At 35.1% G+C, this 66601-nt stretch overlaps 2 protein-coding genes across 2 annotated transcripts; both read left to right on the forward strand.

Moving 5' to 3' along the window:
• Positions 1-6492: 6492 nt before the first annotated feature.
• LOC136802363 (inactive phospholipase C-like protein 2) lies at positions 6493-30149 on the forward strand. The gene is made up of 30 exons (XM_067059090.1): positions 6493-6830; positions 13353-13502; positions 14004-14222; positions 14594-14675; positions 15378-15507; positions 16025-16137; positions 16325-16391; positions 16769-16862; positions 17096-17213; positions 17762-17847; positions 18262-18382; positions 19098-19183; positions 20185-20267; positions 21381-21653; positions 22175-22286; positions 22882-23061; positions 23243-23350; positions 23996-24066; positions 24616-24765; positions 25166-25301; positions 25925-26019; positions 26468-26518; positions 26682-26732; positions 26986-27057; positions 27362-27484; positions 27670-27738; positions 28178-28267; positions 28729-28785; positions 29124-29219; positions 29568-30149. Exons 1-30 carry the CDS (start codon positions 6512-6514, stop codon positions 29628-29630), a joined length of 3465 nt encoding a protein of 1154 aa, XP_066915191.1. The 5' UTR covers positions 6493-6511; the 3' UTR covers positions 29631-30149.
• An 8722-nt stretch (positions 30150-38871) lies between these two features.
• On the forward strand, positions 38872-49681 carry LOC136802364 (phosphatidylinositol 3,4,5-trisphosphate 3-phosphatase and dual-specificity protein phosphatase PTEN-like). The gene is made up of 13 exons (XM_067059091.1): positions 38872-39068; positions 39325-39409; positions 39775-39819; positions 41401-41444; positions 41731-41861; positions 44027-44134; positions 44587-44642; positions 45889-45995; positions 46440-46498; positions 46671-46778; positions 47067-47160; positions 48622-48725; positions 48990-49681. The coding sequence occupies exons 1-13, from the start codon at positions 38993-38995 to the stop codon at positions 49383-49385; spliced, it is 1413 nt and encodes a 470-aa protein (XP_066915192.1). The 5' UTR covers positions 38872-38992; the 3' UTR covers positions 49386-49681.
• Positions 49682-66601: the final 16920 nt, after the last annotated feature.

Here is a 66601-nt window from a genome sequence, read left to right on the forward strand (position 1 = left end):
TTTGGGTGGCAGAGCAGAATATGCAGTTCGTCCTTATTAGGACTCAGCACTGCGTGTACTGAGGGTTGTACCCGAGGATTGTCTCCCGGAGACTGATGGGTGGTATGCACTGTGAATCGAAGTTTCGAAGTCTGAAAAATGTGTAAGTAAATAAAAAAGTAGTTCCAAGCTTGTCGTCATCCGATAATTGTTCATGCCAGAAACATCAGTCTATAATAGTCACAGACAATTAATGAATTACCAATACAAGAAACCTTTTTCATGCCCTTTGCGTGATTCTTATTAGACGATGGACACGCGGAGTGATTATTCAAGTATTTTGCTGATTTGGATTTGCGTGATCGCTACCCCGGGGGGGGGGGAGGAACTCCAGGTAAGTGACCTACCGGACGTGCGGCCCTTAAGGTTAGTTTTTTTGGACTTTTGACAGTGCACTGCAAGGGTTGCTTTGTGACCAAGTGGGAAAAAGTGCACTGTAAGGGTGCAAAATTTGCGAGAAAATACCAAATTTTGAGGTACGATTTGAGAAAGTTCAAAAAAGATTTCGAAAAATTGCACTCTAAGGGTCGACTTTCAGCCAAATTTTTCCTGCACTGTAAGAGTCCGATTTTAGAGACCTGATTTTTGGCCGAACGTACGACGGTCGTTTTCAAAACCGAGTGCCCCTGGGATCGCTATCGAAGACAGCATTGGCGTGATATCGTACAGATATCGTGATCAGAGTTACCCGCTGGAGCACTCACATGCGCGGAGTTTACAGCCGTTCATACAAAAAAATATGATAGCGATAGTCGTTCTTAATTGCCGTTTTTCTATCGTTCTTTGTTTCTCAGGGGAGTATTGGGTCATTCAGGACTCAAGAGTCACAATTTAGGCCTCGAAGGCGCTATTTTAGGGGCACTCGCACCTAGTGACTAAACCAAATTCAAATTCAATTCAAATTCAAAACTTATTTATTCGCCTGCATATCATTAAAAATTTACATATTTAAGTTTGTATAAATTAGGGGAGGGGATGCAGGCCAGGAGTCCATCCAATAGACGTTTCCGTCTAATCATATGGAATGGCTACCTGGACGCAGATTTTTTTTCTGTGGGGTTGATATAACTATTAGAGTAACAATATTTCAATATTCCAAATAACAAAGTAAAAAAAAAACTCAACGTAACTATCGACAAAAAAAAATATAGTTATATAAGTAATCTTTTGTTTTAATAAATCAAATTAGAGTATTTTTATATCTATATGGACTTTCATTTTTCTGGTATGCAAGAGGTCAATTTTGAAGGAACTCGCTTATCTTTTTTTTGATCATATATCCAGATAATGGTTGTAGATCGATTTTAGTATGTAATATTAGCTGGTTCCAGTTTAAAAGAGATTGGTACTTAATCGATTTCAATCCATAGTTTAATGTTTTGGCTTTTGGGCGCTCCAAAAGTTTCAGTTCGTTATTTCTAGTAAGATAATTATGAGACAGAGTTTTGAAGTTTAAAATGTTCGTAACAGCTTCAGGAGAAAGATTAGTGAGAGTTTGATGTACGAGTCGGATATTGAACTTTGTTACAGTATGTGGCAAAGTTGGAATATCCAGGTTAATGAAAAGAGGAGCAGATTCTGCATTAAAATCTGAAAAAGTCAAGATGCGCACGCATCTTTTTTGAAGTTTGCCTATTCTAGAGTTTTGAGTGAGACTTTGCCCCCATACGATTATTGCGTATGACAAATGAGAGTGAAAAATAGCATAGTATAAAGTTTTAAGAATGGTCTGTGGAACAAAGTGACGCAGTTTGGATAAAATGCCATTTGACCTTCTAAGTTTTGCGGATAAATGATCAAAATGGAAATTCCACGCTAGACATTCATCGAGAAAAAGACCAAGATATTTGACACATTTCGAAAATTTCAAGACATGCCCATCAAGATTGAGATTCATTGTATATGGTACAGGTTTATTTTTACTTCTAAACAGGATAACCTCAGTTTTTGTAGTATTAAGAGAGATTTTGTTGGCACGAAGCCAAGAGGAGAGTCTGATTAAGTCAGAATTCACTTTCGTCTCAAGTGAATTTAGATTCGAATCGGAAGAGAGAAGACAGGTGTCGTCAGCAAAGAGGTTTGTTTCGCTATTCCGAATGGCTTCAGGAATGTCATTTATATATATTAGAAAAAGTAGAGGCCCTAGGACAGAGCCCTGGGGGACTCCGTGTCTGATAGATCGTTTTGAGGAATCATGCCCAGAAATTGAAACATATTGTTTCCTCTCAGTCAGGTAAGATCGAAACCAGAGGTTCGCAACGCCACGTATGCCATAGTGATGAAGTTTTGATAGAAGAATTTCATGATCTACTGTATCGAAAGCTTTTTGAAGATCAATGAATACCCCGCAAGAATACAACCCTTTGTCAATATTTGACCGAATTTTTTCTGTTAGATTTATTAATGCGTGAGAAGTAGAGTGTTTATTACGGAATCCAAATTGGTTTTTGAAGATGCTGTTGTTAATGTTAAGAAAATTTACAACTCTGAATTTAATTAATTTTTCAAAAATTTTATCAATATTAGAGAGGAGCGAAATTGGTCTAAAGTTGTTAGGATCGTATGGGGAGCCTTTATTTTTATACACGGGTATTACTTTTGCTACTTTAAGAGTTGTTATGAACTTGCCTGTCTGTATTGATAAATTGAAAATTTTAGCAAGGAGTTGAGCTACCTCACCAAGAACCGATTTTAAGATTTTTGGTGGAATGCTGAATGGTCCATTTGCCTTAGGTTTAAGAGCATTGATAATTTTTACGATTTCCTCAGCTTGTATCTCCTCGAAAAACAGAGAATTTATTGGTGAATTTACAAGAGTTTGATGAAAGTTCGCTTCCTCATTATTAACATTTATAGTTTGACGTATTTTATCGGCTATTGAAGTAAAATATTTATTCAATTCCTCGCTTGTTACTTTAGGATCAGATGTTACTTGTCCGTCAATATTTAGAGATATTGTTGTGCTACTACGGCATTTTTTACTTTCGATCAATTCGTATACGCCTTTCCAGATATTTTTACTGTTCTTTATATTTGTTTGAAAGTACTTTTATAATGGTTATTCTTACTTCTTCTACAGAGCTTAACAATTTGATTTCTGTAGAATTTATATCTGATGTGGAGTTGGTGTTTAATAGTATTGTCCTTCTCTCGCGTGTAAGCCTTTAAGAGTTGATCTCGTTTAGCAATAGAGGTTTTAATGCCTTTAGTTATCCAAGATTTAGCTCCCTTTTTAATTTGCTTATTGGTGAGTTTTTGCAGAGGTGCGTGTATATCTATTAGGGTATTCATTCGATCAAAAAAGCTGTTAAAAAGAAGATCTAGATTATCCGAGTCAGAATGCAAGATGTCATTCCAATCTACTCTGTAAAAGGATTCTTTGAATTTATTGTTATCAAAATTTTTCCATCTCCTGTAATATTTTGTTTCCTTGCAGGAGTTAAAATGAAAATTCTCAAATATCAGAAATTGAGGCAAGTGGTCAGAAATACCTGAAAGAAGATTTCCTGTTAAAGGTTTGTATTTAGAAGGAGTGAAAAAAATGTTATCAATGAGTGTCCTAGACCTATCAGTGATTCTGGTAGGTAGAGAAATACTAGGTAAAAGAAAAAAGGATTCAAGAGAGTCTACGAAGTTATTTACATGTGGAGAGGTACCACATTCTAGCAAGTTGATATTAAAATCACCCATAAGCACAAGGCGCTTATTTTCCTTGTTAGCTTTTTGTAAGAAGGGAATGAAGAAGTCGTTTGTAAAAGTTTCGATTTTCATCGTTGGATGTTTATAGATACATCCAACAATTACATTTCTTGCTTCTCAAACAAGAGTTCGCAAAAAGTAGATTCAAGCTCCTTTTCTGAGTTGAGAAGATTAGAAAGGTCTTTTCTAGGTTTGGATTTTAGCTTGTCAGAAATGAAGAGGGCAGTGCCGCCGGCACTCGCCTTTGTATTAGTAAAGAATGATTTATAGCCATCTATCTCAAGCCTGTGTGGGATAGACGAATCTGTAAGCCTAGATTCCGAAATTCCTAAGACTTTGAATTCGTGATTTAATGTTTCTAAGAGGTTATTATACTCATCAAAATGTTTCGGTAAAGAGCAGATATTTAAGTGAAGAAAAGAGAGGTGTGAAGATGTATTAGAAAAAGCAAAGTTAAAGTCGTCACAATCTAGATACCTACAATCAATAGTGTTTAAATTGTACTCTGAATTAGTTTCTCGAATTTCTTCTATAGTTGTTAGATCAGAAAAAGAAGGATGAAAATAGTTGAACCTGAAACTTTCGTCATCGATATCGTGACAAATACTGAAAGGGAATATATTGCAATTGCAGTTTACGCACGCGCTAACTTGCGGTGGCTTAATCGTGAAAGGTAGATTGCACTGATGATGAAACCATTTCTGGCATAAGTCACAAAAGAAGGAAGGAACTCCTTGAGTTGAATCCTCGCATACCGTGCAAATTAGGTCCATGTCCTAGATATGAAGTTTTGCAAATGTTTTGAATTTTTCAAAAAAGACTATAGTTTAACTTTTGAGGCTCGGTTAAGAGTTTTTAGAGTTTCAGAAGTTTAGCTCAATTCAGCTTAGCAGAGTTTGTTTCTTAAATTTTGATTGATAAATTTGAAGATATCACATTATTATATATAGAAAACACTATTCGTAGCGATGCAGATTTTCGATTTCAAATACCAGTTCTGATAGTTCATTCTCAGAGTAAAAATTGTGGACAAACCTTCCATTTAGTTGTTCTTTAAAGCGTACCTTCATGTTGCCGTGAACATCAGTATAGAAAAACTCCACCAAATCACTTCTTTCGAATCTATTTCGAACATCATTTTTAAGGTATTTATCCGGTATTTTGTTAGAGATGGTTTAACACTAATCTTCTTGGTCGATTTGCGTTTATAATAGATTTTTTCCACCAGAGAATGTTTCTTGAATCTCACGATTGTTCTTTGTTTGTTGTCTCTGATAGGGCCGATCCTATGGGTCTTGTCGAAGTTAGCATCTATTTCAGATTTTTCGATCCCTAGCTCTTTCGTTAGTGCGGCAACCACTTTCCCCTCCAGAGCCGGTATGGTTTCGTTGTTCGAAAGCGTGATTCCTTCAAGAACGAGACAGTTTCTTCTGCTGTACTGCTGGTTTTCTTCCGCTCGTGTCTTCAGGTTCTCTACTACAGAGGTGAGTACCGCATTTTGGTCAGTGAGCTTGCTGATTTTTAATTTCAGTGGCTCAACAGTGTTTTCAAGAGATTCGACTTTTTGATCAAGAAGTTCTACCTTGTTCTCAAGCTCAAAAATTCTTTCCATTAGTCGTTTTTCGGCTGCAGTACGGGTTACTGCAGGTGATTGCGGTTGTTTTTTTCCTTGTTTTCCCATGATATCTTCTTTTGTTTTGATTTTTTCTGCTTTGCTGAATTGACGTTAAAAGTTTAAAAAATGCTCATAAATGTTGTTTTTCTCCACGAATAATTCTTCTTTTCGTCTCGTTTTTTCACAGCACCTTCAGTTCTGGTTACTTCTTCTTTTTATCCAGTTTTTGTTACACGGTAACAAAATTTTAAGCTCCAAATTCCACAAGAAGAACACTTTTTTCTCTGTTTTGACGTTAGAACGAAGAAGAGCGTCTGTTCGTTACAAGAAGCTATTGCAGTGTGATAAACCAGTACACTCCTACCGTGAAAAGCACAGCTCAAAATCATATATTTACGCTGTGCCGACGAATCGAGATTCTATTCATCGCGCAATCAACGAAGACAAAAGTAACCATGGCGACCATCCAAGATCTTGGATGAGCGTCATAGTCGATATTTTTATTCCCGTCGTTGAAAACACAACTTACAAAAAGTCATCAATGCTTTGTAAAAAGAGTCAGTGATAGAGAATCATAACATAAAGTCTGTCTATTATTTCGATTCAATCGAAGTGACATTTCCATAATTAAAAGTTAGCAATTAATTACTGTTATACATTTGGGGATCATATAAAAGATTTCTTTCGAATAAACTAATTTCGATTACACTTGGAGGTTTCTGGGGAATTCGTAAATAGTAAACTGCATACTGATACAGTCTGCTAGATATTAATATGGTAATATTTGCTCTTCATCTTTGATTTTTTCTACAGTGATTAGATTGACACGCACATGCGCGATAAAATTTTTATTATTTGTCTTCAGAGGTTACTATATTCTTTGAAAACTTAACCTCTGATACTCAGGGTAGTACACTCCCTCTCAGGATCATATAGATTCATCACGGACTTGGGCAAAAAGGGACCAGACGCCAAGTTTTCATCAGAGAAACTGAATTAATATGCCAAGAAAGTTTCATTTCAAGAAGTTTCATCGCCGTATTTTCGTATTACGGCTAACTCAGTTTGATATTTGTTTACAACACTTGAGACATCAAAAATTCGCGCAAATAAATTTTACTATGATTTCCAACCCGGTACAGATAGAATCAAAACAAAATGGCGAGCAAAGGTTCACCGATAACCTCCAGTAATTATCAACAAAAATTGGAATCTATCAAGGAGAATGGGATTATAAATGAAGTTGCAAATGATCCAGAAGATCGAGAAGATGTTTTTCAAACAGATGCAGAGTCGGAAACTAAAAGCACTTCCAGCTCTGAGAGCAGTGCATCAAACATTGTGGAGACTTCAACCATGAATCGTAAAAAAAGTGTTTTGAAAAGGGGAGGAGGCGAACAACGAACTAAACCTTTGCTTCAAAAGAGAGTATCATTTTCCTCTGTCCCTTCAGAAAGGAGAAGAAGAGTCTCAAGTGGTAAGGTTCTTCATTTACATAATTGTGTTATATAGAAATCTTTTTGCTTTTTTTTTGTTGTTTGTGCTTTTTTTTTACAAGTCCACTAAGTTTTAGAAGAAGTAATTAATATGTGTGTTATTGAACTGTCAGTGCTCAGGGTACCCAAGGCATTCCGCAATGGTAAATATTTAAATTCAAATTTTCACCAAAGGTATAAATTGATGAAAGGAAGCGATTCACATAGCTATAAAATATAAAAAATTTTGCTGACGTCAGTAAAAAAATCAATTTTTTTCGTTTAGTGATTTACTTCCTTTTATAGATTTACACCTTTGGTAAAAATTTGAAGTCAAAAACTTTCTCCTATATATTGAAAGTTATTCAAGTGCTTATTTCTGTGACGTCATCACAATCATAAAAAAAATTGGCAAAAAAAGGGTTTTTTTTTGCTTCCTTGAATTTGTGATGCTGGAGTTTTTAATTTTATTCAACATGACATTGCACCTAGCGTATAGACTTAAACTTGCATATCAAGATTACGGGAATTATAGTACGGCCGATTTTACATTCGTTTTGAGTGGTTTCGTTTTCGATTTCAAGCCAACATCTTAATTCTTAGCAACGAGTAGCTCGCCCATAGTTACTGGGGTTTGTGCAAAAAACTAAGCATAAAAAATTTTCCAAATCCCCCATTTCGATTAATGCAATGAAAAATGAAACTTTTCTATTCTTCAAAATTACAATATTTAAGATTTTAAGTTATTCTTTTATTCAATGATTTTTTACGGCACTTTGTTACAATCTTACTCTTGCATCAAATTCCCGCTTTCTTCAATAAATTGAAGATGAGAAAAAACCTAAGCCACGGATCACAGATTGAATCAAATATATTAAAGGTGGGATTTCACAGCTGCCCTTCGTGCAAGGCACTGAAAGCAATAAGCAAAAAGCTCGTCCCAAAAAATCTGAAAAATGGCAAAAAATGAAGTTTTCAGAATGTCAAAAATTTTTATATAGACATAAAGAATATCATTTCATGAACAATATGTGAAAAAATCAGAGCAGGAACATGCTCCATTGAAAAGTTATGACCAGATTTCCGATTTCCAGGCTAAAATCCCTGGAAAGCTCACAAAAATCAAGATTTTTACAAAATGGGCATATAAAGGCTACAAAGTAGTTTACCTTACCAAATGTTTTTAAAAATTGATAATTTTCAAGTTACTGAAGAAATTAAGTCATTTCAGATGTCCAATGGAGTTTTTAGGGGGTCTAAAATTCTGTTGCGCCGTGACGGAAAATCATAATTTCTAAATAAAATTGAACAAAGCAGAATTTTTTCAGTTTTTAAATGTTTAAAATATTAGACCTATTAGGACTGTTGAGAATCACTAAAGGAATTCACTCTAAAACACCAAGGTAATTCTTTAGTGTACTTTAAAGTTTGCGTTGCGCCGTGACGGAAAATCCAGGTTGGCGTTTTAAAATTATCTTTTCTCCAAAACTTGTTCATCAATCAACTTGATGTTTATATGACATGCTTAAACAAGTCATCTGGTAAATATTTAGCTGCTAAAATTTAATTTTAGACTTAGTCATACCTTAGAAATAGCCAATGGTAAAATACTAACAGATTTTTTTTCAAAAATGTTTCATTCTCATTTTTTTCCAAAAATGTCCATATTTTTTAAACAGTGCTAATTTTTCAGTATATGATTTTTGATCTTCGAAAATACATGCCTTGGGAAATATTTAATAATTGTTTTGATGGCAATATGTTGAAATACGATGAGAATAATATATTATTCATATTTGTGATTTTCATTGTTTCATCAAATTTTAAGCCAAAATGGGCCATTTATTGACCTTTCAAGAACCAATATCTTTCCAGCACATTCACAAAACCCCATGATGTTATATATCATTGAAAGCAAAATTTTTCATAGATTCTGAATATCTAATTCTTAAAATTCACAATTTTGTTGGGTGAGAGCTATAGTGCTTTAAGTAGTTTTTTCAACAGCTGGGACGAGCTTTTTGCTTATTGCTTGAAACGCCCCAGGTGCCAAAAAAAAGGGCCATTTGAAATGCGGCAACCTCATTGGTGGAAATTTGATAAACAGCTGCGAAGGAGCACTGGGAAGCAATCATTAGAAGAGACCACTTTCGTTTTTGTTGCAGATTTCTATAAAAACTTCTCTTAGGGATTACTTGTTAATGTACATGTACACATGTGTTGTGTCAACTTGTCAGCATTGTATTGTTGTAAAGGAAAAGACACAAGAGGTAAGACTAGCCTAGTTTCTAATCCTGATATAGGAGTTTAAGTTTAGACTGCCTAGCAAAAGGACTATACTAGCTTCCTGCCAGAATTTATGTCAAAGATTAATGCTGCAATAGCTAGCAGGCAATAGCCATGTATTGGCTAATTTACCTCTACTGTATTCTGCAATGTATGAAAAATAGGGATAAAATTTTTTAAAGGATCTTTTTCTTTCTTGTAAAGTTGTTCTTTTTATTAGTTTTTGGTTTGGGGTTGATTTTTTTTTATCTTTGGTTAAAATTCAGGAAATTTCTTTTTGTTTATTTAAATTTAATCAAAAGTGCTGATTATTTTTTGTCATGAAAATCTTTAGAAATTCCAATCGATGGCTCATTCAGCTATAGGCTGCCATTCCACAAATAGACCCATTCAGCAAAATTCAGTTAGCCCCTATCTTTAAGCAAACCTCAAACAAGCTGCCTGTTCCTAACTGACATAAATTTCACTCACAAAGAAAAAAAAAATATCATCCTGTACATAAAGTTTTTACCATTTCTTAATAAATATAAATGGCTGATCGTGGGTGAAAATGATCACGCAGAATCCATCTATGCATGTTATAATCTACTAATCAAAGAATGTGCCACAAAACTTCTAAAAGAATTTATAAATAAAAAAATTGGCACTTTTTAATACAGTTTATATACATGAAAACTTTAAGCCATAGAATATTGAACTACTGTAAGCCAATCTTGGAAACTAATGTAAGGAAAAGAAAAGATGAACATAATAACTTATTGTATCTAGTAAATGTATTTCTTTACTATGTCCAAAACCTGGGTTTCTTCTTGAGTTAGTTATCTTTAGATCCTTCAGTCTCATACTGGTAGTAGTGATTGAAAATAATTGAATTGAATTGAATATATTTTCGCTGCAACGCAAAAAAAATTAAGCTATTTCTCTTCTGTTAAAACTTCACACGTAGAAGTAGGAATGTTCTATCACTGTACAAAGAATTATGGATGATTCCTTAACATATCAACAGCTAACATACATTATTTCAGTTTAAAGAACCTCTTAAAAGCAGTCTGAAGGGTATGCGTTATTTTGAGGAGGACTTTTATGGATAAACTCTTATCTAGCATTGACAGTCTAGCTTCATCCAGGTTCCTTTACTGTACCCCATGATTTTAGTTATTTTGTGGCCTGTCTCCTGTCTAGAAGTCGTTAGTAAGCATACTTGCATTTTGGTTCAGTGCTTATTAACAAAAAAAGACTTAATTAAGCTTGATTTTGTGCGAAAACAAACTATCATGCAATACACACTGCTTTTCACATAAAGTATGACTCACAAAGATAAAGTATTTGTCAGATCACATGTCCTGAAGAAAGTATTCTCGATCCTTGCTTATGTCCCTAGTGCTTTTTGGAAATGCGAGTTTCAGATTTTAAGATAATTTCCTGCACTTATTTGTAAATTTTTTTTTAATTTACTAAAATAAATGAAAAACGAAAAAAGTCATTATATCTTGAAAGTGTGGGGATGTTGAGTATATAGTGGTTGTTATTTTTTCTATCCAATGAAATGTTATATATAATCTTTATTTTTCGAAAAAAATCAACTGAAGCAGTGCCCAGAAAATTTAAAAAACAGTTGTGTCTGATTATAGCTAGATTTCTTTAGAAGGAAAATAATTAGGATATACTAGATGATTTTGTAAAAAAATTCTCTAATTGAATCCCTGATCTGTTTATAGGTTTAATTTATAAGTCTATTTTCAAAGCAAAATGAGGTGATCTCCAGTTTTTTGGGAAAGTTGCTTAATTAATAGCATAACAACTGCTTGACTTTGAACCTTACCTAAAAAGTGGTCTCATAGTCGTCATAATGAAATATAGCTTTCAGGAAGGTCCATACTCAGTCTATATTTGCATTGCGGTTGAACAAAATTAGATAATAATTAGTTTTTGAATTGTTGACATGAGGGATTATACCAAAGTCCAATTAAAAGCTAATTTATTCCTGATTATGGAAATAGTTTAACAGAGTTGGGCCAATATGAAAAGTCTTTCTTTGAAATTGAGAAATGAGAGATGATAGGGCTGTCTCAGGTACTTAAGAAAAATGGGATGAAACTTTTTGAAAACCTAGGTTTACTCTTTTGAAATAAAAAAGATAGTAACACATTTCCTCTTATCTAAAAATATGTGAGTCCTTATATCCTTCTCAAGTTTATCCCATTCTTTTCTCTCCTATAGTTTTACTCTAAGACTTTCAAAATGTACCAATATTTCTTGGATTACTTATGAATTAAACCTCTTATCTTATCAATGAAAATATTCCGAATGTTGATTTTCAAGAGTTATTTCAAGCTATTCGTTAGTTTGTGGTCTAGATAAATTTCAAGGAATCCCTGTTTTTAATTCTTATCTAAATCAAATGTTTCTCAATTGCAACAACAGTTTAGAACACATTTTCCAAGTTTCAGGCTCATCAAAATATTGTTTTTGTAAATCTTACTTTTCTAATGAGAGTCCTTTTGCCTTTATTATTTGATGTTTTTCTGCAGCCTACATGTTTTGACTGAAGAAAGTCTACTTTAACAATTTTTTTCTGGGAAAACTATTATTTTTAGAAACATAACATTTTAAGAAGGTTACTATTTTTAGAAGCTTTAAAAAGGATTATGAAAACCTCCAATTTTTCAATGTTTATCTCCATTAATGATTTTTCTCCTCTCTAACCGTGCGATTGGAGATAGTTGGGCAAACTAGCCATTTACTTTTTTAAACTCAATCTCAATCTTTCATAAACTTTGATTGAATTTGTCTGATATTGAAGTAACAAAGTCATTTAACATGTAAACAAAGATACACAGATTGAATTGGATTGATGAAAAAATGTTTATAAACAAACTGTAAATTGGCAAAAGAAAAGTCTCATAATGAATAATTTATAAAGAATAAAGCCATTTTACTATATGGATATTGAAGAAGTTTTCTTTTGCTTTTTTTTCTATTCTTTTTATATCCGAATTAATTAGAATGTAAAAAGATGAAAATATAAAATAAAATATGAAAAAGGGGAAAGCTCTTCTAAACAACCTTGTTTTGTTTAATTCCCTTTCCCTTCTGATCAAATTCAAATACCATAATTTTCCTAGAGCTCTTTTTCCCCACATAAAATATCATCCCTCAAAGCTAAAATTCCTTACACTTAAAAATCTTAACCCATACCTGTCTCGAAAATACACATTTGATCATCAGGATAGAAAGATTACACAATTTTTCTTTTATAAGAATATTCATAATGACATTGGCCGAAGATTTAAGAATCTCACCATCATGGAGTTCAGCAACTAAACTTTAGAATGCCAATTTTATTACCTTTTTATAACTGTAAATTGTCAATTACCAGTAAGGATAGAAAATTTTATGCTTTAGGTATATATTACAGGTTAAAGTTAGGTTGAATTTGGATCTTAACCTAAGAATATTGTAAGAATATTTTAGAATAATTTTCCCAAAAATTTAAGAATATTCGTGATGAAATGGAAAAACATCATTTTTATAAAAAAAGAACCTTTACTTTTTCAGATTTTACATCAGTATTGTTATATACAGCGTACCTGCTTAACCTTTAGTGGATTAAATTTTGCTTTGATTAATTTTGGCAAAATTTAGTCCATGAAAAATATTTAAAACTATTATTTTTCCTATCCTAAAACCCTGGAAATTGGATTACCCTTCTGAATAGGAAACAATATATCCTCGTGATTTTTATGCAAATTCTTTTTCATCAAAGCGTGTTTCTACCATTTCATTTGATGCCAATGCAGGGGGACTGGGTTGACAAATATTTCTGAGAAGAAAGACCCAGGTGGTCTAGAGAAGATTTTGAGATCTTGCTTGGGAGTTCAAATTTATGGTCAATTTGATATCCCACACATTCCTTTGAATATCCACATGTCTAGTGAAATTCTTTGTTTTGAGGGAGGGAGGGGGTGCTAAAAACATTTCTAAAAAATTCTAAAATAGCTGTTTTTGCCTCCAGGTATTGGAAATATTGAATGAAACAGACAATGTGTTCTTTCTTTTTGAAAATCCCCTGTATCTTTCTGTCTCTTTTCATCTCTTTTTAAAGCAGTTTTTCTAATGTAATGATTATTATTAAGACTAAAAAGCTGTGATTGAACTATCTACCAAGGTATAAACTTCTATGACAAAATATATTGCGATAGACTCTAATATGATTTTCTCCATCCTTTCATTTGTAGCTGCAGACTGTTTCACCTACATGCAGAGTGGTACTGAATTTTTGAAGCTTCGTCCTGGTGGTCGGCAATACCAGCGTTTCTATCAACTTGATCAAGATATGCTGCTGCTACATTGGAGACCTTCATCAAAGAAACCAGAAAAAGCCATTTGTAATTTCTTTATATTATTGTATATATACTGGGTGACCCATGAAAACGTTTTTACGTGATTTTTACACTTTTGGAAAATTGAATTTTGACTATTGAAAGCTCATAAGTTTGGAACTAGTGAGTATTATTTAAAAAGTAATAGTTCAAAATTTAATTTAGGGTATCTTATTTCCAAATATCAAAACTCCAAGCACTTTGGGGCATTTGTTTGACCTAAGGCGTTAAGAAACATCCTAACTTTTTCGTTGGTCAACCTCAACCGGTGGCACATTTACCCAAGCTTTACAAAATTCTAATTTTTTTTCACCAGCATCTAACAGCAACATATTAATCTGCAGATTATAAGGGTTGACTTTGGATTTTTCAGTGTAAATGTCTCTATCCATCAGATATTTCAATTTAACAACATTTTTTTATCTTTTGACCCTGCCCTGGTAAGTTCAAATCCCTCTTCATAGCTGGTCTCAGTATGTCTCATAATTCATGTTTTTCCTTTCATAGTGCCGGTGGATCTACTTTATGAAATACGAACAGGGAAAAATACAACAGTCTTTAAAGAACAGGGAATGTCATATAATGAAGATTGTTGCTTTTCACTGATTGTCGGTCCAAATTACGACTCGATTGATCTGGTTGCAACAAGCTCTGATGAAGCTAATATCTGGATTACTGGTTTACGACTGCTGAATCAGAAATCAGGAATGTTGTATGTTAGATCAGGTTTGAATGTCAACTTTTTTCTTTTAAAGCTCTCTAAATTTGATTCACTTTCGAAATAGTTATCTGGATCACCTTTGTCTTATTCTTCAAAACTACATCTGATCGTTTTAATCACTAAATTTAATAGCAAAAACACTTTTGAGAATGGTGACAAGTTTACACTGGGCTTTTTACCTAACAAAGAAGATAGAGTATACAGGAATATAATCTTTAGAATTTTACCATTATGAAAGAACTACTTAATATTTTTGAAATGGTACCTTATCTTACAGGATCCTTATAAGAGTGTTCTATTTTTGAATTTAGAAGTGTCAAAAACTGTAATTTTTACATGCTGATTAATTTTATTATGTGATGATTCTGTTTGGTAGGAAGTGTTGGGAGTCAAGACAGTGTTGATGGAAATACTCCAGAAGAAGATGACCAGCAAAAAGATGTTGACATGAGAGAGCGGTAATGTTATTCATTTAATCTATACAGTTATCTACCCTTAGCGCTTTTGACAAGACTGGTAACAAAAATGCAAGGAAAATACTAATACGACGATTTTGAAAACAAAAGTGTAGGAATATGCTCTTGTGAAAAAATATACGGTACCCTTGTATTGAATTGAGAAAGTTAACGTCAGTAAAGTTAAGTTATTCGAATGCTAAATAAAAATAGTTTGCACTCTACCACAGAGACTCAAGAAAATGCGTCTTGAATTTTGGCGGAAATCTGCTTAATATGATCTATTTTTAGCCTAAAAATGCTGCGCGCGGAGAACAAATGTTGCTTGTAAACTCATTAAAACAGTCCCCTAAAAAGCAAACCGCGAAGATAAGGGTTGATAGAGGCATATTGACTGAACACATCCTGAATAACATTTCCAATCGATACTGATTCATCTAATCCGTTTTGGCACATCTTTTATTTTTACTGTATAAGAATTTGTTTTACTGCATATAAGGGCCCTAGCGCTACCCAGTGCTACTCAAAAATTAAAAGGTCCTTGGAATTACAAGTATTCTAGATTGGTAAAAATGCAATTCGAGTGCTGTCTTTGATAAAATGACTTTTATAGTTAGATATGATTGGAATATAAATTATGGCTAAAATGCTCTCTTTACCTGATTTCTCATTTTGCTCATATTTTATTTTATTTTAATGTTACAGTTGGTTGAGGCAGCAATTCCGATTGGCAGATAAAGAACACATAGGATATATAAACGACAAAGCACTTTTCACATTACTCAAAAAATTACGCACAAACGCACCACAACAAATGGTCAAACAGAAATTTAAAGTAAGCTCAATTCACTCATGGTGGTTGTAAAAATTTGATATTTTCTAGAACTTAAATCGTTTAAAATCATTGCAGGCCTCGTCTTCAAAGTCATTAGATGAGAAAAAGTGTGCGAGCATTTGCTATCGGTCTTTTGGGAAGACATATTGAATGTCACCAGAGTGATTATTTTTGAAAATGAGCGTCGCATTGATTCTGATGCATCTGGAAAGAGTGTTTGTTTAAAGGTTTTATTTTTACATAAGTGATATTGTTTGCTTACTCATCAATTTTAATTTACAACCTTTTTCACATTGGATTGCCTATCATTATGATGTAAGCAAAAAAATGTTCTTCTTTTCTCTTTCTGACCAATCTTGCTCCACATCCGCGTCAATCCAATGTTAAAAAGCTTGAATTAAAATTGATAAATAAGCAAACATTATCACTCTTATTTAAAAACGAAACCTTTGAAAGAATCCATTTTATAATGAATATTCTACACATCAAAAATGACCACTTAACCCATTACTTTTAGGAATATGCAACTCATTCCAGTTTGGAGGGTGGCACGTATATTAGCGAAGATGATTTTTATCAATTGTTTATAGACTTGACTACACGCCAAGAAATTTATTTTTTATTAGTAAAGTGAGTATCATCATTTTATTTTTAAAGACAATTTTATGATGGGTTATTTTTAAAAAGGAGTATGATATGAATTCAAAAAGGGTTGGGGTAGACATTTATGAAGATAAACTACATTGTTTTTTCCCGTTTTCAGTGAATTCTAAGTATTTGTAAACAACTTTCTTATCTTCCTGTCTTGTTTTTTCAGATATTCAAGTAACGGTTTATTTATGACAACAGATGATCTTCTATTGTTCTTGGAAACAGAACAAGGCGTAAGGATTTTGTTTTCTACTGTCATGCTGTTGTTTTGTCTATCGACAAATATATACCGACGACATAATTTTTTTAAGCAATAATCTCCAAAGTTGTACCACTGTGGTGTGACCAATTTGAATCAGTGAAAACGATGTTAAGCACTTGTCATATTGACAAAACCCTTCCAAAGAGCAGCATCCAATGTATTGTATCTAATGATCTTTCTTTTGGCATTGACAGGATTGCGATTTTGCAAAGTAAACCGATTTGAAATTATTTTAATCGAAAATTATCGAAACCAAAATCAGGCACACGTTTCCGACAGAGTAGTTTGTATATTCAGCTCATCCAATATGTTTTGTTTATAATTATACCTTTGTCTCTTCATTTTCAGATTACTTGGGCTGGTAAAGAATATTCATTAGAAATCATCAACCGATGTGAGCCCTCTGAAGAATGTCGGAAAAAACAAGTACTTGGTTTAGATGGTAACACCAACATTGATCATTTTCAGCATTTTCAAATATATTTTCATTTCTCTACTCTGTTGCTTTAAAGCTGGCTTCTTCTCTTCAGAGGATTATAATTATGATATTTTTCTATGAATTTGACCGAAATATTGATTACTTTACTAGCTCTATACTTCCAATACTTTTACTCTAGTGCAACTTTAGGTAAGTAATGTCAATCAAGAATTGATCATAAATTATTTTTCTTGCAGGACTGACGAAATACTTTTCTGAAAAAGACTGTCATATCTTTGAACCGAACCATTTCAATGTTTGCGAAGATATGAAAAAACCCCTTTCACACTACTTCATTGCTAGTTCACATAATACGTAAGTGACTTGTTTTTATCAGCTGTTAGACACAATCAAAAATTGCGTAACATTTTTAAGGAGCTTTAGGCTTTAAAATTTGGAACACAAGTCGGGTATCTTAGCACGGTACTACCATAAACTTTTTGGACCATTTTTGAGGTTACCGTCATTTTTATAGGATAACCTTGCAATCACCGCAGAACTAAAAATAACCAGTTTTAACCAACATTGTCCAATGTTTTGATAATATTTTTGTGGCACTTTTACAACTCAACTTACGACATATACAATCTTTCTAATTTATTTATTTCATTGTAAATTCATTTTCAAAATCAATTCAATTCAAATTCTAGTTTTCGCGATTTTAAGGGCCAATCTCATATAAATAGGTCAGCCTACCTTCCAACCAGTGGAGCCAACGACCTTTGACACACTCACGTCAATCTGACATAAATGGTGGGATTGATATGTGCTTGAGCCCATTGTGGACAAAATTATGCTATGGATTAAATGAATCTGAATTTCTTGTAAATAACCCTTTTCTAATTCTTTATTTTATCTTTTAGGTATTTATTAGATGATCAATTGCGAGGACGTTCAAGCATCCAAGGATATATCAATTGTCTTCAACAGGGCTGTCGATGTGTCGAATGTAAGTGTGTTCTTTCTCTGTGGAAAACTCTAAATATAATTGTAAATAATGATGAAATGCATGATTTATTCCTAGCTTATTTTATAATTCGATTTTTAATCCTCTTTAAGAAATGAATACGTGTTGTGTCTAGATGGTTGATGTCCGTAAAGATTCAGAATTTCAGAAAGATTAAGAATTTTAGAGAGATTCTACTCTCAAGTTGATTGTTGTAGTCATCCAGGAGTTTACAGCATTTTCTAACGAGGTTGGGTTTAAAAATATGACCTTCACTACAAAATGATTTACAGTTTCCTAGCCCATTTAAAACATTCTTACACAAAGACCTTGCTTTTGCTGCAAAGTGGATTAATTCGGGGCTGTTTCCGTACAACTATTACATTACGATATAACGTTTTCTTTTTCTTTGTACAGTGGACTGTTGGGACGGTCCGAACAATGAACCAATCATATACCATGGACACACACTCACCACTAAAATTCTTTTTCTTGACGTCATACTCACCATAAGAGAATATGCATTCCTCACATCAGAGTAAGCATGTTTTTTTTCTTTTCAAGATTACCGTATAAAGCGTGGTCTAACATCCCTTTAACCACTCTCTTCTTATTTCGTCATCGAGTGAAGAAACAGCAGAAAGGGCGGAATCACTGATGATTAAGAGTGACTGAATAAGAGGTAGATAAGGTCGCCATTAGATCAACTTAGAGTACGCCTTATAACTGGAATCCTCTAAAATAAAGACAGGGCTGGAAATCTCCATATTTTGGTGAGGTAAAATATTAAAAGATATCTTTCATCGCAAAAATAAAAAGTAATCTACTCCGAGTTTCGTACTACTGCTTAGGTATTTTGGTGAGGTAATAATTTAAGCAGATACTGCTTTCAGACACAAAGCACCGAGTTTAAAGCTTAAAATGTTTGTTATTTTGAGACACATGCAGACCCAGTTTTGCCTCGACTTAACAGTGTGGGCCTAACTAATGAACCTAATCGATCAAGAAGCTAATATCTTAACAATCCAGCCCTCCAACGATGGACTAAGCTATTGGCACGTTTCCTACATTGACTTTCGTGCAAATCGATTTTCAGAACTTTGCGTGTAAAACACTTAAGTTAAGGATTACTTAAAGTTGTTTCACCTTTTCACCTTTCACTTTTCACCTTAAGCGAAAACAAGGCTTTTGGCTGATAAATAATGCCCCCTCAATTCAACTACGCTTTTTTAATAACTTTTCTTTTTTTTCAGTTACCCTCTCATATTATCAATAGAAAATCATTGTTCGGTAAAACAACAAGAAGTAATGGCCCAACACCTCAAAAAAGTATTTGCAGGTTCGTAGTTCACACATCCAGGTTCTGTTTCAAAACTAAATAAACCTATATTTAAAAAAAAGATTACTTTAAAGGATTATATTAGGTGTTATCTATAAAAGAATAAATTACATCGCTATCGTATCTATAACTCGAACGTTTCTTTGTCTGTCGATCGAGATTACTCATATAAACAACTGCAAAATATACTATGAAAGTTTTGTCCCCTGCGTGCCGGAAGAATGGAAGGACTACATTAACCATCTTTGTCAGCCGTGTCAGGATAGCTACACATTTTTATCAACTGTCCTAAAACACTATCACCACCTCCACAGCTTGCTATCAGCTATTGCATTACCCAGTTCCTCAATCTCTAAAACAAGATAAGCTTTTTTTTTTAAATTAACAGAAGCAGAAGGTGTCAGCTAGACTGGAGCCGTTTATAATGCATGTAATACCATAGGCGTTATATGGTATTACGATTATTGTTACGGGATTTAGTTTGTATAAAACTAAAATTGTTCCCTCCATTACTTTTTGCTTTATTTCTACTATGTCTGAATTAGTCGTCTAGCTTGCAAGACTAGGTTTGAGCTGCAATCATCCACTAAATATTTGAGACAAAGGGGAGTTCCCGGTGTAATTTTGAACACCACGATTGGTTTTTAAGCGTCTTAAACTACAGTTGGAAAGTAGAGTTTTAACTCTGAGTTTTAACATGAGACTTAACACTAACCCTTAGGATCTCAGGATTTAAAAGCTCAAATTTGCTCCAATGAGGCTTGGAATATAGCCTAAAAGCCACCAAACCCCTCTAAAATCGAAATATTCAATGGAAGAAAGTGGAAGTGCTAAAATAGCAATTTTCGCCCGAACTTTAAATTCTGAAAAACGTTAAAATACACTTAAATCTCAATATATTTCGAGGGTGATTGTGGCTTCAATCTCCAATGAAGATTCGAGCTATTTTAGAGATCAGTCGTCTGAGTAATACTCTTGTATTCTTTATTTTCTTTTTTCAGAAACACTATACAAAACACCAGCTAACGAAAGTCTCTCCTATCTTCCCTCACCCGAATCGCTTAAAGGAAAAGTTATAGTCAAAGTAAGTTTTTCTCTTGCACATCAAAATGGTGTAAGCCCAACGCTTGTTTTCTAAGATAACTTCGTAACCGTAACGAGGCTCAATTTTGTGGAAAACAATTAAAGAAACAATTTAAGGTTGAGGCTCAACTTGAAATGGTAAATGATGAAGAAAATATGAGAAAATCAACGAGGATCAACTAAACATCCTTGGTTCTCGAACTTGCAATATTTCTACCGAAAAATCAGCTACTGTTAGGCCTAGAGCCAAGTAACAGTATTTTATTCTCAACTTCAGTTGAGCTAGAATCTGAGAATGTCTGTGTGTGTGTCTGTGTGTCACAAAAACTTTGGGGCAGGCTGGAGACTTCAAAAAATGGTCCGATTTGGCTGAAATTTTGCACACTTGATCCTTGGGCAAATCCCTGGGGGTGTTTTTTTTCATTTTTTCAAAATTTTAATATTTGGGGCCTGGGGACGAGTTTTTCGCCAAAACGAGGCTAAAACTTTGGGGCAGGCTGGAGACTTCAAAAAGGGTCCGATTTGGCTGAAATTTTGCACACTTGATCCTTGGGCAAATCCCTGGGGGTGTTTTTTTAATTTTTTCAAAATTTTAATTTTTGGGGCCTGAAGACGAGTTTTTCGCCAAAACGAGGCTAAAACTTTGGGGCAGGCTGGAGACTTCAAAAATGGTCTGATTTGGCTGAAATTTTGCACACTTGATCCTTAGGCAAATCCTTGGGGGCATTTTTTTCATTTTTTCAAAATTTTGATTTTTGGGGCCTGGGGACGAGTTTTTCGCCAAAACGAGGCTAAAACCCAAAATGCTATAATTTTTCTTAAGCCATTAAGTTTACAATTGGGCCTACGAATGATTTCAAAGATACTGAAGTTGAGCCAGTGCGGTTATCACGTTTGACAGTGTTTAAATCAAGTTTTTTTCTTCCCTATAGGAAACACCCAAAAAATTTGGAGTTTCACCCTTGTTTAGCTTAATTTAGAAAACGACAGTGATCTAATTCCGACTCTTTCAAAGTGTTTCCGATAGAAAAATGACTTAAATTTTATGGGTTACACTTATCAATCGTTTGATGTCTCCATGATTGTATTCAAAAATTAATCTTTTCACTCAAAGAACAAGAAACTTCCACGTAGCTCTAGTGGCTCCACGTCAGAGCTTGGTGACGTCAGCGAAGAGGAAGAAGAGGGCCGTCGTACGGTGACGTCACATTTCGCCGACATGACGTCATCGCAGCAAAATGGTAGCCCTTCGACCAATAAAAGCGAAGGAAATGTGAACGATACGGGAGCTTTTGAAAATGTGGATAATTGTTGTGCTGAAGAGGACGATGAAGTTTATATCAAAACAAAATCGCCCCAAAAATTCGGACGCAGTATGTCGACTGATGTAAGTGTTTTCAAGCCATGGAATAAGTTCTAAAGCAATGTTTCTATTGTTTTATAGAACAAAAAAATACATTGTAGTGGAGCAACATTCGTAGGGGGAGCTGGGGGGGAGGGGTGTCTTGGGGTATTTTAGTATATTATTGTTGGCATTAAAGGTTATATCTTCAAAGCTAGACAATGACTTTGGTATCATTGGAAAGGCGTTTCTTGGCGACCTGTAGTTCAAAAGTAGAGCATTCGGCTACAATGGGAAGGGTCGTGTGTCATGGCAGGGTCATACCAAAAAATACTTTTATTATAATATTGTGACTTGAGGCCTCTTTGCTTAATGCTCAGCAATTAAGAGTAGGATCAAGGATAAATCAAACGATTCAGGTAGAAATAGTAGAGGCGCTCTCCCCTACCTTTGGGTACACAACTATCGAAAGAGGAGCCTACGGGTCGACTTCGACTGCCTACTTGACCCTACTTTCTTATAAATTCGTTCTGAAAAGCATTCTCATCTTAACCTTTGTATTTCAGGCAAATTTATCACAGAGTGGGAAATTGATGAAGTTGGCACCCGATCTGTCCGATCTCGTCAACCTCTGTAAATCTGTCCGATTCCAAAGCTTCCAACATTCCTTCGAAAGACGTAAGACAAATACGTCATACCGTATCATATCGTTTTTTTCATTAGACAGTCCATTGATAGTCTTAGAAAACACCCTCATCTCAGTGCCATTGTAGACCTCCGTTTCAAAAATACGCTCATCGGCGTATAAAATGTTAAGGATTTTTACTTTTTACCAACAAAAAGTTTGACCTGATATCTATGGAAATTTTGAAATCCGTTGTCGTAGGGGCACTACGTTACGTGATGCGTTAGGCACTCTGGTACAGAGTAACAAAAAGTCGAACAAGAACACCTTGTCTGTACACAGACCCAGTATCTACAGCTAATTTCAAAATTCATTGCAGTAGAGGGTCTGTTGTCATTGTCTCTTCTCATTTGAGATTTATCAAACCGCTTCGATGAAGTGTTGGTGACAGAGGGGAAATGACAAGAGAAGTTTTGCTTTTTATAAATCATACTTCTTCACAGAGGTCTTCGTACGGGAATTATTTTATCAAACAGAGAATACGCACAGAGTGTACTACGCAGCGATGAACGTGAGATACACTTTCGTTTGGTACAGAGAAGTGATTACCTTGTGATAGTGAAATAACACTATTAATTTGTCTTTTAGAGAAATATTGGGAGATTTGCTCAATCGGAGAGACGACGGGGAGAAAGTTATGTCAGACGTGTCCAGAAGAATTTGTTTCGTACACAAAGAAGTTTCTAAGTCGCATATATCCGGCTGCGAAACGCGTCGATTCAAGCAACTACAACCCGGTTGAATTTTGGAATTGCGGCTGTCAGCTAGGTATTTAATTAGTTGGGTTTGCGGCTAGAGAAATGTCGCTCCTCGGGGTATGTTAATTAACCATACCACAAAATCAACTTTTCTGCAAAAAAGCCCCCTTTTTATGAAAACATAGAATGAAGATATATCTTAAATCCCTGATTTCAATTCTCAAATATTTATTTTTCTTTCGTCTTATCAGTTTCTTTGAATTATCAATATTCCGGTCTGGCGATGGATCTCAATCGCGGTCGATTCCTAAAGAATGGTCAATGTGGGTACGCACTGAAACCCGGAGTTATGAGAGATGGTTAGTGCTTGTTTAATTTTATTTTTCAATACTATTTTGAAATAAACTTTTTAGGAAGTGACCGCTGACCTTTATATACCCTAGACTAAGCTTCACCCGCCACCCTCCATCGGAGTTTTTCTGGGAAGTGAAACCCTAATGGTAGCACTACACAATGTGTGTTATTCTGTAATTCGATGCAATTTTTTGTTTGAAATATTTTTCACCAATATTGAGTAGTACTACCCAATAGGGGACCACTTTCAAAAATCCCCAATCAAAGATTTTGCCTTAGATCGAAAAACTAGGGTCTGGGGTATATAAAGGTCATCGGAAGTGACGCGTTACTGTTTTGCCGTGAAGAATGAGTCTAACTTGTGATAAAGTAGTGATGTCTTATGTGTTTCAATATCACGGAGAAAAGGAGGAAACACTGATGTTCAGTGTTACCATTCCGTGTGTAGGCGCAAATCCGTTCATCCCAATAACAATCATTGAAATAAGAAATTTTGTAAAATTCAAGCCTATTATAAGAGAGTTGCAAAACTGGATATTACATATTTTCTTCAATAAAGAAACAAACCTTGCATGGTGTTTTACGCAAGCCGACCTTCAAATGTGATCTGAATAAAAAATAAATTTTCTTTTGTTTTTCTCATCTTTCAGAAGTGGCATATTTCAGTCCGACGATGAAGCACGAAATACCGGGTGTATCTCCTCTTACGTTGCAAATTAAGGTAACTGCCCTTCTCATGCCGTTAGAAAAAGAATAAATTCATTACGAGATAACCCACTGGCAAAGATGTGTCACAACCAATGCTACCACGTTTTTATTTCTTCCCTAAATAAAGTCGAAACTGGTCGAAAGTGGCAAATGTTTCTCAATTTGTGCCTGTACGCGAAGTTGAAATCATAAATTATTTTAGAATTATTACGGATTAATGAAACTAATCAACTCAGAGTCGTTTACAAAGAATGGTCGTCCCGTAAAGACTTTTGTGGATCAATTGAAAACAAACAATATGAATATGAATAGTTTTTGTACCCTTGCCATGAGCAAGAAATTAGGGAGGTCTGGTATGGAATAATTTCTCACGAACACATAAGTAGGCTTTGTGGGGTAGAGAGATTGTTCTATCCCGGCCAAGCCTACGACGTGGCCGTTGTAAAATTTTATTACTATATCATTATATATTTCATACTATCATAATTCTCTTTATATTCCACTTAAAAAGTTAAAAGGTCTCTTTGTAATTTAAACTCTTCTCTTTCTAATCGCTCTTCAGATCATAAGCGGTACACAACTTCCCAAACCACGCGGCTCAACGTCCAAAGGTGACGCACTAGACCCTTACGTCATGGTCGAGTTGTACGGGCTAGCTGCGGATTGTCACTACGAAAGAAGTCGTACTATACCTCATAATGGATACAATCCGGTAAATAAATTTCAATTTGTTTTTCATGACGTATCTTTAATTGAGCTGCATTGAATTGTGTGATTGCAACTCGTAAAAATGTCAAAAAAAGTGAAAAGTAATAACTATGACGTATGCGTTGCGGAGCGGAGCACCGTTACTTTGGTAACACGAGGTATTTTTCATCCAACTTTTATGACAAAGTTTGAATGAAAAGATCAATCCATAAAAGTCTTTAATTTAAACGTTTTTAGGGTCTGATTCACACACCTTATAACAAAAACTACTCAAGGGATGTGTGCAGCATATGCCAGGTCCTTGACTTTGCAAAATAACACCGCTATAAATCATCCACAATCCAAAAGTTCATTAAGCTTAACCTGAAAACTTTACAGCTATTATCTCTTTAATTTAATCACAGGTGTTCGACGAAACGTTTGAATTTCGCGTCATCTTACCTGAACTAGCGCTCCTCCGATTCGTCGTGCTGGACGATGATCACATAGGCGATTGCTTCATCGGACAATGTACCATACCACTCGAATGTATACGCCAAGGTAATTTACTTAGACAGAATTTTAAAACAAAAGAAAGGATTTTCTCCGCCTCCCGCACGGGTTTGCCCAAATTTGAAAATCCTTTTTACCAATTCTGTTTTGTCAGCATAAAAGTGTGCGAGGCAAAATAATGTCTTTTGAACAAGATGTTGTTTTACTACGTAAACATGTGTATGTGGACATGTACATAATTTTAACTAACACTCCTTACCGAGTTGAATATACAGAGCATAGATATCCTCCTCGTTAACCAGGGTCTCCATACCTCGAACACGCACGAGGAATTAATATAAATAATGTCGAGTTATGGAAATTTCGAGTTTTATAGTAAGATTTATGAGACATTGTTATCTGAAAGGACTAGAAGACTTGTTCGAATTATGAGGACTCGAGTTAAAGAGACTCCACGGTAATATATGTCACTACATCAAATAAAATTTTAAGGCCATTGATTGGCTATCTGGCAAGTACACCAACATAGAGGGGGTATTCAATTATGATTTTAAAGCCTTTCTTTCAGCGATTTGAGGTAATTTATTCCAACCTTGCAATTTGAACGATCAAAACCGTCAAAACCACTTTGACAAGATTAGTTTGAACCATTTTATTTTCTCTGCTTTCAGGATATCGCACGGTGTATTTACTATCAGCAACTGGTGAAGACTTGGCCCCAGCCTCTTTATTCGTACACGTTTCTTTTCTAAGGGAAGATGAAATCGTAAGTATATTAATTAAATCATGTGGAGGAGAATTTCACTTTCTTTATCTGTTCTTTTTCTGGGTCTTTTTCTTGGCCCTGACCACAAATGTAAATTCAGTCAGAATGATCTAATCCCTCTAGCGCCAAAATTAAAACCAGAGGAAATGAAAAATCCTTCTTTTTGACGCATTTTCGTTTTCGCTAATGCATTGTCTTATGTCATCGACCAATGAAAATACGATCTGCTAAATTATTTTGTGTTGATTGAAAGAGTGGAGACTAATCCTAATAGACGAATGTTTTGTGTTGATTTAGGTATCTCTTTCAAATCACTAATATAGCCACAACACGCATGTGTTTGGTCTCGGGATCGGGCCGCCCTTGCTTATTCCTCAGCCTTATTTATTTGACCTTCTATTTTCATTCCTCATATATATTGATAAATATTCTTTTGCGACCCTTCTAGACGGTGAAAAACAAAGGATTTTCAATCGCAAAGTCACTACGGAAAAAAGAGGTAAGACTGCTTTTAGAACTTTATTTAGTATTTTCGCAAATAGTCGATTCGGATTCGAACGGAAAATATTATTTTCTTGAATTATGGAAAGTTTCACGAAGACTAAGGAATGGATTGCTCACTGAAATGATTTTACATTTTTGTGCCTTTTTTATTTTATCAGTTTACAAGCTTGAGAAGTCTGGGGATGAAAGTGATCGATGACACGTTTAAGGTATGATTTCTTGTTTGATTTCCATTACTTCTAGTTTGAATTTGAATAGCTATATGAACCAATCTTAGTATCTAGATAATAACATCTCTTAGATGCTCGTAGTTATTTCTTAGTTCTCATCAAATTTGCGCTTTTTCGTGCATACCTTTTTCTTAAAAAGATTCAGGTTCTTTCTCCATTATTCTTGAACTACTCCCATGTTATTCTTACTTTTTTGAGCATTGTCATAAAACCTGTCCATCTTATCTTTCAGCTTTCTATCAATCCGCTAAGAGAAGCAACAACGTTAAGAGAGAACTATCAAAACAGTTTGAACAATTTCAAGGTAAAGACCCTACTTGTCTTTTCTACTTTACCCAACCAGTTAGGACTGGTTGGGTAAAGATCTGATCTTCGTGAAACTTTGTAAAAATAAATGAATCTTCCTAATTATGGAGTGAGTTGTCCTGATGGCAATTGAGATAAGAATATTGTCCCTTGAATTTTAATTTAGAAGTTTTTCAACCACCAAGTCCTAAACTGTCCTAAATTATAGTGTCCTTTTTATCTAACTAATTTGCAAAAAATTGCTTGGAAACTGTAAATCGTTTTATTCCGCCAATATTTTCACCTCCTCTCTAAACAAACAGGACTGTTGCGGATTAACTCCAAGAAATAACATCAAGCAATGTATGAGGATTTTACTGAACCGAATACAAACCGCCATTGAAGCGACACCCACATTGAAATGTTCGATAGATATATCGAAGGAGGTAAAATTAGTCTATCGTCATTAATACTAAAATTAGAATGCTTTCAAAGTGGGGGAGATGTCAGAGGAAAAATTGTTTTACTAATTATTGAAAGAAGTATTACTGTCACATTACGCCTAAACTTGTCTAAAATGCTTATCAGACTGCTTTACTTACGACTTATATTGTTCTCCTCTATATTTCAGTTTCCTTCGGTGTACAGTGAAGGCGAAATACCACCCATTGTAAACAAAGCATTGAACGCTTTTGAACAGGTAAAGAAATAGAATACAAAGACATTATCAATTCAACAGTCTTTTGTGTTTTATGCCTTAGTTAGGGGTTTTGCTTTACTACAACTGGAACGGCTAGACGTTCTTCTATAAGAACATAAGGCTTCGATGGGCAAGATAATAATAACAAGGGCTTTGCGAACTTTCGAAAACCTTAGTTTAAAGAAGTTCAGGGTAGTTTTTTTTCAATATATTTGTCCTTTGTGTTCTAAGCCATTTTCCAAACATTCCAAATTTATTCATTACCGCGAGATTTCATAGATCATAGTTCATTTCTAGATCACAACATGTTTCTTCACTTCCCGGATCTTAGACTTTTAGATTACTATTTGGAATCTATTAGAATCTTTTTTCCCAATAAAGTAGACAAATTACATGACTGTTATTTCGTAATCTGACGACTTTCATTTATCTTTTACAGTTGGTGAGTGAAAGTCAAACGATATCAAATCTAACGGGAGATGTTTATGAACGTTTGACGCATGCGCGAAGATCAGCTTTCGAATGGCATGTAAGTAACCTGAATTCGAACTTGGGAAATGTGTAAATTTGAGAACCATCAGTAGAAGCCTTCTTCTTCAAAGACAAAAGGAATAAATTTCCAGTTTATTGTTGCTACTGCTTTTTTGGTATTACTTTTTTTATTTTACAAGTTTATCTTAAGTACTTGCTACCGTTGCATTAAATATGTTTTTGATTCCCTTGAAATGCTACCTTAGGATAGCTAAACTTTCTCATTCACGGGAAAACTTTCCCATTTGCCACTTTTAAACGGAAAAGGCCAACGCTATTTTTATCGGTACGCCTGGAAAAAAACAGAGGAAAGATCCCGGAAATGAGTCAAGAATGTTTCCCAGGGAATAAGAAAATTTAGCCATCCTGCGGTAATTTTTCCTCTCCCCTTGTAAGAACACCGTCTATTCGTAGTCCAATAAACGTTGTTTTAGTTCAATTCTCGCGTTTCTTTACCAGGGAGACTTACGGAAGAAGTGTCAACAAGAAAATTTCAAGGATAGGCGGACTAACAAAGTAAACTTTGAAATTTGTTTCATTTTTATTTATTTTTGTTTGTCCTTTTTTGTGACTTTTTTGTAATAGCGATTGAATTTAAGTAACTGCTGATAGAAATTATTCCGGCTATTGGTATTTGTTATTCTTAATGAGGCTTGGTGAGAATAACTACAATTTCAGAGCGAGCTAATATGATTTTAATGTTCTTGGTAATTTTCAAAAGAATGCATATTTTGTCTATCGATTTGACGCCCTCCAAAACAAGCGTAAACACAAAATAAGGTACCCATGGTGGTAGTTCTAGGGTTTTACTGCTGAACTGCTGAAGGTAAAAGTTCATGTTTTCTCATCATCAGGTGATTGAGAACTTCTCTTGGAACATCAAGATCTTATGTGGTCAAGCTGACTTGTTGAAAACCACTAAGCAAAGATGCGATGAAAGTCTAAAACAGGTTTGTATGCGATTTTTTTATCGATTTTTATTGCGGCTGTGGAAGCAGTGACGTTTAAACTGAAATTTCATAATGGAAATTCCCTGGCGTCCGAAAGTACAAAGGAGGGAATTTCCAACCCTCAAATGAGGTCCTGAGCTGTTTTTGGTCCAGTAATTTGGATACAGTATTATAAAAATTCATGAAATTTAGAAAGGCTTTTGTGCAGTGATCTATCTTTTGTTAGGGCCTATTCCCATGGGAAGGAGTATGTTTTATTTCGTCTCGTCTCGTCTCGTCTCGTCTACAAAGGGTTGAAATCTCAACAGAAGCTTACTAACACCTATTCTTTACTTATTGTATTTACAGATCAAAGACGTTATACGAGTCAGTCAAACAACTTCCAATGAAAATAAAGAAGCTGGCACTTGATGAACCTCCAAACGAGGCTGTAGAGAAAGGAAGGTGGTGATTGTATCCATGGTGAAATGGTAAACTGCATAAACACAAGATGGTAGATCTCCAATACGATGTCGTCTTTGCACACATTATCAATCTGTTGTTTATCAATAACTTGCTTTCTTACTTCGTTGGATTAGTACGTTTCCAAGAAGGCTGGATGATCAATTGGTAAATAAATGGTAGATCATGTAGCCTTTGGACCTTATTGCCGATGATTAGTCAACTTCAAGCAAGACATGAAGGTCCAAAGTTGACACTTTCTCTGGTCACGTTTGACTCTCTAGCACGTATACGACTCGTTGTGGTGGCTTGTTATTTATTCATGTTGTGTTCTTTGAAATAGCTGGAAAATGACATTGTTGATAAATGGATGGGTTTCATTTGCTGCATGAAATTTGGATGTGTATTCTCTGTTTGTGAACTATCAAGCCTGTAGACAATATACAAGTTGTGAAGGAGTATTTCCTTATAATAAGCAGAAGTTATATATATAGTAATTTCCTGTCTATGGGAGGTAACTGATGGGGTAACAAGCTTGCGTTTCTATTCAATCAAGGCTACCTTAAAGGAAGAGATCCTAGAGGAAGTAAATTTGTCTGCTTTGACGGTTTTTGTCAAAACTTATCGAATTAAAGACCTGACAAATTGAATTCTTTTGCTTTATTTTCTATCCTATTTTCGCCAAATAAATTCCCTCTATGCGCGCCTACAATCTTTTTCCTTCAAAATTAGTTGACCTTACGCAATCTTATGAAACTTTTAACGACTCTCTTCCATCGAAACCTCGACGCAATGCTATATGTATGTCTCGATGACAACCTAAGCATACTGCAATACCTAGGTTGATTGACAGTTCGTTATTAACCAGATTATCCCATACCACCGTATTTAAGTTTCTAGTATACGATAAGTCTTTTCTTTTCTATAATTGGCTTCGAAATAAGGCTTTGGAGGAAGTATAAACAGTAATATGAGTAATAATTTGCTGACTAGACGTAAAAGGCTTTCAAAGAGATCTTTTTACGTGATATTAATATGATTCTTGGAAGCTTTCGATAATAGCATTGCGAGAAAGTTAGACAAATGACCTTATATCTTTTTATCTCGCAATTTATTTTGGAAATTGCTCTCGCAAACCTAATAAGCGCTCTTATTAGCTAGGGTGAATTAATTTGTCTTCTTAAAACATTCTTATTTCAATACCCGCGCTTCTCAAATCTTATCAAAGTTACCCACCCTTTTGGTCATTAGCCTTTGAAACTTTGTCACCTGCCCCTCTTTTTTAAGACTCCTGCCTTTTAACTATCCGAAAGTAACCCCGGGGGGGGGGCAGCCAAGCAAAATGACTGACGGGTATGTGCGGGCACTAAGGGTGTGTTTTTCAAGGCATCCGAAATGCACTGTAAGGGTGGGTTTTTTTGCCGCCTGCACTGTAAGGGTACGAATTTCTAAATTCTAACAAAAATGAAATTGTCCAGTCAAAGTTTTTTTGAGGAATTCAATCCCCTTTACCTAATTATTTTCAAATATTGGATCAAGTACGTATTGGATCCCTTTTTAGATGCAAAATACATAAATATATACCGTATAGAAGAATCACACCTAAATTCACAAACGAAATCTTTGCTTGACCCATTTCAATCACTTCAGGGGAAAAAGCTAGACTGCACTGTAAGGGTATTCAACTTGGCGAAAAATGCACTGCAAGGGTGTATTTTTCGGGAAAAACCACTGCACTGTAAGGGTACGATTTTGAACGCCAATTTTTAGCCCGCACATACCGTCAGTCCAAAATCCGACTGCCCCCCCCCCCCCCGGGAAAGTAACCCTCTTCGTCAAAAATTATTTTGGGGAGGGATACCCATATCATCTAATGCAAGCTGACAGGTCACAATGTCATCAATGACCTGTTTAATCATTTCCTTTTCTTAGAAATGTTATTTTAAGGTATTTACAGGTAGGTTCAAACTTTCTTTGCTTTTGGATTCTCATGAAAATAAACCTGTTGATTGTATAACAGCCGGATGGGAGCTTGCAGAGGTTTTTTTCGTGGAAAATGGAATCAAACTCACTATTTCTCCTGTGTCATCTTAAATCGGTAGCATCTTGCATTTTTATAACATCTATATTATTTTTATAAGGCCTAGAATAATCAAACTATTGTTTTCACGCGATAACCATTACGTAAAGTTGTGTTGTCATGTACTGTAACGTTCTTTACGTCTATTGCTTTTGTGTTTGTTTTTACGCTGTTTTGTGTTACGAAATTAGGGCTTTAAAAAACAAAGTCGCACTTTTACGCTGATGACATGTGATATTTTCGCATGTATATGTAAGTACGATATTGTCTTGCCCAACCTACAACTGGAATTACAATTGTACATAATATGTTATATGTTTATAATTACAAATTTATCTTGTCACTCTTTTACATGCACATACAATAATTTTTAATTCCTAGGCTCAACCAAACTGTTACCCTCTTGAATAAATACCCTTAATTACGCCCATTATAATATTTTATGTAAATATATGGTAGTAAGTAGAAGAAAAAAGAATTTAATTAGTAATTAGGGCGTTATAATATGTTGTATGATGTATAATATAAACTGACATTATATGTAACATTCTAGAGATATATTTTTGTTATTATGATATTATGGTTTATATAATTTTGTTTGTTATCTGGTTATTTAATGCACTTTTAGACACCCCTGACAAAAACTCCCATTTAATGTCCATGTAACGTCGTCCATATAACGAACGTTGAAACAACTATGAAACAACTTCACCCTAACAGATCTTATCGGAGTTTTTGATTTTTTTTAAAAGCGATGCATTGTGGGATTGTTTCGGGAGTATTACAATAGAAATCTAGGAATTCCTCGAGGGAATTCTATTGTAATACCCCCGAAACAATCCCACAATGCATCGCTGTTTTAATAAAATCAAAAACTCCGATAAGGTCTATTGGCCAGATTTTGAAGTTTCAATGTCAATGACAATGTCTTCTGATATCACATCACGGACCCGAAAGCTGATTGGTTTATGATGTAATGTCAGAAGAGATTGCAATGACGCAATGCTACACGATTTTTTATAAGAATGTCGAAAAATTTTGAAGCTTTCGGTGCTCTTCGCTTTTTGGGTTTAAAGCCTATTAAGTATTCTTAAAATGTTCTTATTTTCAGCATTTTGAGGGTATTTTACTTTACACAGGTTTCTAAGAATGTTCTTAATATTTTGACATCAAAACCTTATGTTCTTAAAGAAACTGTGTATCAAGTTTGAGTTTGATGTTTGAGCTTACTGTAACCTGGCCAAGGGGCAGACAATTTTTTGTGAGACGAAAACGTTTCTTCGCCCTATCCTTCGTGAAAAAATAAGATTATATTATAGTAGCAAAAATTGTTTTTTCTTGTAATTATGGTAATTTAGTAGTAAAATAATGAAAAGAAGGCTTTATTTTTTGGTAGAAATCACATGCTTTTTTTTCCTCTTTGAAAAATTTTCCTGCTCGTAATTTTCCTTTTTCCTATTTTGCCTAAGTACCCGGGTACATAGAGCGCCAATTCCTGAATCTTACAATTATATCACAATGAAAAGGGCTGAAAATATTGACAAAGATGAAACCCAGATGAAAATGTACGGGGGGAATAAACCAAGAGACGATGATTTGAAAATGAATCTGTGATCGATTTTGACAAAACCGCACGCAGGACTACGCAGGCATATGAATTCCGTCAGATTCCGTTGGTTTTGTTCAGTCAAAGCCAGGGTTTTCTTTATTGCCCTTTTCAGCCTCATGAGTTTTCCGTAATTTCGCACCAAAAGAACTAATGTTCGGTGATATAAAGCTCCGCTGCTAGACTAGGGCGATATCAAGAAAGGAAATGGAAAAAGTTGCCGAACGCCGAAACTTATGTAATCGATAAGAAAGCTTGGGTGTCAGGTAAATTAAACTTTGCGGTCCCGTAAAATTATTCAAGATGGAGGCGAGAAAGTTTTGGATTTTTTCGAATGTTCAGCTTTCAGATCAGCGTACAGTTTGTGTCGATTTTGGTTTCCTTTTTTCTATTCTTTCCCACAACAACAACAGTTGATTGCTAAATACATTTGTTCTTTTACTTACCAACTATTTGCTAAGCTTGAAATGCCAATTGCTGCATGATGGTCTGCATGACAGACATCAGAGATGAGAAGAGATGGAGAGAAACATTTTATTTGTATAGGTCCATCCAATGGCAATGCGCAATCACAATGGGCCATTCCAGAAAATTTTTGTTACCCCTGTTGAACGACAAACAATTTTATAAATTTTTTCTAGCCTCAGAAATAATTTTTTTCCAGTGGTGGTTGTACTTTCGCCAAATGCGTCGCTCGGAAATTCCACTTTTTTCCACTCTTCTTAGTAGAAAGGTGATGGCTTCTTCATAAAAGCAAAAGACACAAATACATAAAATACACAATATAGTCTGGTCTGTACTGTGAGTGGTCCTAAATCTGACAGCCCTGCCTAAATCTCTTTCAAAGTAGATAACGACCCATGGCATGGCCCGAACATGTTCGGGCCTGTTCGGACCATGCTCGGGCCACAAAAAAGTATTATTGAATCGGCCTGAACATTTTGTTTGGACCATGTTCAGGCCATGTATTTACAATTGATACAGATTTTATTTACCTTTCCTGGTTTATCATCATCCATTGTTAAATATTTTCATTAGACAAATTCAAAGTTCTAAATACCAGTTTGATTCACAAAGTTGTATAACAGTACAAAAAACGATCCAGAAAAATTATGCTTCGAATAGGAGAAGACCACGAGAAAAGGGAACGAGATAAAGAATAAAAAGAAGACCATATTATGTAAGATTCAAATCATTCTTTTTAATAATTTTCCTAACTTACCGTAGAGCAGTTAGGGAAACCATCCAGGATCCTGCCATTCTATAAGCCAGCAAAAACTAAAAGACACTTGCAAACTTAAGTTTCTTACCATTTTCCATCGAAAACAATCGAAAACATTGCTACTTCCCAAAGCCGGAGACCAAAACAAATTATCTTCCAAGATTATGGCGCCCTTTCGGATCTATTGTTAAGGCCATCTAAAATGGTGGAAAGAGTTGCGGAAAGACAAAGGCGCTCGCTGCGTCGAGGGTGTTAACGCCAAAACGCCCAATATGATCTTCCAACAGAAGGCGAGTTAGTTGCCGCGCGAGTTACGTCATGCACTCCACCGCAACGCATAACGAAGCGTGTTTAAATGAATATCATTAATTATAAGAATATCTTATGTGCTTACTTTCAGTAAACTTCGAGTGCTTCATTAAAGATGAAGAAGGTAAGAAGATAAAAAATGCGCTGGATAATTTTCATTGTAACAGTTTGATCAATCATTGCTGAAAGTTTGAAAAAGTTTTTCCAACGCAAAAGAAATTGTCAGCCAATTAAAAGCACAGTGTGCTTATACTTACTATGTTTGCTACATCGTCTAGGCTAAAAAAATTGCGAAAAGACACGAACGCCATTTTTTATTGAGTGACGTTATGATTTTTTTGATTGCGGCCGCGTACAGGAACTCGCCAAATGTTCCTAACTGTAGAGTCGTCTAATCTCGTCATACGTCTTGCAATCTCGACATAGCTGTAGGCTGGTCTTCGAAATAAAAAATCAAACATAAACAAATACATACCAAAGTTATCAATCCATCACTAAAATGTACTCTCTCTCTATCACGTCACAGATTGTTAATATAATATGAGAAATGTGAAGTGTTGTTACTTATATTTGAAAAGAAAACTTTAACGATGTAGTAATCGCTAAAAACTAATTAGCATACTTTCAACGAAGATGTCCAAATCACAACAACACAACATTTTGCATGCGAGGAATTTTTCAGTAGACATTTTTACCGTGAACCGAAAATAATAAAAAGAACCCGGTTTCCTTTTGAATTTAATGTGATCGCCATACTGGCAATCACGGCGTGCGGCCTGTTAGCGCCTAGAGCGTGTGTTTTTATATATAAGGAAGGGGAAACCAGGCTAAGCGCGCGAATTATTTTTATCACGTGACTTGAAGCGTAATAAAATTGTTGTAAAATTTTAATGATGGACACGAGAAAGTTACGAGGAAGTTTGCATGCATTTCGTGTGTTGTGTAAAACTGCTTATAATTTGGCTGTTTTTTTAATTGAAAGGATTGCAATGTTTACTGAACTTCTAGTTTGATGGATGAACTTGTTCGATAAGAATGATACCAAGAATTTCATTCAAGGTTTGTTTTGATTATTTTACAGATCCGGTGTCGAGATTGCAAGACGTATGTCGAGATTAGACGACTCTACATTACTGTAATTGGAAAATAGATGATTAACTTTTATATTTGAACAATATATATTTGAATAAAGATGAAGATTTTTAAATTTGTTTGGTAAAATAAGGAATTTAAAATATAAATATTGGGTCCTGAAATTACACACGCGATCGTAGCAAGTTTTCAAAAATCTGGCCCGAACATGGTCCGAAACTGCGCGGGCCCACGCGGGCCACTTTTAAAAAGTATTAATCAAGAGGCCCGAACATGTTCGGGCCATGCCGTGGGTTGTAGTAGATACAAACTGAAATAAAAGCAAACCTTTCGCTGTGACTCAATGAAGATACCAAAAAGTGTCATCTAAACTGAGAGGGTGTTTTTCCACTGACAGCTTAAACTAACTGGATTAAATAACTTTTTCATAAAAATACGAATAGCCCAAACTTTTCATATAATTTTTGGATGAAAAGAGATAGTTGCACGTTAATTTTTTCTTTTCAGAAAAATATGCATTTCCCAAAGCAACACAGGAGAAAAATCGTTGAATCTTTTTCGATGGGAAATGGTAAGAAACTTAAGTTTTACAAGTGTCATTTGGTTTTTGCTGGCTTATAGAATGGCAGTATCCTGGTCCTGGATGATTTCCCTAACTGACATTATAATCATCTTGTTAGAAGTTTTGTTTCGAGAGTTCTTGCAATAGTTTATTGTTCAACTTGGAGAGGGAATGTTTGTAAACATTGGATTTTTTCCATAGCAGTTTTAATTGGGGGGTCGAATTTAGGCAGGGCTGTCGGATTTAGAACCACTCACGGTAGTTTGTACAGTATAAATCAGAAACAGTCAGAAACACTCTCTTGGCATGAATCTGTGACACAGTGGTGGTTAGGGCGTTGTGTTTCTGATCACCAGAACTTTGCATTTAGTGGTTTCGAATCCCACCAGTGGCAATCTTTCGGAAAATCATTCATAAACAGTTGAAAATATTGAAAATAACTCAAAGTCTCAAAAAGTCAGACAGTGAAAGTACCTTGATTTTAAAAGCATGTACAAAGTTCACAATAATCCAACTTTCTTCTTATTACAAAAACCAAATGAGTGAGAACAAGTCATAAAACTACAGTAAAAGCCAGCGCTCCGTGGTCGTGACGTAGTTTACGAAATTGTTGAGATAAAATGACATACTTTTTAACAACTTTTTTCTACATCATCTTTATGAAGACTCTTCATAGGAGAATGTGTCTTTCTATAAGGAATTTTATAACACTTTTTATGGCAGATTAAAAAGACGATCAGAAAACAAAAGTTTCTTTGTTTTTCATTTTCTCACTTATGAGGAAGAATGAAATTCTCAGAAGATGCTTTATTCGATATGAAGATTCCCATTTCCGTAAAATCGTGATCCCCCATGGTTGCGAAATGGTGGCAATGGGTAATTCCTTCGTTCTTAAATTGCTATCGTTAACTGCTCTAACTTGGGGCGATTGGTCAAAACATGGCACTGTTGATATCTGGCCTGTATTTTCACTTACTGTTAAATCTCTATGACAACAAAAATGTTTTGATAACCCCACCAAGTTTATCAATCATACTTTCTGTCATAACACGATAATTTTCACTGATAGCGCGCCCTTTTTAACTTTTTTGTTCTCATTCAAAATGACCAGGCGCTTATTGTAGAATTAGAGAACGCCCGTTGCCTGACTGATGGGATTAACAAATTACAAGTGTGTAACTTGCTGTGCAAGTGACGTCAAACGCTCCATGGTTTTGCCACTAATTTGGTCTTCTTCGTTCCAGACATTTCGCGTGTGTTTCACTACGGATTTTTTTCATATTTTGATTTAAAAGCCTACTCTGTGCGAAAGAGAACTTTTGTATTTTTTAATAGGCGTATTAACTCAAATCAAATGACTTTGGAGGTTCGGTGAAATGGTGGCCGAATTGCTGTCCCATGTTTTGTTAGATAGTCCCAAGTTAGGGCAGTTGACGGTATTTTCTTTTGTTCTATGTGACGTAAAGGCGCTTTACAAATCGAAGTACTCCCACTAACTGACTAGAGACGAAGAAGCCACGACAAGACCTTAGTAGAAACCTAATAGAAAGAACGAAATTGAATCTCAATCAAATATCATTTGAATCTGAAAATTAGGGTGTCGATTGTGTTTGATTTGGTTCAACTGGTTCGATCATCGATTTTGTTTGATTGAGATAGTCCAGCCAATAAAATTCTGCACCAGGATCATGTATATACCATCATTATTATTTGGCCCTGTAATCTATTTTTCTGTTTTAAATGCAAAGGTACATACATCAAATTTTTTTTATATTCAGACAGTGTAGGCAGAGCCTGCTCTCAGCTAGTGCAGCTCTAAAGCTCTAAAAGAGCATCTAGTAACATGAAAACCAGAATAATGGGAATGAGAATCAAAACTATAAAGTGCACACACAAACATCAGATATTAACTGAGAATCACCTTTGCAGCTTTTGGAAGACTGTGAAACAGTGTATGGAGCAAGCAAAACATCAACCTTAATTTTTCCTCCGCAGAAAATTGTGAGATTATTATCAACACTTGGTAACTTTGAGATGTCAATCAATAGTGTACGCTGGAAATAAGCGTCTCTAGAGAAAAACAAGGAAAACAAATAATGGCGTCAAAATGTGAGCAACGAGTGTGTGATTTAATTGTTAATTACTTCTTCAATTTATGTACTTTTAAAATGCTTTAAAAATACATTTGGTTGTGATTATGGGATGGTGAAAGTTTGATTGATAAACTTGGTTGAAGTATCAAAACAAACTTGTTGTCAAAGAGATTTAAACAGTAAGTGAAAATACAAGCCATATAATATCAGCAATCCCATGTTTTGACCAATCGTCCCAAGTTAGCGCAGTTGATCGTATATATAACTAATCATTTTAGATTATACCAATAAAGAAATTCAATAAACACAGCAAAATAATACAAAAAACAAAAATATTAATGGTTTGTGTATAGGGTTCTGTTGTCTGGATGATTGGCGTGAAACACCTTGTGAGTAAGAAGAAACGAAGATACATAGAAGATGGATTTGATCTTGATCTGGCCTGTATCCTTTTCCTCAAAATAGTATTTCATTATTTTGATTATCAATCAGATATAATTTCAAAAAATGTAGCATTTGTGTCAGATTATGTTGTGTATTATGTTTTTCTTTTCTGATAAAAAATTTGAAAAAGTTGAAATCCATCTTAAACTTCAAGGAATTTTGAAAAGTAAAAAGTTTTTCCATCTGTTTTGTAATTCTTCAAAAAGTTTATTCTTGGATTAAACAAAAAGTTTTCTTAACAGTGTTTTTGACTCAGATATCAAGCCCAACATCATTGCAATGGGATTTCCGTCAGAAAACTTGGAAGGTGTTTACAGAAATAATTTTGAAGATGTTATCAAGTAAGATTATTATTTCTTAAAATTTTTAGGACAATCTAATCTAATCTTTTTATAGGACACCATCCCTCCATCCCTTCGTATGATTGTTTTCAATTGAATGGCCCAAAAACATATAAATTAAGTTTCCACTGTGGCAAATCTTCTTTTTGGGCTCAAACGTGTTTCTGAACATTGTGATACTATAAATAGATGACAGGCATCTTTTCTTCTCTTTAGCATTGTGAATTTCCACTAAACTTCCACTTTTTCTTACTTTCTATTGTGGGGAATGAAATACTCAGGTTTGCTATTCAAACGCTGGAGACTTTTGATCAATATATATCTTTTTAGGATGTTTTGTTTTTGTAATTTTCCTTTTTCAATAGATTTTTAGAATTCAAACACAAAGACAAGTACAGAGTGTATAACTTGTAAGTTTCATTTTGTTTGTATTTCACATTTTTTCATTATTGTTTCTGTATGTTTTCTTAACCGGGAATTTAAATAAACCAGAGTTTTTCAGGTTAAAGTTTTCAAAAAAATGGTTCAAGGCTTGAACCCCATTATAAAAAAATAATAATGATTTTAATGCAATAGAAAATACAATCTTGGCTGTCAGTTTCTTAGTAGTCTAATTATCCAGTTGATACAAGTCTCATCATCATCATCCTTCCAATAACCCTCCCTCCACAGCTCGCGATCAGCCATTGCAGTACCCACTTCCTCAATCTCTAGCCCTGTTTCCTGTTTCAAAAATTGACAGCATTCAGGGAAGTTTTTAAAGGGAGAACATTTCTAGATGAGCTGATGAATTCAGTTTTTTCAGCATTGCAATAGAGACCGACTTGACTGGCGGAAGTTTCAAGTGAGTGAAGAAGGCCTTCAAGATTTTGAATAGTCTCAGAAACTAAGGCCTGCTAAGGCAAGGTCTTTTGCAAAGTCAAGATAGGTCATAAAAAGGCTGCAATTATGTCTGCGCAGGGGAGCTTTGACTTTGATTCCTTTAATAAATCAACAGAAATTCTTGAAATCTAAAACAATAATAAAAAAAAGGGATTTTGTAGAACTCCAGCATGAATATCAAAAGTATCAGTGTCTATGTCAGCTGTAATGACATTTTGCTTTGGTGGAGACGTAGAGTGCCCTAATGGCTGAAATAATTTTTTCTGGAATACCGTACAATTTAAGAATTTCAAACATTTTTACACAATATGGAATAAAAGGCTTTTTTAAAGTCAACAAAGCAAATAAAAGCATCTTTGTTTTAAGCTTTCGCATTTCTTCCAAGAAATGCATGATGGCTAGAATTTGTGTAAGAGTACTTCTTCCCTTCCGAAAACCATTTTGGGTTTTCCTTAAGAAGAGGATCAAGGACCGGAATGATACGTTGTAAAAGAAGTTTGTTGTAGATTTTGGCAGCAATAGCCATAAGAGTGATACCTCTGTAGTTGCATGCTAAGGTCAAATCACCCTTATCTGGAACATGAATGATACTGCCAGTTAACCCATCAGAAGGGGGAGTTAGAAATTCAAATGTGGGATTAAAAAAATCAAGAAGCATTTCCATAAAGACGGGATCTTTCCAAAGCAGAGTTGGAATGTTATCAAGGCCTGAAGATTTATTATTTGAAAAAAGTTTAAACATAGTTCGAAAGTTCATCAATTGTAAAAGGATAAGTTGATATGTCAAGCTCATCAAAAATTCGAGATAAAGGGAGCGCATTAGCATTTAAAATAGGTTGGTTTTCAAGTAAAGTTTTAAAGTGGTCGAGCCATCTTTTATCTGGTGAGCCACCTTTAAGCTGAATAGAGGGTTGGTCTTTTCGACCTGTCAGATCATTGATTGTTTTCCAAACGGCCGTGTGCTGATGATGGGTAAAATGAAGATTCTTACCCTAAATAAACATTAATTCAGCGGTCAGGTAGGCATCATCCAAGTGCGTAAAGTCTCCGTCTTTCCTGGTGATTTAAAATATGGTTTCTATAACAGTTGTATTATTGTTTTTCTATAGGTGCTCAGAAAGGAATTATGATGAATCTAAATTTCATGGTCGAGGTAAATTTTTCACTTCTCAAACCCTTATCTGTCCTCCAGCATTTTTCTAAGTCAACATTGAAGTCAAACCCCTTCTTACTGTGTATGATAGTTCTTTAATTAAAAGGGTGACATTTATATTTGTCATCCTCTACTTCTATTTGCTTCCAAAGCATTTTTTAAGCAAAAGAAAAATATGGAAAATTATTTTTATTAATTCTGATTCGTCAGCATAACTTGTAAGCCTGTCTGTATATGATCAGATACAACGCCTTTTACTGTATTTTAAATTCTATCTTTGCACCAGTCGGGAATTATGGTTTTGATGATCACAATGCACCTCCATTCAACCTCATTGAACCATGCTGTAAAGATGTAGATGCCTGGCTGAGTCGAGGCGAAGAATTTACAGCTTGCATACATTGTAAAGCTGGAAAGGTTTAGAGAATTTTTTTTATTTTGATTTTCACTGCTCTCCATCATTCAATGAATTTTTTTTGAAAAGTTCATCTGAGATTGTCTTGCTTTCCTTTGACTGTCCTTTTTTTTGGACCTACCCCGGTGGAGGTCCTATAAATTAACCTCTGTTCGTTCGTTCGTTTGTTCGTTCGTTTGTTCGTTCGTTTGTTCGTTCGTTACCAAGTTTTCTCGAGATTGGCTCATTAGTTTTTTCTGATTTTTTGCACAAAGATGTGTAGCTATAAACCCTCGAATGTGACGGAGCCCGATTTTCGAAAAAAAAAATTTTTGGGCAAATTTGGGCCAAAAAACGGCTGAAAAATGGGTATTTTGGACTTTGTGAAAAATTGGATCATTAATTTTTTCTGATTTTTTGCATGAAAGTAGGGTACCATCATAGGTAAAAGATGGCTCAAGCAGATTTTCGCAAAAAAATTTTGTTGGCTCAAAAAACGCATGGTTATCTATAAGAATCACTATTAATAAGCATACATCAATGTTCATAGTCAAATTACTCAATTTTTTTATGAGGTAGATGTTTTTTTTGCTCATGAGGGCTTACTTTTGAAGAATATGTGTGTTTAGACAAGAGCTTTTGTTTGCTTGGCGTGTTTTTATGGAAAAACTGGGCAAATTCGATATTTCTTTATAAGCACATTCTCAATTAGGTATTAACTTTTCTCGAGATAGGCTTTTTCATTGTTTATGATTTTTTGCACAAAGATGCATAACTATAAACCCTCGAATGTGACAGAGCCCGAATTTCGAAAAAAAATGTTTTTGAGCAAAGTTGGGCTAAAAAACGGTTAAAAAACGGCTAAAAAACGGGTTTTTTGGACTTTGTAAAAAATTGCATCATTAATTTTTTCTGAATTTTTGTATGAAAGTAGGGTACTATCATAGGTAAAAGATGGCTTAAGCAGATTTTTGCAAAGAAAGTTTGTTGGCTCAAAAAAGGCATGTTTATCTATAAGAATCACTATTAATAAGCATACATCAATGTTCTTAGTCAAATTACTCAATTTTTTTATGAGATAGATGTTTTCTTTGCTCATTAGGGCTTACTTTTAAAGTATATGTGTGTTTAGACATAAAATTTTGGTTGCTTGGCGTGATTTTATAGAAAAACTGGCCAAATTCGATATTTTTTTATAAGCACATTATCAATAACTTAGGTATTAGCTTTTCTCGAGATTGGCTGTTTTATTCTTTATGATTTTTTTGCACAAAGATGCATAACTATAAACCCTCGAATGTGACGGAGCTCGATCTTTGAGAAAAGATTTTTGGGGTAAATTTCAGCTTAAAAACGGCCAAAAAAAGAGTTTTTTCTGATTTTTTGCATGAAATTAGGTAAAAGATGGCTCATGCAGATTTTTGTAAAAAAAGAATTTTTCAGCTCAAAAAATGCATCTTTATCCATAAGAATCACTATTAATAAGCATAAATTAATGTTCTTACTTAGCCAAATTGGTTAATTTTTTGACGGGATGGATGTTTTTTTGCTCACGAAGTCTTGAATATGAAAGAATATTTCAAGAGCATGAAATTTTAGTTTCTAAATGTTTTTTTTATAAGAAACAAATGACTAATTTTAATAGATCGTCAATATTTGTGTTCTGAATGATTGTTTAATGGTCACGTAGATATCAATTATAAATGTGTTAAATGTAAAACAAGGTAGGTCCATAAAAGTATCACTTGTTGTCTTGAATAAAGAAAGCCATGAAAGTTCTTTTCTTCAAATACAAAGAGGATGGATGATCTTCTACCTGTGAAATTTCATTACATTTATTTCATAGATTGGGTTTTTGTATCATAAGCACCTTTCTCTCATCATCTTTTCTCTTTTCTCCTGTTGAAAACAATTTATGATAAGGCGTGGGTTTGTATCTTCTAACAACATATCATTTATTCTTACCTTGGGCTCTTCCAGAGAAACTTTAATATGCAGGGTGGAGGATATAACGTTTTTTTGAAATTTACCCCCTGGACATTGTGAATTTTTCCCAGACTGTAAATACCATCAGATTTAGAACTGACGTGTATTGAAACGGCCGATGATTTCGCTTGGCCATACATTGCAAGCTTGCCCCCCCCCACGGACAAGATAACCCATTTAACCCATTACTACCTCTTTTCAGGGGAGGACTGGTGTGATGATTTGTTGCTATTTATTATACAAGAAAATGTTTCTCAGTGCGAAGGACGCTATGGACCATTATGCCAAAGCAAGGACGGCAAATGATAAGGTAAAATTTTCATAGTGTCCTTATAAAAGGGGGTGTTTTGATTTTACTCCATTTTTTAAGGTATGGGGAAAAGTGAAAAATTTGAAATTTGATGGGGGAAAATACAGAGAAGGGGGACCATAAAAAACTAAAAAAACTAATCTATTTATTATTGGGTGTTCCATGCAAATTTTGGGACAGTTTATAACAGTTCTTTTGAAGCATGGTTGCATCATTTAAAAAACCTTACTCAATGTTCTCATAATTATCTTTTCAACCGAAATTTGTTCATTGCTTTAAGAACACAAGTGCACATTTAAAGCAAATGGGCTGAAGGATAATCATAAAACATTTGATTTTATGGCAAGCGGGTGAGGGGAATAGGATGCTGGCGCTAACTAATTTCCTAACAATCCTCTCATTATTCTGGTTTCACATCGTCTAATCCTCTTTACTTTAATTTTTATTTACAGGGTGTTACTATACCTAGTCAAAGACGTTACATAACTTATTTTGGATACTATATGAGGTGAGCTGATTAATGCTAATGCCAAAGATTTGATGTAAACATTATTAAAATATTCAGTTTGTTATGCATATTTAAAAGGCATTGGTTGTAAATTAGCTATACATTATTATGTTATTATGTTATTATTTTATTCTGTAAGACAGACAGCTTATCAGTTGGGGGCCAAACCTCAGGATCCGTTGCATGTCTTGTGGGACGCAACCGCATGTGATTGGTTCGAAAGTAGATAGGATTTTGAATCTTTTTTTGATAGGGGGCCATGGATTAGCCTGGTACAAGTTTTTATGACAAAAAAACTGACATTGTAAGCAAGACTCCTAACCCCCAAAATGAGTAAGAAATTGACAATTTTTCAAAGTCGTATTAAACGAAAATATAACAATAACGTTCAGTTTGAGGCTGTTGTTGTTATTTTCTGCCCGCGTAGTTTGATTATTCGCCCGATAGTGTCATTTGGGCCCGACGCGAAGCGGATGGCGCAAATGGCACTAGAGGGCTAATAATCAAACTGCAAGGGCAGAATTAATGACAACGAACAAAAACTTAACGCTATTACTATTATTATTCATATCGGACATTCAAACAACGTTTTTTTCTAGCGTCAACCAAGTCTTTTTGCTTCAATGCAATCTCTTCAACAAATTTTTAGAACCTTGCGAGCGGGCCGCAAATGACCAAAAAGTGTTTTTTTCTGACGTTATTTTAGTCTCTTCGCTTCAATGCAACGACTTCAATCCAATGCCGAGCGGGCCGCAAATGACGTTATTGCCCTATACCCGGGTGGTTAATGATATTTCAGCCCTCTGAAGCTTGGCGCTTTAGTTTCCTCAGCGCGGGCATGACAATTTGAGTCACAAAACCTTTCAATACCGCCCGCCGATTGAACCTTTAATGGCTTACTTAATGACCGCTATATGGATAATAATGATTGATATCGTCGGATAGAGAAATTCTAAGTAAAAAGTACCATAACAAGTCAGTGTAATCAAACATATAAAGAAATAGAGGCTTTTGAAGTTCAAAATCCTGTCAGATAGAGTACGATTGACGTCAAATTTTGTCTAAAACGTAACAGATTTCACAGGATTTCGAATGGCCATATGTTTTGTGTGTTTGTTTTTTTTTGATGGATTCGGCCTAAAAGTTTATAAATGTTTTGCCCAAGACCAAGGGAGGATTTTTAGGTCAAAAAGGGATTCGATTTTTTATAATTTTTATCACCACGTTACTGATCTTTCATTTGTAGACATTCATTAGGGGAAAAAGAAGCAACTAAATATTCACCAGTGCCCGTCCTCTTAAATTCCATAACTTTTGTTGGCACGCCAACGTTCAACTCATCTGGAACTTGCAGTAAGTGTTTTGCGATCCATTTGTTTTGTTTCAAATTTTATTCCAACTTGATTGTACACTAGATTTTACATTTTGTTCCTCCAACAATCATCGCATTTTGCAACCCATGTTAAAAATCAATCAGCAATGGGCTTTTCCCAAAGAAAAAAAACGTTTACCCCCCTGATGAGGATAGGGGGCCCATTTTACTTCCAAGAAGGTAAGGTTTGCAATTAGAGGAAATTCTAAAGTTTAAAACGTAAAAGCGCCTGGTATTCTAGAGAGTTACAAAATTTGAACCTTCTCAGCATGGGGGGGGGGGGTGGTATGTTTTTTAAAGGATGGTAGTTGTAAGGAATGCTTTTCTCATCTATTTTTTGTGTAATTTACTAATTAAGGACAGTTTTACAATTTTACGAAATTTTTTAAGGAGGCTACATAAGTATTTCTTTATTTTTTTTTTAGCTCCATCATTCGTCATATATCAAACTGGTGTCGCACTGTTTAAGTCCAAACCTTATGAGGTAGGGCCCTATTCATCTATTTTTTAGCAATTTCTGTTTGTATTGGTATATATTGCGTGACAATATATTTTGTAGCCCTTTCTTAACCTTAACTCAAAGACTTGCAGGGGAAAATGACCATGGCTTGTCTCCACGGCATGTCTTAAAAGATACAACATTCTTTCTATTTCAGGTTCGCAAAAGTGAATCCTCTCCGACAGTTTTGACGCTGGATAGAGAGATACCAGTTTGTGGTGACATCAAGATTGATTTCTTTCATCATAACAACCGCTTTCGAAAGGTATACATTAACCTAGTTTAAAAAGTTTTCCATAACAAAGAAACCCCAGATCAATGTCATCTTTCCAATGCATTAAAATCTTCTGGATACAGTAGATGTAGTAACTAATCTTTCTTTTGGGTATTGTCTTGTCCATGCGCGATTTTTAGTGTTTCTCTGTATGGGCAGTTGGAACTTTAAAAAACGGACTATCATTCCTCTCCATTAGCAAATTTGAACTTAAACGTGGGCGGCCGCCTGGACGCGGGCGGAATATCACATTAATTTAATTCCTTGATCTATTCGTAGGAGCGGATGTTTGTGTTTTGGTTTAATACATTTTTCTTGAAGCATGGCGTGACGTTAACACACCCTGAAGAAGGGGGCGGCACCATCACTACAGGTACGTTGCCTCATCTCTTCTGATAGGTAGTGTTATTGAGTTTAAAGTTCCAAAGGGGCTAGAGAGGAATCTTCTCAAGCAAGAAAAGATGAAGCCTTAACATTTGCACCTCATTTAGATTGACGGATTGAATGTAGCCCATTCTTTGTTTTCGCGCGACATATTTTTCAAAATGTGGCGATAAATTTTACTTTCAATCTGGTATTTGTGTAAAAACCACACGTGTCATAGTAGGGGGGCAAGCCTGGGGTTCCGTGACATCTTTTCTACGACCTAACCATTTTTAGTCTATTCCAAAGAACACTATATTACAAGATATTTTTGAGAGGGAGGACGCGGATTAGGCCCGGGAAAAAATTGTATTACAACAACTCTCTGACTAAAACACAAAAAGGAATACAGCCGCTTTAAGACCAACTAACTGTCAACTCTACTGTGATTTGACGTCAAATCTTGCTGCTTGATCGTACTGACGTCGGTATGTTTTTGAACTTCAAGCGGCTGTATTTCTTTGTGTGTTTTAGTCAGAGAGTTGTTGTAATACATTTTTTTGCTCAGAATTTCATGCTCTATCAGATGGTACCAATCATTTTCATTTATTTTGACTTTTGAAAATAAGCTATTTCTCTACCCCTTATTTTCCTTTGCAGTTTTGCCTATGGCGTCACTATTTTGGTCATAAAAAGTTTACCCGGGCCTAATCCGCGTCCTCCCTCTCAAAAATATCTTGTAATATACTGTTCTTTGGAATAGACTAAAAATGGCTAGGTCGTAGAAAAGATGTCACGGAACCCAAGGCTTGGCCCCCTACTATCATGCGTTTTAGATGGGAAATAATTACTTCATTCAAATGTCTTTAACCTCACACCATGAATATTTCCAAATAAACTTTTTATTACTTTGCTAACACAATCTTCATATAGAACTACTTGTGAAATTTTGTAAAGATTTTATGGCAAAAAAATGTGATAAAAAATACGATAAACTTGGTATACATTAACTCATCACCTGGATAATGCTATCACTGTGTCTCGCTAACATTCTAACTATTGCTATTGTGAAGGTTTTGATCACAGACTCGTACCCCAATGAACTGTGTTCGAATCCCAAGCACTTCCAGGCAGCTTGTTTAAGAAATATAATGATAGACTACCTTCACTCAAAATATGTGTGTTTTCAACAAGATTTAAAAAAATGCTCAAAAATACATTAAGGAACATTCTAGAAAAACACCCACCTATAAAGAACTAAACTGTATAACTAGAATGTTTTGAGAACACTAGTAAACGATTAAAGAACACCATTTAACGTTTGCCTTACCATTTGTTTACACAACATTTTAAAACAAAAGAAAGAACAACTTTTTCCCCTTTTGCCACCACGTGCGAGCACTAATTTTGAGAAATTCTTTTGTTATTCCGCTTTGTCTTCAAGTAGAGTTGTTTATATTTTCTTCCTCAGCTCGCACAGAGAAAGGTGACATCATAACATATTCATTGGAACAAGATGAGTTGGACAAAGCCAACAAAGACAAAAAACACAAATTCTTTCCACAAGGATTCAGGGTATCTCTTTATTTTTTTTCTTGATTTGTTTTGAACGTTCATTCTTCCATCTATATCTATTCGTTTGCGCTGATTGAAATTCTGGGTAAATTCTCTTTCTCAGTGTGTTTCAATGTGCTTTGTTTTAACACCTTTTTAATTAAAATTTCTCACCCCAAAAACCGTCCTGTTTTTCGACAAATAATTACAAAAGAAGCAAGTATACATATTAAGAAATACACAAAATAACTTCCACTGTTTGAAATTTTAAATCCTATTTTCTAGATCGAATTGAATATTACTGTACCAAAATCATCAGATTTGACGGACGGCAGTGTCCGGCCTTACTCCCCATCTCAAACCCACTCCTTACCTAAAAGCATGATAACCAAGAGTAACACGCCAAGCGGGAACATCAGTGATCCAGGTGAATCTGTTTCGGACGATATGAAAACAATGTCTTTGAAACAACTCGCACAGAAATCGGGCAGTAAAGACCCGTCCCCGTTACCAGGGAAAAGACTTAAAAATGCACACAGTATGCCCCAGAACCTTGATGGGACGGGTGTACCGGTGGCGTCGACTCTCAGCCGATCAGAAATTGACTTATCATGTGAGAACCTTTCTGATGACGATGAAGATTATTACGGCGACGACTGCGATGGTGAAATGGTGTTTTGATTTTCGTTAAGGCCCTTTTTATACTAGCGGATGATATAACGTCCTTTATATGCTGGCTTGATCAAGAAGTATTATGAAAAGAGAGAGAGCCTTGTGAAGGTTTCTTTATGTGTTTAGGGAGATGAAGAGATTTTAGCTGGTAGATATTCCTCCACGTTGGGAAAAGGTTTGGCTTGTGGCAGTATAAGCGATACTCTGATGGTTTAATAATATAAAAAGGTGGTTGACGATCAACTGTGTATGATTATTCACGTGTCACGTGAGACCTCTTACTCTATTGAATCGTATAAAACAAACACAGTACGCATGCGCAGTTGTCATCAATCATATCATGGATAATGATGAGAGATTTGAAAATTCGAAAATGGGAAGAAATAATAATTTATGAACGGATGTAATAACACGAAGAGCTGAAATTTCGCTTCAATAAACTTCTAACTATAATCGGCTCCGTAAAATACTCCGGCCCAAAGTAAAAAAGGAACCTTATTTTTAAAAGCGCGGTAATAATTTTCCATTGTGCTGTGCACATGCTTTCTTTAAAGTTTTGTTTTATTACACGGTATTTTACAATTTTTTTGATATAAGGTATTACTATTCTATTCTATATCATATAAGTAATATAGGTTTTCATTTTTTCACGGGAGAAAGTTTTCTACTCCTCAAACTCATAGGCTTAGTATTTTTTACTATTAGAGTTTTATATTTTGAAGTAAACAAATACCTCTCGAATCTATAAAACCGACTATCGTCTCAGGAGAAGTCGAAAATACGAAGCTGTCGCTTTTGTTTCATACAGTAATATCCAATTTTACCCTGGCCATTGGGAAAAGTTTTAACCACTTTTCTTTTTACAGTAGTCAGGCAGAATTAGTTGGAATTTCACCACACCCCGACCAAAATTGTCATCAAGCTGAAAATTGGCACAGATGTTCTTTAGGGTATACTGAGTATAGTCTCAGGCTAATTGTACCTGACTATTTGATCAAGTATATACATTTTCAAACTTGACGAAGTTCCGTAATCTAGGAACGAACTAACCTTAGACCTTTGAATACATAGCTCGTTTAGGTTTACTTATTTTGATAATTTTAGTGCAAATATATTTGATTTAATTTACATTTATAAATTTTTTTGTCCCTTTATACTTTTAATGATTTATTTGTTTATTATGGAGAATATTAATTTTAAGGACCAGAATTTATGGTTGGCTCTTTGACGTCGGTTATACTGGGAATTAATCGGCATCAAATTGCCACTGTTTTAGTTCTGAAGACTTTAATTTGTATAATGAATATTATTTTGGTTGCATTTATTTCTTTTAGCAGATAACAAAAAAATGCTTTTATTTCAAAACAACAACAACAGAACATAAAATTTATATTTGTTATCATGTCATTTATTAATAAAGCACCCTTGTCCCCTGGACGAGAATATGTTAGCCCTAGTTGGCCAATGAAAATTGATAGTCTGTGTTTTTAATTTAGCAATTTAGCAAAGGTTTTTGTCCTGCCTCTCTGATACTGCTTTCTCAAACCTTCAACAAACCGATAAAGATCCATTAAGATGACACTCAATTAAAGTTTGCGATTGTATTCTTCTGACTCATACATCAATCAAAATTATTCTGGAAAGTTTTTTCGAGTAAAAGACGTTTAGTACTTCTGAAAAAAATTACAAGATCGAAAGATTTGTTTTATTGGATTTTTGAGAGATTTTTTAAATCTTTGATGTTTTATGGAATTTTTAGGATTTTTGAGAAATTTTTGGTTGTTGGAAATTTTTACTATATTTTCTCAGGTCGTTTGATTTTTCACGTAATTTACCCCTGGATTCTTTTTCTTAGCTATAAAAAAATCAATCACATCTTTACTCCTGTCGAGCAAGTGGTCATGAGCAAAAGTGTTCAACATGATGAAATGAAATTTTTCAGACGTTATGATTTGAAAGGGTTAATAGGGGATTTTGTTGAAGAGTAGAGGTCTAAAACTAGTTAAGAGTCCATTCGCTACAGGTGCATTCTTCTTTGTTATCGTGTTGAAACCATGTCAACGTTAAGAGTAATTTCTTCTAGAATGATTTGCATAATTGGACTATTCCATAAAATATCTATTCAGTGGGGGTGGAGGAGCCTTTTAAAATCAAAATAATAATTCTTGAAAATGTGTGGATACCCCCTAGAAAATGTCAGAATTTGAAGAAAAAAACCTTTGGAAAAATTTCCAACTGAAATTTTAGAATAATATTTACCCCCTGGGAAATGAAAAATAAAACACTCCTTGAGACCCCCTGGAAATTTTTCTCGGATTACCCTGGAAATGTTTGTCCTCCCCCTGTATGGATATAAAATGGAATGGCCAAGATTTTATTAGATAAAACTTTACTGGAGTATTCATCTCAATCATCATTTGTTCCATTTTTCGAATTTCATTTAATCTCTTTCAACGCATGCTTGCTTCAATGTTGGGAGAGGATTTTTTCCCATTCTCTTTCAACCTTTGTAAAAAAGCTAGAGGTAAACCTAATCTCTCCTCGTGAACGCGAGCCATGTTATATGAATCGAGCAATGGCCTTTCTCATATTTTTAATTTGATCTTCATTTTTGTTATGCCTTAGGTTGTTCTTAAGTTTCTTTCTCAAAAATTAAAAAAAGAGCCAAAATCTTTACAAATAAGAAAGAATGAGCTATTCCATTTCCAAACCATGGGAACCATCGTTTAGAGCTCTGAATTTTCAAACAGATATCACCTCATTTCGAAATATTTTAACCAAGTCTAAATTTTTCATAGCTTTCAATCTGCAAATTCTTTCTTTTGAGTTTAAAGTCAATTCCAAGTCCAATCCCCAGATTAACAAATAATTCGTCAATAATAGAGTGTATTAGCTTAAGATTGGAATAGCCTTAATTCCCGGGGGGGGGGTACTACCCTTGTCGACCGACGGGGGTGCTCCGCTGAGTTTCGAAAAATGGACCCTACGTGAAACTCGAAATTTGCGAAAAAAGTGACCCTGAATGGGACTGAAATTCCAAAATTTTCTCAAATTTTCTACTTTTTCCCCAAATTATCTAAAAATAGGCACCCTACGAGGGACTAATTTTTATATTTTGGTGTTTTTGCGACCCTACCTGGGACTCGTGGAGGTTAAAAAAGGTACCCTGACCAGCGGAGCATCCCCGTAACCCATTTTGCCCTAGTACCCCCCCCGGGCCTTAATTTTATCGGTTACTTAAATAGTGCGTTGTACAGTAAATGCAATTTACTGCGATTTCAAACCACGTGGTTTGAGCTTTATTGCTTTACATTATAGGGAAAAATAAGAAAGAGAAGAAATATGAATGAAAATGTCAATCCAGATGAAATTCAAGAATATCTACATATCAAACAACTTATAAAGATTATATGATGATTAAGTATAATGGTGGTTATACAATGATGGTTATGGTTGTTCTGGTCGTGGCGGTTTCAACGCAGAGGAAGAATCAAGCCTTGTTATGATTATAATGTGTTATGATTCTGATGATTTGGAAGGAGATGCTTTTACAACACTGAAATGGTAAGTCACTTTAATCTTATTTTGAAATAATATTATATTTGTGAGTATGACTTTATAACACCATGCTGTGACAGTATATGATTTTTAGGAGATCTAGACAAAATTCGAGGGATACTGTACCTGTCTACTAGAGCCATACACTGGGATACCTGTCCTACTAAAACAAAGACATAACAGTAATTACACAACAAATTAAGTTATCAAGTCTGTGTTAAAATACGTCTCTGCGATTTTCGCTGTTTATTTCTTAAACACCAGGAAGCCTTTTCAACCGGCATTTCAATTTGACAATTATACTAAAGTCTGTCCACATATAATTGGCAGTGGAAACAAAAAAGGCTGCAACTTTTGATACCTTTTGAATCAGATAGCGTTTTTGCGCTCGTTGAAAAGATAATCACGAGTGGAATAACTTCAAATAAAAAAACCTGATTTTATTTTGAAAAACGAAGATGAAAAATGAAGAAGAAAAAAATCAACTTCTTCCCTATTTGAGCTATAAATACCAATTTCACAATAATGGAAATTTAATCTTAGCTTATCTTCATTGTGAAAAAAATTTTCAAAAATATTTATTCCGTCAAAAGATATTGACTTAAGTGTGCAGCCCATTGACCTCAAAAAGGGTACTTTTTGCTGCTTTTTGCTGTTTTTTGGTCCCAATCAGGCCAAGACTTTGATCCATAACTTTTGACGGAATAAATATTTTTGAAAATTTTTTTCACAATGAAGATAAGCTAAGATTAAATTTCCATTATTGTGAAATTGGTATTTATAGCTCAAATAGGGAAGAAGTTGATTTTTTTCTTCTTCATTTTTCATCTTCGTTTTTCAAAATAAAATCAGGTTTTTTTATTTGAAGTTATTCCACTCGTGATTATCTTTTCAACGAGCGCAAAAACTGTTGAGCTTGTCATGATGGAGGCAGATAGAAAAGTCAATTGAGACTGTCAGCTTTATGCTGGAAAAACTAGTATATTCGTTAGTAAAAACGTTATGCGTAGCTAATCTACCATTATGGAAAATGACATAATAAAATACGGAACAAAAAGCAAGTAAGACAAATAATAGCTAAAAACATAATAAAAATATCAACACTCCCTCTTGAGGATTACTTTCATTTTCGTTTACTGTCCGAAAAGAAATTGTCCGAATTTGACTAGGAGATGTCTTTTTGGTGGTTTGGTGAAGACATCTGCAACATTGTCGTCAGATGGTACATAATCAATAACTACATTTCCATTCGAATAGACTTCTCGAATAAAGTGGTAACGAATATCAATGTGTTTCGATTTAGAATGTTTAACAGGGTTCTTAATCAATGACAATGCTCCTTGATTGTCGTTCTTGATGATGGTTGGTTGTAAATCGTGCTCTGTCAGTTCATTTAGAAGACGAGCAAGATAGATGGTTTCTTGACATGTGATTGACAACGAAACGTATTCGGCTTCACAAGTCGATAGTGCAACGGAGGTTTGCTTCTTGGATTTCCAACTGATTGGTGGACCATGTTCGGTGAGGCTAATGTGATAACCAGTGATGCTACGACGGTCATCAGTTGACGACGCCCAATCAGCGTCGCAGAATGCGTGGATTCGAAGGTTGAACTGCGATTTTCGGAAAGTTAAATGTTTATCAACAGTTCCTTTGATGTATTGGAAGACGTGTTTGAGCATTGCCCAATCTGATGATTCAGGGCAAGATAGATGTCGAGATAATTTCGTCACGACAAAAGCGATATCGGGTCTTGTGCACGTCATAGCGTAAATTAGACTTCCAACCATTTTACGGTACTTCTGGTTGTCGGTCTCGTCGGATTTTGAATCATTGTAAGCTTTGAGGTTTTGCTCACATGGTGTAGATCGGGGTTTACAGTCCCATAGATTAAAAGTTTTTAAAACAGCTTCAAGGTAATGTGATTGCGACATGGTAATGAATTCCTCTGTCTGTTTGAAGTTGATACCGAGGAAGGTAGATAGTTGTCCGAGGTCTTTCATCTTAAATTTTGATGAAAATTTTGATTTCAGTTGTGCCATGTGGGACTCGGTACGTGTGGCGATAATAATGTCGTCTACCCAAACGAGTAGGATGGCGGTTCCACCCTGTTGAAAATAGACGCATGGGTCTGCTGATGATTGCTTGAAGGATAGTTCGTTAATGAGATAATTGTGTACAAGAGTGTGCCAGTTACGACCGCTCTGTTTTAATCCGTAAAGCGACTTGTTCAACTTCCACACTTTATTGACGGGTTCATATCCTTCCGGTGGAGTAACATATACGTCCTCATCGATTGGAACGTGAAGGTAAGCACTCTTGACATCCATTTGATGGAGTACTAGATCGTTCTGTATGGCGATTTGCATTATGGTACGGACCGATTCCATGCGGGCTGTCGGAGAGAACGTTTCGGTATAATCAATCCCTTGGATCTGAGAATATCCCTTGGCAACGAATCTGGCTTTGTAGATCGGAGAATCTGGATTTCCTTTGATGTGATAAACCCATTTTCCACCAACAATTGATTTGTTCTCAGGCGGTTCGGTTAACGTGTAGGTGTTGTTGAGTTGTAACGATTTAATTTCATCATCCATTGCGGCTGCCCATTTTTGCGAATCTGGGCTGGTCATGGCTTCCTGGTAAGTAAGCGGGGCATTCACCAGGTAGCAAAAATCAATGAGGTTGATGGAATCGGTGTCCTCTTTCACGTCTTCATCTTTCATTGGTTGTTGTTGACGGCTCCTCAATGGATAGCTTTTACGTTGCTCTGGACTGACTACTGGCTTGGATGGTTCTGTCTCTGTCTTAACTTCTTGCTCCTCAGGTTCAGTTGGAGGCAAGAGTACATCTGATCCCGGTTTAGTTTCAAACTTATCGGCGAACTTTACGAGTCGATATTTCATGACAGTACGTTTGTCTGGGTGATAGACGAGGTATGATGGGTTGTCGCGATCGTACCCAACAAAATAACCCTTTTTGCATCGAGGGTCTAGTTTCTTTGGGTCATGGATGAGAGGGTAACAAGCACTTCCGAATAGATGCATCTTCGAGATGTCGGGTTTCCTTCCAGTGATTACGCTGTACGGTGTAGTTTTCAATCTTTGCACATAGCAACGGTTTCGAATATGTGTGGCGGTTAGGACAGCGTAAGTCCATAGTGACTTTGGTAGGTTGGCTTCGATTAACAAAGATCGTGCCATCTCGAAAAGTGTTCTCCAGTTTCGTTCTGCTGTCCCATTTTGGTGTGGCGAGTAGGGCGATGTCAATTCATGTTTGATATTGTACTTTAACAAAAGTGCTTTGAATTCAGCTGATATATACTCTCCTCCATTGTCACTACGTAGACGATCGGTATCTCCTGTGGGTAGAAATTCAGTATGAAAGTTGAAAGTTTTAACATTACCAAATGGGTTGGTATCCGCTAAGAATTTCTCGGTTGCTTGCAATGCATCTGACTTGTTTTTCAGGAAGTATGTAAACGAGCATCCTGAAAAATCGTCAACGAAAATCATAGCATAGCGGTGGCCATCTTTAGCTACAGGATCGACAGGACCAGCAAGGTCAGTGTGGACTAATTCGAAGGGTTTGGTAGCTCGGATGTCAGCATCTCGGTTACGAGTGTTGGTCTGTTTGGCGAGAATACATGTTTCACAATCAAAGTCACTTTTATCTGAAATGTTCATACCTTGGGCGACTCCTTCTAGCTTTTTGACGTCGGAAAGGTTGCAATGACCTAGAAGTTTGTGCCATGTCTTGAGCGATTCAGTTCTGGTATCAGATACTGATGTCTTACAGAGGTAGTACAATCGACCATGTTGCTCGATCGGGAATGTGGTACCATCAGTGGTAATAAGTTCAGCATGATCACCTTCAAAGTTCAATTTTGTTCCTTTCTTTGTTGCTGCTTGGACTGAGAAAATGCATTGTGGAAATGAAGGTACATACAATACATTGTCTAATTTTGCATTAACGACTTTTCCAGTGGAAGATAACAAAGAAATTGACACTGTCCCTTTTTTCTTTGCTAGATTGTTAGATCTGGAACCATCAGCAAGTTCGATGAAATGTTGGTCTGGTTTGAAAGTTGTATCAATGTCAATAAAGTTTGAGTCTGTGTTCACAATGTGGGTGGTTGCACCACAATCAACTAGAAATTTGTCTGATGAAGTTTTTAAAAGCAGTTTGTTGCTATCCTCAACTGTGAATACAAATGAATGTCCTTCTGATTCGTCCGAAACGGTTTTAGCTGTGTGTTGTTGTTTTTGTTTTCGACATGTCTCGTTCGAATGGGAATTGGTTTTGTGGTACGAGCAATACGGTTTGTCGTAGTTTTGCTTTTTGGGTTTGCGACAGTCGGTTGATTTGTGGCCAGCAGCACCACAATTAAAGCATGTGAGTTTCTTGGTACGATAGGAGTCTGTCTTCATGATATTATCACCTTCAGTTGAGTCAGGACGTTTGTTACGAGTCTGTTCTGTATCCTCGAAGTTCTTGAGGGCTTGTTTGAATTTTTGAAAATCTTGCACTACGTCCTCTGATTGGGTAGTAACGGCTATAAAGGATTTGTATTGATCTGGGAGTCCTTTTACAACCATGGCCACAAGTAGGCCATCACTCACGGTTTCCTTGGCGGTACGTAGGGCATTTGCAGCTGACTCAGCACGTAAGATGTAGTCAGTGATTGATTCATTGTTTCGTTTGATCAAAGAGGTTAACTGAGTGTACAAAGTTATTATCCTCGGTTTGCCTGAACCAGCATAGTGTTCCTTGAGGATTTTGAATGCAAGTCTACCATTGTCTCTTGCATCTCTCATAATAAGTGAAATGGAACGTTCGTCTAAGAATTGGATGAGTTCAGAGAAAGCTAATTCGTTTTTCTCAGCTGTAATTTCATCTTCAGAAACGAAAACATGTTTCAGTTTACGAATGTTCATGTATCCTAAGAACTTCACCTCCCACAGCTCAAATTTTCTTTCATCTCCATCGAAAGCAATGTTCTGCCAAAGATTGTTCGCACTGGGCCCATAACCTGTTGAGCTTGTCATGATGGAGGCAGATAGAAAAGTCAATTGAGACTGTCAGCTTTATGCTGGAAAAACTAGTATATTCGTTAGTAAAAACGTTATGCGTAGCTAATCTACCATTATGGAAAATGACATAATAAAATACGGAACAAAAAGCAAGTAAGACAAATAATAGCTAAAAACATAATAAAAATATCAACAAAAACGCTATCTGATTCGAAAGGTATCAAAAGTTGCAGCCTTTTTTGTTTCCACTGCCAATTATATGTGGACAGACTTTAAGACTGTTGGCATCCACTAGCACATTCGTGACCCTATTCTTCAATCGGTTTTGTGGAGGCCTGCGATTCAGGGGATTCAGACTGCAATTACACAGATTGGATTTCTCAATATAGGTATCTGCATAACCATAGCGGGCTTGCCTTAGTAGAGTTTTGTGACTCAGACCACTTTCGCCCAAGCTGATGACTAATTCAGACAGACATAGTAGAATTAAAACAAAAAGACATGGAGGGAAAAAACTTAGTTTATAGTTATACAAACTAAATCCCGTAACAATAACCCGTATTATCATATAACGCCAATACTACTGTATTACACGCATTATAAACGACTCCAGTCTACCACTTTTAGGGTATAAAGAAACGCATTGAAAAGTTGACCCGCTCCTTCAAATTTCAGATTGATAGATAATAACTAAAATACACGTTTTTTTTTATATAAGGAACCTTAACTTTGCTCTGAGCCTGGAGTTCCTTATTTTTACAGAAAATTTCAGCCCCAAAGTTCCTTTTGAGTTCCTTATTTACATAGCTAGTTCAAGTGAAAACTCTTACTTTTACTGTTCCTTAGAACTTGTTTTCTTATTCTTAGCCTGAGCAGTTCCTTAACAATTCCTTATTTTTTGGACTACTTCCAGCCTCGAGTTCCTTATAAACGTGTTCCTTATAAAAAAAAAAACGTGTAATTAACCACAAAACAAAAAATCTCCCGTTAACACTTATCTAGAACCGCATTGTTTACTTTAGAAGCGTTACTATTTCCATTTTTTGATGACCAGTTGACAAAAAAAACAACATAAATTTGTTGTGTCTATTTCCTTTTCCTTTAACAAAAGGTGTCTTTTCAAAATGTTTGTTTTAACTCCCCAATGTCACTCTTTTGAATCTGTGTATCAGATATTTTAATTCTGTGAAAACGGCTGTTGAATGGCTACAGTATATTCGATAAGTTTCTAAAAGGAAAATAATTTACTTAACCGAATTCTGAAGTTGGTTCGATTTTAGGAAAGATTTTTACAGTATTTCTGTGGCTTGACCATGGCAGTACTTTTACGGCCAATCACAATTTCTGTGGCTTGACAATAATGACTTAAGTTGCTCTTCTACTGGAATTTCTTTTCAATCTCGATGCTTTGTTAGAAAAAGATAGAGAATACTGTTGCTCCATTATTCGATTATTTTTATAAGAATTTGTCGACTTGTCGAGGAGATTTCCAAATTAATTTGAAATCTGAAATTAACTGTCTGTTGCCTGTCGAACTTTGGGCAATTTGTAGATAGAAGTGGCTGGATTTGGCTGAATTTTTCTCACAATATTGTTCATAGCGTGAATATTTGGAATTTAGGTGGCCCAGGGACAAGCTTTTCGAAATAACTGCAAGACTGGACCCTCGAACAGTTGGAAGATACTCAGGCTAAGCCCAGTTCGCGCTTTTGATCTTCTTTTGTCCTTAAAGGTTTAGATATGTCAAATCAAATATACACATCTGCTTAGACTATTCTTTATGAGGTGCCGTTTGTTGCAAAATTATTTTTTTTAATAAAACAAAAAAGACAGATGTCGCGAGGTAAAAAACGAAAATGTCGCGTGGTAAAAAGTGTTGCCTGTCGAACTTTAGGCAATTTGTAGACAGAAGTGGCTGGATTTGGCTGAATTTTTCTCACAATATTGTTCATAGCGTGAATATTTGGAATTTAGGTGGCCCAGGGACAAGCTTTTCGAAATAACTGCAAGACTGGACCCTCGAACAGCTGGAAGATACTCAGGCTAAGCCCAGTCCGCGCTTTTGATCTTCTTTTGTCCTTAAAGGTTTAGATATGTCAAATCAAATAAACACATCTGCTTAGACTATTCTTTATGAGGTGCCGTTTGTTGCAAAATTATTTTTTTTAATAAAACAAAAAAGACAGATGTCGCGAGGTAAAAAACGAAAATGTCGCTGGGTAAAAAGAGTAAAATGTCGCGTGGTAAAAAGAGTAAAATGTCGCGTGATAAAATTTGTAACATTGTAACATTTTCTAAAAATGCAAATGTTGTACAAAATGTTACCGTGTAACATCGAATAACATTCAGAAACATTCAAATGTTAACGAATGTTACGCGCAGATAGCAAATCAAAAAAAAATGATTTGCTCTCATGGTTAACATTTTGAATCAAAGGATGCCGTCATTTAAAGGGAATTTAAAAGGATACTTCAAGTGCGCACGTGTTTTTTCGCCGATTTTTCTCTCTTTTTTAATAAAAACAAGAATCGCAAAATTGCGACTAAATATTTCCTTAAAAATGAAGGTCATTATTGACATATATATAAAAAAGCACACATAATAAAGTATACATATATATTTGTCCAGAAAGAACTGGCATGTTGTTTGCTTTGTTTTGGTGTTTAAAAATATGTACTTATCAGTCCTAAAAAAAATACAAATTTGAATATAATGAGGGCAATAAGTCTGGTTAAATGTTACTTTATTCACAAGACTTAAGGATTACTGAAAAAATACTACTGCAAATGAACTAAACTCAAAAACTAAAAATTTACAATAAATATACATTACGACAAAGTAAAAACCTATCTTTAATAGCAACAAAGAAAAAAATGTGGCTCAAAGTTTTAAAGCATTTAAATAGCTTGTAAACAGTAGACCTTTTTTTAAAGAGGCAGGCCATATTGAATAATTATGTACTCCAGCATAAAAACAATGATACAGCCATGCATAATTACTGTATCATGCACATTTTAAAAATCATGCATGGCTGTATCATTGTTTTTATGCTGGAGTACGTAATTATTCAACATGGCTGCCTCTTTAAAAAAAAGTCTATTTAGTTCAGTAGGTATAGAGAATTCAAGATTTGAAAACAGACACTGCATTGGTTTACAAGACTAGACTAGAGAAAGATGTCAACCATCCACACGGCTCATGAAAAAAATAAAGTATTTATCAAAAAAAGGTTCTCTTTTTTTTGGTAATCAATACACCGTTTAATAGGTGTCGGTTGCGCACGCGTATGAACAATTTTCTATTGTTTTGATTTTGGCAACCACAAGAAACTTCACTCTCCCCCGTAAAAAATGGTAGGTAAACATCCAGTTCTCATAAGAAAACCCAGCAGAGAAATGGTAGGTAAAGAACTACTTTTAATCATAACTTCTTTTCCTCTTGATGAATTTTTGTGAAATTTTCAGGAGAGATACATAAAACATTCTCTTTAAAGGAAGGAAAAAAATGGCAATGTTTACATTTCTCTAACCTTCCAGCCACAGTACTAAAGTGAGCATTTTTACCTACCGCCTCTACGGTGGAGATGGCGAGACTGTTAAACGGTGTATTCCAACAAACAACAATCAATATACCGTAACAGGATCCCACGGTGTAAACATTATCAACCAACAAAACCCACACCACCAAAATTGTAAAAATAAGTCAATATAATATCAACAATTTCTCGTAAAATGTTTTTTTTCCAACATTCTGACTGCCTGATACCAATCATGGCTGGAGTCATCATGTGTAAGAGTGACTGTGTATAACAACAAAAGTTTATTGAAAATCATCCCACGGTCATGGTGAAGCTAAAGATTTATCAACCAAACAAAACTGACGCCAAGTCAAATCTGTCGCTTAAAAATTTCCATGAAAATTACAATCGAAACTTATCTCATAAAATGCTTTTTTCAACATTCTGAGGTGTTCAAAGTTAGAGGTATCATATGTAGAGCCAAGCAATACATGAAAAGTCATTTGCTATCCCATTTGCCATGAGATATACAAGTCAAGAAATCAAACAATAACCAACAAATCATGTCTCTTCACTTTCATGTCACATCGTGTTTGGGGTAACCAGAAAGTCAATCCACAAGAACAGCCATCTTCCTTTATTATGGAGTGTTCCAAAACTATTGGTAGGTTGTTTGGAAGTAAAGAAACCCACACAGTTTGATTTATTTTAAAGATTTAACTTGGTGAAAACAAACTGCATCTTTCTAGCAAAAACTCATGTTTCAACCTGCTACATAACAGTTGCCAGTCGGGTCTGCCACTAACATGTAATAGTTTTATTATAACCGGGCTTGAGAATCCGTAAGGAACTTGTAACATATATTATATATATAGTTTATCAGTCGACTCGAATCATGATACATTACTTATACTTCACTGGGTGCATTTTTCGCTGTGAAATTAAAAACGGGCGTCAGTCAGGGCGTACGGAAGGCGTTTTGACACGGGAAATTATGAAGGAGAAAGCCCGTTTTAACAAATATTTCCCTTTTGGAAAATGGGAAATATTTAAAAATCAAATGTTACGCACAAAATGTTTGCGTGTAACATATGTTAACATTTCTTGAGCACATTTTTGAAATCTTCTATTTTTACAAATGTTAGCAAATGTTACACAAAAATGTTACCGTCTATCACGACCTTTAACATCGTTTTCACAAATATCATGTCTTACAAGAGAAAAACAACAAAAATATTTAGCATACCGAATGTGATGATAACAATATGGCTAGATATAAAATTACACAAATATTGTTGCCGAAATCCTTCCATATGAGTGTGTTGAATTTTTAATCAAGAATTGCTATTTCAAAGTTGGTAATCATATACTCAGACAAAACATCGGTATCCCGATGGGAATAGATCCAGCTCCATTTTGGGCTAACCTTTTTCTTTATTATTACGAATCTAAATATGTACAAAATTTGATATCTACTTATCCTAGAGCATACAATTTTCATTCAGTTGGTAGATTTATTGATGACCTTTGCGCTATTGATGATAGAGATGATTTTTTCTCATGTTATAATGATATATATCCGGAAGAGCTACAGTTGAAAGTTGAACATCATGGAACACATGCAACGTTTTTGGATCTAGATATAAGCATTGAAAATAACATCTTTCGCTACAAATTGTTTGACAAGAGAGACGCCTTTCTCTTTTTCATCGTGAGAATGCCACATAAAGATAGTAATTTACCATCAATCATCTTTTACAGTTCTATATATTCTGAGGTCCTACGCATTGCTAGATGCACTCTTCTTTTTGAAGATGTTCTGCCCAGAATTTCAGAACTTTTCAAGCACATGCTCAATCAGGGAGCTGAAAGATCTTTCTTGCGAAAACAAATTGTAAAGTGTTTTGATAGATTTCCAGAGACTTTTATGAAATTCGGAGAATCTTTAAATGGTTTTTTAGCGCAACTGCATTTTTGAAAAATTGAAACATTTTTTTATATTATGTATGAGGCCCCCCCAGTCGACCCTCAATTCACGTATTCACGTGCAAATTTTTGCCAATTCACGTATTCACGCGCGAAAAAAAACCATTTTCACGTTCACGCGGTAATTTTGTTTTTAATTCTTTTGTTAAACGATTGTGAACTTATTGGGCTAAATATGACCTTTTATGGCCTCTTTTAAAGCTGTTTGACCTATTCTTATACCAACAATTTTCATCAAAATGAAGTTTTCTGCAGTTTTGTGATTTTATTCTCGATAGCGTCGACCCTTTAGGGAAATGTTTAAGGTCTGTCACGCCAAAGTTACAAAGAACTACCTCTCTGGCGTACAGTGATATAGACCCTGTCTGAATTTACTTGTTAAGGGTCGCAAATGCAATGTTAAGGCTTAGCTTTAAGGATTTCCCTCCGATTTTCTTCGTCGCAGACCCGTATTAAAATCTATTAAGGATAAATTTAAAATCGAGGCTTAGCCTAAAATCATGGACTGGAAAGTCTCAGGCTTTTGAGGCTTCAAAGAGGTGGTGCAACTAAAGGTCGTCTAGTTTGACCTTCGTCTCCTAGAAGGAAATTTTTTGGAAAAGAAAAATTTTCGACAATTTTTTCTTCTTTTATTCCTGAGAAAACGCTATTGTTACCCAAGTATGCCTTCTTGGTCACACAATTCATTTAAAATCTTTCATTATATTCAACACTGACCATTTACTGGCAAAAACCTGGTACGGCGAGCGAGGTGCCTGCCCTACACGGTGCGGCGTCACAAGAGTTTCTTCTGAATGTTCGATGATGCATTTATACAAATTTATTAGAACTACCTTTATGTAAATCATTAAAAGAGCAAATACCGTTCCCTGTCTCCAAGTTAATGCAGTATCATTTTGTGTACTGCATTTAGTAACAATATAAGTGACTACAGAAAGACGACCATCATTAGCGTCGACCGAGAAAATTTTTTCTAAGACTCTTTCGTTTTTGCTCAAAACACTATCGTTGGATGCAGTATTTGCATCACAAAAGTTGTCATTAAATGTTACAAAACGCGTCCTCAGAAAAATAAGGAAAAATATTTGTTTATCTTTATATTTTATAAAGTTTTGATTATTTTGAATAACTTTACAATAACATTACGTCAGTATGATATCGAAGATTATATGCAAGCGAAGCGAGCAAGAAAGTTTTTTAGATTTAGGTTTATTTAGTTTTGTTCTAGACAATAATTCGCTTTTCACGTTCACGCTCAAAATCTCGATTCACGAATTCACGCTGGAAAAATCTTGTTTTCACGTTCACGTTGATATCTCAATTCACGTATTCACGCGCCGAAAAAGTCCAATTCACGTATTCACGACAGAAAAAAAGGTCATTCACGTGTCACGCCAGCCCCTGGGGGAGCCCCATGTATTGTATGTTAGTTTTCTCAGTCATTTTCTTTTTCGTTATTTCCCGTGCAGACGGCTGCACGGACTTTAGGTGTCGAACCGGGTTCTGGGCCTACTTTTTGAAAATTTGTGTTTTTTGATACTTGTATTTTGTCGTTTGTCTTGTTCTTGTCTGTTGTTTACCCTTTTTTGTTTCTTTGTATTTGTGTGGGAGTTTTTGTTTATTTTTCTATGTTTGTTAGTTTGTTTGGACTGCGGGTCGGTTCAGGGTTATGGAATCTGGGGGAGGCTGAGTGTTGGACGTCCTTACAACATGTTTAAAGCCGCTGTGCCTGTCGCAAGTCAGGGACTCCAGATTGCATTGGTTGGGTTTTTGAGTGGTTTTTGGTGTTTGTGTTTTTCTGCTTGGCTTTTTAAACTTAATGTCCATTGGTTTGTTGGACCTACCCCGGTGGAGGTCCTATAAATTAACCTTTGTCCGTCCGTCCGTTAGTTACCAGCTTTTCTCGAGATTGGCTCATTAGTTTTTTCTGATTTTTTGCACAATGATGCAAAATGGCAATGCCCAAAATGTGACGGAGCCCGATTTTCGAAAAAAAAATTTTCGGGGGCAAATTTGGGCCAAAAAACGGCTAAAAAACGGGTTTTTTGGACTTTGTGAAAAATTGGATCATTAATTTTTTCTGATTTTTTGCACGGAAGTAGTGTACCATCATAGGTATAAGATGGCTCAAGCAGATTTTTGCAAAAAAATTTTGTTGGCTCAAAAAACGCATGTTTATCTATAAGAATCGCTATTAATAAGCATACATCAATGTTCTTAGTCAAATTACTCAATTTTTTTATGAGATAGATGTTTTTCCTGCTCATGAGGGCTTACTTTTGAAGAATTTGTATGTTTAGACAGGAAATTTGGGTTGCTTGGCGTGTTTTTACAGAAAAACTGGCCAAATTCGATATTTTTTTATAAGCACATTATCAATTACTTAGGTATTGGCTTTTCTCGAGATTGGCTCTTTCATTCTTTATGATTTTTTACACAAAGATGCATAACTATAAACCCTTGAATGTGATAGAACCCGATTCTCGAAAAAAAAATGTTTTTGGGCAAATTTGGGCCAAAAAACGGCTAAAAAACGGGTTTTCTGGACTTTGTGAAAAATTGGATCATTAGTTTTTTCTAATTTTTTGCATAAAAGTAGGGTACCATCAAAGGTAGAAGATGGCTCAAGCAGACTTTTGCAAAAAAAATTTGTTGGCTCAAAAAACGCATGGTTATCTATAAGAATCACTATTAATAAGCATACATCACTGTTCTTAGTCAAATTACTCATTTTTTTTATGAGATAGATGTTTTTTTTTCTCACAAGTGTTTAGACAGGAAATTTTGGTTGTTTGGCGTGTTTTTATAGAAAAACTGGCCAAATTCGATATTTTTTATAAGCACATTATCAATTACTTAGGTATTAGATTGATTGGCTCTTTCATTTTTTACGATTTTTTGCACAAAGATGCATAACTATAAATCCTCGAATGTGACGGAGCCTGATTTTTGGAGAAAAAAATTTTTGGGTAAATTTCAGCTAAAAAAACGGCCATAAAAAGGGTTTTTTGGGTGAAATATTGGATCATTGTTTTTTTCGTTTTTTTCGATTTTTTGTATAAAAGTAGATAAAAGATGGCTCCAGCAGACTTTTGTAAAAAATGAATTTTTCAGCTCAAAAAAGCATCTTT

Source organism: Clytia hemisphaerica, unplaced genomic scaffold, assembly GCF_902728285.1.
Source record: "Clytia hemisphaerica strain Z4C2 unplaced genomic scaffold, Clytia hemisphaerica genome assembly, whole genome shotgun sequence".
Taxonomy (NCBI): domain Eukaryota; kingdom Metazoa; phylum Cnidaria; class Hydrozoa; order Leptothecata; family Clytiidae; genus Clytia; species Clytia hemisphaerica.

Bases quoted from the DNA above. Each gene is read 5' to 3' on its own strand.
- LOC136802364 (XM_067059091.1), top strand. From the start codon at position 38,993: ATGATTGGCGTGAAACACCTTGTGAGTAAGAAGAAACGAAGATACATA. The intron at 39,069-39,324 runs GTATCCTTTTCC...TTTTTGACTCAG, and splicing joins ATTTGATCTTGATCTGGCCT to ATATCAAGCCCAACATCATT. The intron at 44,643-45,888 runs GTGAGCTGATTA...TTTCATTTGTAG, and splicing joins TATTTTGGATACTATATGAG to ACATTCATTAGGGGAAAAAG.
- LOC136802363 (XM_067059090.1), top strand. From the start codon at position 6,512: ATGGCGAGCAAAGGTTCACCGATAACCTCCAGTAATTATCAACAAAAA. The intron at 6,831-13,352 runs GTAAGGTTCTTC...TTTCATTTGTAG, and splicing joins GAGAAGAAGAGTCTCAAGTG to CTGCAGACTGTTTCACCTAC. The intron at 14,676-15,377 runs GTAATGTTATTC...TTAATGTTACAG, and splicing joins GATGTTGACATGAGAGAGCG to TTGGTTGAGGCAGCAATTCC.